Raw genomic sequence first — 72,023 nt, 5'->3', positions numbered from 1 at the left:
CATACCTTACATATTTTGCATCTTCTACATTTAGATGACCTGCCGTTTAATTTCTTAAATCACGCCCCGAGGCCCCGCCTGGCAAAGTTTTTGTTTATTAAACTTCGCCCAGTGCCCCCGCTAATTAGAGTCTTTTCGATTCGTGCCCCCACCACACCATTTTAACTTGTTAATTCTCGACCTTTCGCCTGGCAGGTCGCGGGGCGAAAACACAAATGGCACAAATCAGCCACCATATTCTTTACTAAAATGTTTAAATTTTTATAAAATATTTCAGTAAATTTTGAGGCATTTAGTAGAATGTCACGAAATTTGGAGTGCAATCTGTTAGAATGCGTTACAAGGTTGAAGAAAGACGTAATTGCCTTTGTTAGTTTTAGGACATACCAAGGGCTTGCTAATTAAGTAATCAAAAGAAAGAACTCGATAGTTTAGACAATTTATTTAGGCAAACATCTCAAACAATACTGAACATAAATACAAAGGAGGTAATGTGTACACTTGATATCCGTTTTGGATAGTTTGCAGTTCGAATGTGAAATATAGTGATGCTACAACTCCGATTGTTCTTCGTATAAATTTTAATTTAAATGCTATATACATGTATGTTAATTCAATCACTTTGTACACTTGAAGTAAATTAAACCTCTGCTTTGTGTTTTTATAAATAATTCTTATAAAATCATTTTTAAATCTTAATCATGTATATTGTTTTCTTGCTGACTACTGGATAACCTGTGTCAGAATAATCATACAGTTTCATGTAGATATTTTTTTACAAAGAGTTATTGTTTTTCAACAGCGAAACCATACATTGAAGTGTATCATATTTCAATGTAAACCTATTGCTATCCCCAACATCCGATCAGACTATCGGATGCAAATTAACCCTCTCTCTACATTGTTTTATCAGTGATAGACATCCAGCAAAGGCTGACTAAGTGTACTGATTCTAAAAATAGCTAAAGCAGACGATGGGTTTTTACACACAAAAAAATTACCTTTTAACTGACTTGTCTCAGAGAGACATTAAAAGCTAACCTAATTTCTGACCACCAGTTGCAGATTACCTGTTAGTTTATCCCTTGATGCCAAACAGTCACATATATCTATTCTTGTCATATTTTTGTTTTGAACCTTATTACAATATAGTATGATTTCTGATATAATTTTATACCTCAGGTATATTTTAATAAGAAAGTGTATTGCTATGCTGCTATCAGTTGAGATAAAACAAAATATCACATTTCTGTGTTTAATTGGCATATAACACTACAATACAGAAGGGGTGACAGGGCTTGTAAGGTCTTGTTTTTGATTTATTATTTAATAAGTACAGAGTTTCTGAGACAAGCAATGTGATAAGTTGTTTTCTTATTTCAAAGTTGATACAGTTCAGTTACTAGCATAATGATATTTAACAATGAATGGGACAACACATTTATACCTTCCATACCTTACATATTTTGCATCTTCTACATTTAGATGACCTTTGTTTGAAATCAGTTTATGAGGGATTTTTTTGTACAAAGAAAATAGTGTTTTTGTTTGGTGCTTTCATTGATTTGTGTTATTAAATATAAATGGATAAGTTGTTTTGTCGTTGTTACTTAAAGGAATAAGACATACCAGTGAACCTCAGAGTTTAACCACACTAATTGGAATTGGTAAAAGTGTGTCACCAATATTAGAGAGAAAAATGAGGTCATAGATCACATGTCAAATAAAACTGGAAATATAAATGTTGCCATCAAAGAGATAGCTGACTATATAGTACATTACAATACAAAGTGCGGATGAAACTAATGTATTTGATTCTGGTGTTAATGATTTAGGTGAATACATGTAATGTTTTTGTTCCTTGTGTGTAAATGTGAAGGAATAGTCCTGAAGAAAAAAAAGGTCAAGGCAAAAAACCTACATATAAAATTTCAATAAAAATCAGATACAAAAAGTTTTGTTCAATTATGTAAAGAGGCAACGCTTAGACTTAGAAACAATGTATTTTTCCATTGAAGAAATGATAACTTCTGAGCACTCGGAAACTGTATCTACTGGTACAATCCTACACTGGACACTATTTCTGACTTTAGTTGATGACATTTAGAATTACTACTAGTATTTATAACTTGAATATAATGTGTCTGTAAAATTGATAAACTAACAATATAGTGAGAAATACAAGTCAAGAGTTTTATCATTTCAGTTCATTTTTATTGTGAAATATACTGGATTTACGCACTTTTTATCAGTATAAACTATAATTCATTTGATGCAAATTGGATTATTCTGACAAAACTAAGAAAAAAAAATATATCAAGTAAGTAAACCATTGATGTAGGCTTACTTATTGCATGCGCATGGAATCCCATGTTATCACATTGCTATGTTTACAAACAATGTGATCACATGATTATTTACATAATAAACTCCTCCCCTTAGTTCAATTGAATTTCTGTTATCATTTGATATTAAATTATAAGAACCTTTTTCTTCATACATTTTGCAATTTCTTATCTAGACTGATAGATTGATCAATTGGCTTCATTTAGGATTTTTTCATTGGTAAAAATCACCATTTTACATTAATATTTTTGAAAATCTCTCCCTGATCTGAATTCAGTTTGAAAATTCAAGGGAAACCACCCACCAGCCATTACCTCCCTTTTATACCTAGGTTGGGTCTTTAAACTCTGTATACATGTTAAAATGTCAAATCGGTACAACAGTAAATATGCGTGTTTTTAGAGAGATTTTACATCAGTTTAGGAGAGACACATTGATAGTGTGTAGCGTTTATTTTTTGTTGAGAAGAGAATTTGTTGTTTTGAAGGGTTTTTTGTTGATTTGTTGAAGTTGGTTGAATGTTATTGTGGTGATCATAATTGATCAGGGTTTATTGGTTGTAATTAGTTGTTTTGGTTGTTGAGTTATATCTGTTTGGTAAGATAGACTTCGTTGAAATTGGTTGATTTTGTCTGGTCATTATATATTAGTTGATGCTTTGTTTTTGAAGATATATGTAAATACTGAGTGCTTTAGTTTGCTTTTCTGATTTTAGATTTTGTGAAGTTAATATTGTTGGTTGAATGTTTGTGGTTTATAGTGTACCTTAGAGTTGTAAAAATAGTCATTTTTGTATTCTTCATTTTGTGGTGATTTTATTGTTTTGTTTGATCATAAGTTGTTTAGAGGTTGGGCTCGCCAGGAGTCTAGTATTGTTCTGTATAAAAGACGTATACGTGAAAAGATATTTCGTATAAGTGGCTGATAAATGATGTGTGTTTGTTTTGGGTGTAAATAATGATCAGAGGTATTTGTCTTTGGTGTAAATAATAGTTCAAGTTTGTTTTTTTAAATTTGTATATATTGTTTTGGGAGATAAAAAGATAGAAAAGGAAAAAAAATAAAAAAAAAGTGTTAACTAAACATTACTGCTGGGTTTTTCCCTGAAAATTTAAATTTTTTTGTCGGGCCCGGGTGCTCCCAAAAGCCCCCATATTTTGGGAAAAATTGGGGTTCTTGTATTTAAACAAAATTTTCCCCTTAGATAAAACTTTCAAGGCAGAAATTTTCCCCCCTTTGGGGGGTGAAAATGCCCCTTTCCCTTTGCTTAAAAATTTTTTCTACTTTAAAAATTTAACATAGGGGGTTTTTTTTTTAAAGACAAAAGGTTTAAAAATCTTCCACAATCAGCGAAAACCCTTTATGCATACCACTTTTTGCCCTAAGGGAAACCCTTAATTTAAAACGGGGCATGTCACAAAACCCCAAACAATTTTTCAGTTTTTAAAAGCTATGTTTTTAGGGGCTAAGCTATTTTTTCACACATATCAAAATATTTTTAATGAAAATGAAACCACATATAAAATTTTACATTGTCCTCTTAATTTCACTGTATCATAACATGTGATTATAACTGTCCTTCTTTATACAGTGTATATTTATTTTCGAATGTTATGACCACACTCATAATTTAGGTATGGTATAGTTAAGGTAGCTCGCTACTTTCCGACCGAAATTTGACAACATCTCAGATCTTGATGATTTTTTGTATGCAAACATATAGATATGTGAGCTTTACTTCTGCAGTATTATTTTATAAATAAACAGCGTTACTATGACGTCAAAGCGCCCTCTATCGATGGCGGCGAAATTGCGTCTTTTTCTCAGTAAACCAATCTGTTATTATCAATTTTCATCCGATTTCCTTCGTTTTAATTTTATAGTGTTTCAGTAAATGTATGTCTTTGTAATGATATCTTTCTTTAACATTTGCTTAATAGTCTGCGATTCTACGTCATTTTTTCTCTACATTCTGACGTCCATATCTGATGCAAATACCCGCGCGATATCGCAATAAAGATTGTGTAATAAAAAAAAATTCAACACGGTGAACTTTGCTATAATTTTTCGAGCGTGTAGCGAGAAAGTGAAGGAAAATATTTATGCAATAAAAATATAGGGTCAACGCGTAAGATATTTTGCTATTACTGTTTTAAAAATAAAATAAAGGGAATGTAACGTAATGGTTTTGGTGGCGTTAATAGACGTTGGAGTTCAAAGAATAATACCAAATAACAATTTTCTTACGTCAAACATTACGATTGTAAGTATAAACTACACAGTAACTTGATGAAATGTATATTTTATAAATTGTTGATTATTTTCTCATTGAAAGCATGCGCTAGATCAGCAAATTTACAATGTTTAATCGTAAATACGTTTCTAATTTGCAGGACGCAGTCTCAAACATCTTTTAATTTTTATTTTTATATTTTTGATGTTTGTAATGAAAGAGTGAAGAGTGTTATTTTATTATATGAATTAACTAGTTTCAGCGCAAAAAAATAAGATTCACATATTGCTGTATGAATGAAGTAAGAATATTAGGTCGCTTAGCTTATACCCGTTAGAATATTTATTTTAAGTTACAATCGTAAAAATACAATTAAAATAGATATGCATACCAATGTGCAATAAGTGATAAATTAAATTCAGAAATAATATTCAAATCTGTTAAGAATATTTAAAAACAAACTGTACAAGAAACAAAAACATTTATTTTTGCTTACCATTTTTAAGTATGTGCAATACATAGATTATATAATTATAATCTAATTAAAATGTCATAATTAGAAAATGACAAACTTTAAAACTTTTTGGAACTCGGATTTACGTATACCTACTTACCGCTTTTTCATTACAGTATAACAAAGCGACCTTCAAAATATTATTTATTTCTATAGGGCTCCACTACATTTTACCTCTGTAGAGCACAACCACTCTAGGCAACAAAGGGCATTTCTCTGTAGATGTTATCCTGTTTATTTTAATTATTAAAATTGTTTACTGAGTATGAAATGTTTCAAGGTCCACCTCGGACTCCTGTCATTTATTTCCGTAGAGAACTTGATACTGTGAGAAACACTTGATAACTTTTGTTAAATTCCCTCAGCTATAATTGAAATACTGTTGAAATCGGCGCTAAACCCAATATTTAAAAATAAGAAGATATAAAACATAAAATGCATAGTTCATTATTTTCATAGGCTCTACATTAGCACTTTTTTATGTGCAGACAAAAACGAGCTTCTCAGAAAACCATATTCACACAAATTGAGGATCCTACATGATCGTCTTCAATACAAGGGAATCTGTATTAATTCTTATATGCAAAATTATCCGCTTATGAACATACAAAAATAAATCAACGGATCTTTCGCCTCGAATCGAGAAATGATCACGGCTTCAGGTTGCCGCGAGTCAGCGAGTTTTAAATAAATAAGAATATCTGTAATTATGTGAAATGCGTGAGAAAATTCAAGTCGTAGCATGAGAACGTGATTCCTCCTTTTAAATCTGAGTCTCGCGCTTAGTGCAGGGATATTATTTACTAGTATTTAGCTGCGAGAGAAAATAGAAAAACTGATGGCTGTTAATAAATGAGCCGTGTCACGGCAAAACCAACATACTGTTCGCTTTTAAAACATTTTAATAAGTAGAGGAACTGATAGCGAACAGAATGGATCCTGATCAGCCTGCGCGGATGCGCAGGCTGGTCTGGATCAATGCTGGTCGCAAACGCACTATGTTGGTTTTGTCGTGACGCGGCTCAAAAATTTATACAAGTAGAAAAGTTTTAAAATAAATGTCTGCTAGATTTTTATTTATTAAGACTACCAGTGAATCATGACTTACGTACAAATCGTTACTTCGAGTTGATCATACATTTTTTAAAACGTAAATTTGATTCATTTCCTACTAACTGATATATACAATTCGAAAATGTTACATACGTATGATAATATGGAAGTTTATGTAGTACCGAGATACACATAACATGATGAAACTGCGACTGCACCAGCCTTTTCATTCTTTTTTTCTGACATTCTTTGCAAAATTTATGTTTGTATTATTTCCACTAAGGTGACCTTTTAATTATATCTTTCAATATTCTGAATTCTTTTAGTCCTCGAGGTATTTTTAACCATTCGTTTCAGTTTTTTAAAGTTTGATACCAACTTGTGCAGACAGTCATACCCTGATTTGTTGTACATGTATATGATTGAAGTTGTTCATCGAAATGCGGGCACCTGACAGGACTTTTAAAAGAACATTTTTTTACGGAATATGTCTAAATACTATTGTTGTTTGATGGTTTTTCACACATTTTTAATTCCAGTCAGTATACTATTCATCGGAAAAAGTCTTGACAATTTCTTGAGAAAAATATTTGACGTCACCAAAAATCATTACGTTTTACTCATCCTTTATCTTATATTAAAATAGTAATAGCAAAATATCTTACGCGTTGACCCTATATTTTTATTGCATAAATATTTTCTTTCATGACTTCACTACATGTTTAAAAAAATTATAGCAAAATTCACCGTGTTGATTTTTTGTTATTTTACAATCTTTATTGCGATATCGCGCGATATTTGTATCATAAATGGACGTCAGAATGTAGAGAAAAATGACGTAGAATCGCAGAGTATTAAGCAAAATGTTAAAGAAAGACATTATTTCAAAAACATACATTTACTGAACATTATAAAATTAAAACGAAGGAAATCGGATGAAAATTAATAAGAACAGACCGGTTTATTGATAAAAAAGACGCAATTTCGCCGCCACCGATAGAGGGCGCTTTGACGTCATAGTAACGCTGTTTATATGTAAAATAATGCTGCAGAAGTAAAGCTTACATATCTATATTTATGTATACCAAAAATCATCAAGATCTGAGATGTTGTCAAATTTCGGTCGGAAAGTAGCGAGCTACCTTAACTGTTCACTTAAGGAAACTGCTTTTCACCATACCAGTCACAAATTGCACAGAGTCGATCATAAAAACGCATTGTAAGGAATCAAAAAAATGTTTGCGTACAGTTAATTTATCGGAAATATTATAGATTTATGCGAAATAGATATATATAATATATATAGCTAAAATTTTTCGTGTATTTTGTTTTGCAATTTATAGTTAACATGTTGTTGCTATAATAACTAATCAAATATCTGTTCCATAAATGTCTGTTATTGTTTTCTTTTTATAAGTATGTCAGATTGCCGGTGACATTGGAAGTAGCAAATACCTCAATAAATTCCTCCTTTCCATGAAATAGTTTCTTTTATTTTGACCATTACATATAAATATATCTTCCGCTCAGCATGCACTAATATGAACAAAAATTACATCATACAACAAATATACGAAGCAAACTGGCTCTTACCAACATTATTTGTCACTATCCGCCGCCATTTTTTCTGTATTGCAAGATTTAAACTCGCTTTAAACGTATCGCACGGCTATAAATGTTTAGCTATGTCGAATATAAACTTAATACTTTTATTGACAATGTCTGTGTCCAAATTTCTCGCTTGACCTAAATCACGTGATATTACATGCTGGTTACAGCATTAATATGTTTTTATCATAATTTTGGTCATAAATATGTAAACCAAAAAATTCCACCTTCGAAATAACATTCAACGATTTTTATAGTCAAAAAAGTATATTAATCGATTTATAGTTGGGGTACCTTTTAAGTACACCTTTCTTTGACCTTGGAATTGGAAATACAAAATCGGTTACGGGTAAAAACTCTTTACAGCAGAGTGCCTCCAGATCCATGCTAATTTTTATGAAAATTTTGAAAATGTGATTAAAATCAAAATGTTGTAAATAGGACAAAGAATGTGATTAAGACATTGTTTACGGAACTTACAATATTTTTTTTTTATCAATAAGTTTGGTTCTCTTTACATATTTTGCCTGGAGTCATGCAGCTTTAAGATCAGATATGAAAAGATAACTTTTCTGCTATATACAAAGTTCACGAATGCTTTTCGTGGCTTGTTGTATCGAAAAGGCTGTTTAACATTACAAATATTGATAAAAATATCATGTTTTTCAAGCATACTCTTCGAGATCCATATTTTAAGGAGAAGTCAATTAGTCCGAAATTGACAATATTCAGTTCACGAGGTCGGTACATATTTGCATAAATATTTCGATAAAATGTATATTTTTATGTAAGACCTTAATCTTGTTACTTTGTTATTATAATAAATATATTTAATGTTTTCTTTTTCAATTTTAAACTTTTGCCGGATTTATGTTTAACCGAAAGAAAAACCAATACCGATTATATTTCTACGATACTGCAAACAAAATTTCAACTTGATTTTAACATGTTCCAAAGAAACTATCGACAGGAGTGAGATGTAACTTTTTTCAAAATTAAGCCTCTCTTTTGATACAAAAGGTCATATGCTTTTTCGTATATGTAGACTTGTGATATTGTATTGTCATAACTGTCACTATACTGTGGTTCTGCAAAGACCCTTAAATTTTGTAAATGTTGATTTTTAAGGATACATTAAAGGTTGATTAGAATACTAGATATAAAAAGATAAATTAAATGAAAAAACTTATGCATACATATTTTTATAAACTGTTATGCATTTCACATACATTTGAAAATAATGATGTATAGTGATGTATAATTGCTAAACATAAAAAGACCAAAACCAGATACATTATTTACCATGCTTCTTTGATATTATATATTTGCATCTATATCATGAACCCTTTGAAGGTTATTTGAAAGGGGTTACTGGAAATAAGATAGAAAGAATTAAGTAACCATTTGATAGAAAGAATGTAAGTACCATTTAATACCACGAATAAAGTGAATTGTTTGTTGAGGCACACTAAAACACATAGAATTATAAATTACCGAGTGAATGACTCATTATTAGGTTATATTCGATTTTTTTTCGGGGGTGAGGATGGGAGTGTGTTTTTGGCATTTACGTTACACTAACACAATATAAGTCATATTGCAATTTTCCAGCTTTACTCGTGGAGGAAGACTTTAGTTGCACTTTTGTGGATTATATCAGACACGAGTGGAGTAGAACCACCGACATCCGTAAGCTAGCTGGATAGCTTCCTCACAGGAGAAAAATCAAATGTCCATAGCGGGATTAGAACCTACAGCGATGAGGGGAAAGCGTTTGAGATAAGGACCTTACGCTCTCGGCCAAAGATGCCCCCATTTTGAAGTCACACTTTATATAGGAAATAACAATCTATCCTCATTTAGGCAACCAGTTTTGAGGTTAGAATATCTTTTTCTTCTTGTATGATTGCAATCAAACTTGAATTAATAAATTGAACATTTATACCAAATTTCGGTGTACCTATACAAAGTAAAACATTTAAAACAAAAACTTGGTTTATTAACCAACTGTCATTGATTGTGAAATTCAAAGTTGATAGGAAGTAATTGTAGTCTATTGACTAATCACAAAAGAACATATTTCAACAATTCATATTTGTAAGATGTTATTGCTACAATTTTATTATGCACTTAGCATCTCAGTAAATGATGGTACAATGCACATGTATTCAAATTAAGATTTTTGCAAATTCTGCTTTGGATTAAATGTTATGGATGCATAAATTAATTTTATATACTATAAATTTCATAAAATATTATTTTTGCTTATTTTGTCTCAACTTTTGTGCTGATTTGCCATGTTTGTTCATGAATTTTTGGAGTTATTTTATTATTTTCTTTGAGTAATTAATAAAATTATAAAATAGAAATAGGTTTCCTTATTGTTTACCAAATACTATTCTGTAATAGCGGTAGAATTTCCAGAAATCATTTACTAAACATGTATTTCGAGAAATAAGTTATTGCTCGATTAGATATGTTGGTCTTATTACATGACTTTTTCAAATTATAAAGAATAGTATGAAAATAATATGCGTTTTCTGCCTCTGTATATAGAAATAATTGTCATTACATGAATGAACCTGAAAACTCAGGGAGGAAATGCAAAATACTGGATATAACCATATTAACCAAGAAAAATCTTTTTCAGTATAACTCGTTTAAAGAGAAAAGTTCAGGATCTTGAAACACGCTTAGAGTTAAAAGTACCGGTGGAGCAGATGAAGAATCAGTCAACAGCTGGTTACTATCATTTGCATCATTTACAACAGCTCTGTAAAGATGAAGAACGTTTATTAAAAGAATGGCAACGCGATTTGAAAGACAGTGTTCCTTTGTCTCAAGAGGAGATAAAGCAAAGTGAAGAAGCTGAAGATGCGGATATTAAGGGTGACAAAATAAAGTTTTCAGGAACACACCTCACTGGTGACAAAAAGAGAATATATGACGATTTGGGTACATCTAAGATGTTGACACAAGACAAGATAAGACCTTCAGAGATCCATTTAAGGCACGCAAAGGGTATGGCTTTGAAAGAATATGATGGTATGTATTAAAATGTAGTACAATTTTACATATTATATCGATTTTGACAAAACATATTTTAACAAAAGGAAAAAGAATGAACTTTAATAATAATAAATATAATAGTTATAAAATATTCCCAATGTTGCTTAACGCTTCTATACTTCTATACTGTCTATTCAGTGGGTTTTTTGTTTGTTTTTGTTTGTTTCATTTTACGCCTTTTCCTAACAGTAGTTCAGTCATATAGGCGGGTAGTTTTCTTACCATCGTTCCTGGAGAGTAACACCAGTGCTAGACTACCTTCCTCCGCGCTAAAGCATCTCCCGGGGATCGAACCCACGCCAAAGAGGTAACTGGATTAGAAGTCATCGACTCTAACCCCTCGACCACGGAGGCGGTGTTTGTTTGTTTTTAAATTTGTATGAGATCAGAATTATTACAGCTTATTTGGTAGCACTGGATAAATAAAATATTATATTACAATACAGTGTTTAAATACGTCAGTGCCATTATTTTATTCACTAGTATTTTGGGAAGCGCATATAGTTTTGACAGCGCCCGTTCTTCCTCTCGTCCGTCTGTCCACACTTTAAGAACGGTTTATAATTTTGTCAGTTATAGATGCATTTTAAAATAAATAATTCTGCAACGATATGAAGTTGATTGAGATTGTAACGCGCAGAACGCTGTACCTTGAATATATTGTAACACAACACATTGTCAAAAAAACTTGCCGTAAAATCGAACATTGAGTCGTTCTCGGTCAAAACTCAACTATATCATTCTTTGATTGATAAAATATCTATGCGTAATTGTATTTGACATGATGATGATATGGACAAGAATATATTAAAGTGCATGACTTGTGATGTCATGGTAACCAATTTTGTCACTCCTAGATGAATTTAAAAATAATTTGCTATTAATATGTTAGACATCTTGACACCATGTTGCGCGAGAGTCAGGTGTCGCGCTCAGAGTTCAAGGTCACATAATATGACGTTTTCATAAAAGTGTACTGATGGTCGTGCCAGATCAGTAATTTTCAGGATTATAATCATTTGGCATAAATGTACAGGATAATCGGATATCATAACATTGTGTCGCGCGAAAATTTTAGCAATTTTATGCCCAAACAGTTAGTGTAATACATCCAACGTCTTATATGACATTGAATAGTTGGGCGTAACTGGTGCATTACTTTGTGGCCATACCACGTGACTTTGTAGGTACGATACACTCATTCAGGTATGTTTTCATCAATAACTTTGCTGATACACGGTAAGATGAAAACTCCTGAATGGTTTTGAGAACATTCGAGTACAGTTTTGTTTTTATAGACAGGACTGAGAGGAACGGTACACACTCATTTATCATAACAAGCGATTTCTAGCAAGTCGTCCGTTCTTCTTCAGTTTTCCTTAAAAATATGAATGCTAAACCTTACAGATTTTCTATGTCAAAAGTACATAGTGAAATTCTTGAAAACGCTTGTTGTGATAAATGAGCGTGTACCGTTTCACTCGGCCCGACTTACTGTACTCGAATGTTCTTAAAAACTATTCAGGGGTTTTCAAAATTTTGATTCACAAAAGCTAATATAATTACGGGTACTTTACGCCTTAGTTGAACAAAGTCGATTGAGTAACTGCAAAATTATTAATAAAAAATACTTAAATCGGCGAAAAGTCTGTGTGTGCAGTACAATAAGTCACGTGCTAGTGCTAAATTGTTATTCATGAAGGATTTTTAAATAATTTTGGCGCACGCTCAAACAATATTTGAAGACCTAAAACGAGGTCGCACTTATACTTCAAGTTGAATAATTCAACATTGAAATATATTCATGTACATGTCCGATTTATACCCTGTCAATTATTGAGGGATTCCATTAGTATGTTTCATTTTAAGTCGATTAAAATTAGATCTTCAGCTCAAAGGTCAACGTCACACATGTACGCCAAAAGCCTTGATCAATAAGGCCTTTCACGAGCAATTGCAAGTTAGACATTAAAAAGGTGATAGCAATACATGAACTTGGATTTGAAAACAGTTCATTAGTTGTTGTGTATGGAAATAGTTTGTCAATTCATCAAATATTCACAGATGCCTCTTGAATTAATTGAGTAAGCTGGTTAAATAGAAACTGTTCTGTTTCTTGAAATCAAAGGTAAAGTTCCTTTACTTTAGATAAGCAACCGGGGGCATTTATCTGTGAATATGATATGTGTTGTTGCTATATCAATTTACAGAGAAAACACAGCAAGCCTTGACAGAAATGCTTCGACCAGGTCTGCCTTGCTAGTTGAAAGTACTGACCTAAAATTTGATGAACAGGCAATCAAATCTCACTATAATATATTGGTTTCCGATCAACTTTTTGAGGTTAGTTGCATGATGTTTTGTATGATATTATGATGTAATATTGTATGATATTATAATTATTATTATTGAAAATGAGTTGATTCATACCTTCTATTATTAACACAACGACCACTTGAGATCTCGACCCCTAAGATATTTCGACGCATGACACTTAGACCCCTAAGAGACTTTAAATTGACTTGAAATTTCGAAACCCTTATTTTATAAAGAAAATGAAGCCGTTACTTTCGAAAAAAAAACAATGTGGATAAAGACGTATAACATTTTATTAGAAAAAGATGTCTTTATAACTTTGATAATTATATATAATTAAATAGATATACTAAATTATAAGTGAAATCATATCGAGCCGTTATTTGTTATTCGTAATCATTCTTCAAGTCAAATAATGTATACAAGGAACAGAAACACATTTAAACAGAAAATATATATGGTATATTTGTATACATATTATTATAAAAAACAGTAATTAAAATATACATTTTAAACGTTTTATTTTTTAATTGTAATTCACTTTTACTCTAAACAAATATTGCCATAATCTCCATGTGCATTTGTTACTTTCAGTATATAGAACTTCAAATATCAGGAAATCTTAAGCTAATTGGTTCTTATACGATATTTTAAAAATACATGTATGAGTTACACATAAAAAGGTATACTATCAGAAACTGAATGTCTTACATCATGTTTTAATACACATTTTTTATGCCTCGGATATTAATGAACTAAATGTGAAAGTAATAGAATGGCCATAAGAAAAACGCTTATAAGTAAAAAAAGAAATAAAAAATGAAATCCAATACTGGCACTGAATCCATGTTCCAAATCAAAAATTCTCTAATACCATATACCAGTACAGTATTTATTTATCTCATGTTTTATTTGACCACCACAATTTAATATATGGCAATGCCTATGTAATATGTTTATATGCTAATTAAATTAATCATAGTCAAGACTAGGATGATATCTTTCTGGGTTAGACTTTTACTTGGAAAGCAAAGTAAACTTTCATATATCCTTTACCAATTTATGTTAAATCATTCAGACCAAAATTATAAGTGGATAAATAAAATTAAAGATAATTTAAACTCTGTTGGCAGGACTGACTTATGGATTAATCAAAATAAAGCCGTAAAAAAAGTATTCCATATCGCATTAAACTCACCTTAATTGATCAATATAAACAGATATGGCGTGATCAAATGCAATCATCAAATAAAGGCCGTATATACAATAGCTTTAAAAAGTCGCTTACTTATGAAAAGTACCTTAATTTAATCCCCAGCAATGACTACATTACCCTTTTCAAATTTAGAACATGCAATACAAGACTCCCATCAGAGACCGGGCGCTAGGATGGTACCGCTTTCTTAGATAGAATCTGTCCTCTGTGTACAAGTGGCTCCCCAGGCACAGAAAGACAGTACATCTTTAACTGTAACTATTTTAAAAATCAACGCAGCATGTATCTGAATAACTTTCACTTAGTTGATAACGAAAACAGTTTTGAAAGCTTAATAAATTCAACAAATGTGCCCAAACTGTTGAATCTTTGTAAATTTATCCGTATAGTCTTGGCAAATTTTAATTATATAGCATCCATCATATTTATGATAACAGTTTTACAGACTTACCCTTTTTCTCGCCAAAATAATCCATAAAGATACTTCTGCAATACTTGAATACATATATACTCAGTGTGAGAACTTTCCCATATTGAGCGCGCGCATATCTATTTATATCTTTCGCCAATTATAAATTATCCGTTATAATGCTACCTTGTTGAATTTTACCTAAAACAGCGTAATTAAATTACAAACTTATCGTTTCAAAACTCTTCCAAAAATATATTTATTTTATTTATTTTGTTTTATTATTATTATTATTATTATTATTATTATTATTATTATTATTATTATTATTACTGCTTTCCAATAACAGTAATAATAACAATAGTGAACGTAAAGTTTTAGCATAAAGGTGTATCTATAACTTGATTGAATCTCTTAGTACATTCTTTTATATATGTGTGCCTTTGTTTTTGTTTTTATTATTATTTCTTGTTTTTTATCAAGATGAACTGTTAAATTATCTAGAATTAAGAATATCCGAATTCCCCCCCCCCCCCTAGAAAACACACTGTAATAAGTCACCATATTGTTTACATTATAAGAAAAAAAATATATTGTGCAAAATTATGTATGTTTACTGCTGGAAAACTAATGTATTATATATTTGCTATATTAGAAAATCCTCATATTGTACAAATGTGCTTGAGTGAATAAAGATATCTGTCTGTCTGTCTGTCTGTCTGTCAACAATGCCTTTCCCAGTTAGAAAACCCCGTTAAAATGAAAATAACTACTGTTTAATTAACACTGTAATAATTTGGTGATTCGCAGGATGATTTAAATAGGTGTTAAGTACAGATAATTAAATCACCAATGACACGTGTCTGATGTTTATTTGGCGTGAAAACATAAATATTGTTTTCAAATAACACCGAATAATTGATTGGTAGTTTGGTTTTTAATTCATAATTTAAATATAATAACATGAAATAATCGCATCATCGAGCTACAGACAAGTCAATAAATATGTAACATTGATTAAAAAGAAATGTAAAATTATTTATATTCAATTCAATATATTTATTGCATTAAACATTTTACAATGCTTATAACACATACAAATATATACATTGGCAAATGAAAACATATCCAAAAAGAGAAAAAAAAAACATACAAATTATTTTAACAAATATAATTTTGGGTTAGTTATTTTTACAAAGTCTTGAAACAAATACAATTTTTGTGAGTTATTTTCTTCAGGTTTCTACGAAACGCGGAATTTATCTGCAAAGAAAACGAATTTTGCTAGTTGGGAAATAGATTTTTTTGTTTTAGAATTCATTGGCAGTTGAAACTTATTTATTGCTGGCCATCGGCAGAAATATGGTTTATGTTGCTGGGTCATGGGGGGTTGCGTTCATTGAACGCCGCCTTTCCTTGTTGATCTTGTTTTTCATATTTTAAGATATTTTTTTCGGAGTTCGCGGTAATTAGGACAGGCAAGTAAAAAATGAAACTCATTTTTCACTACATTCATTGTGCACTATTTACAAATACGTCGTTCACGCAGCGTGTTGTCATAGCGACCTGTTTCGATAAACAATTTGTGGGAGGAGGTTCTAAATTTTGAGAGGGCTATTTTGTATTGTGGCTCTAGTGAACAATTTGAATATGGTTCGACTTTAAAACTATGTTTGAATATGCAGTAAGACTCCAAACGCGTGGAATTATTTATATCGCTATACAAGCGTTGTAAGTATGCGTCAAAGATACGTTGCTTAATCATTTGGAATGGAATATCAACAAATTCTTGTTGGTCTCAAATGTAACTTAATCCATGTGTTTCCAGTATACTTTTAACTTGGCCGGCCCAATTTTTTCCTCTATAATCTACCCCGTTTTCAACATCTGACTTAAGAAAAATGTACGTTTTTTTTAACTAATGAGCTATCTGGAAGTTTTAAAATTTTCACCCAGTACTTTATTATGTTGATTTTTCTGTAAACTAAGAGTGGCATGCGCCCTAGCTCACCGTAAAGTGCGTAAATATATTATATATTACTTTTAACATACATGACATGTGTTTCATACCGAAAACAATAAGTCTTTACAAACTTATAAAAATTATAAAATAAACACTCAATGCACAAATCGCGCAAAAAATACATATTCTTACTGTTATGAAGCAATTGCAGCCAATGCTACATAACTATTATTTTGCTAGGCAACATAACATTAAAGTATAAATAAAAAACAATTTTGCTTCATTGCTTTACGTTAAGTTTATTATATTTTGTTATGAAAATAATTAGAAGATTTGCTATTTGATTAAATTATTTCTCGAATATCTTGGCTTCTAAAGTACAAAAAATTATATAAGGGTCAAAATGTCTTACACAATAGGGGTCGAAAAGTCAAGTAAAAGGGGTTCTAAGTGTCAAGGGGTCTAGAAGTCATTATAATATCCTAAAGATTAGAGAAGTCAATGGGGTCTAAGTGTCTTACTTGCCTTTGACCACCTTTAATATTGAGTTTAGCTTAGATGGTCATAACTTTGTCATTTATTTACACAAATTCAACTTAGACAAAAGAAACGTTTTTGTCATAATATGTATGTTCAATGATTGAAAGACCTTTACATTTAAGACATTAAACTGACCTTAACCGTCAAGGTCATATTATTAAAACTTGCTTTAATTGTCGAATTCTGCTATTTAATTACAAATTTGACTTATTCTTTGAGAAAAAAAACATCTATGACAAAACCGAAATGTTCAATTATTCTAATATGACTTTGACGTTAATTTAAAATGTCCTATTATTTGCTTGAATTGTCACAACTTTTTTATAGATTTATACTTTAACAAAAAAGCACAAATGACAAGACCGACAAGTTTAATGATTCAAATATAATTTTGACATTGAAATGACATTGATAATTGACATAAAATCATTAAACTTTGAATAAATTGTCATAACTTTGTTAAAATGATTTACAAGTTTTATTGATAGTTAAACAATTTATTGTTTTACTGAACCGACAAGCTAAAAGAAATGAACTTGACCTATAAGTAGCCTTGACCATTAATTGTTACAACAGTTATTGATTTGTTTGAACAAAGAGCTGATATGATGATTAACTAAATCTGACCTTGATCTTTGAATAACCTTGACAGTAAACATCTTATTATCTAATTTTGCTTAAATTGTTATAACAATAATTATTATCTATTATCATGGGCAGATTTGATTGATACTGCAACAAAATACACTCATAACACTATCAACATGACGATAAAATTAAGGTTGCATTGTTGCATTGATATGTCAATTGTCTCACAATTGTCAATTGTTAAATGTGAATTATATATTGACCAAACATGCAGTTTTCTCTGAATAATTTTTTCAACAATATTCTTCCTACAATATGTTTAACAAGCGTTGCGCAAGCTAAGCGCTGCATTTTTTAGGCCATTGTCTTAAAATAAAACATTGAATGAGAACATTGATGAAATCAATGTTCAAAAGTTTCCCTGTGAAGATTACAAAAAGTACAAAATACCTACCGGTTGACATTAAGTCAAATTTGTTCATAAGTCTACATCAGTGGGCATTTGTAAATTAATTATGATTCTTAGACTTATTTTCAATCATATTTCTATGGCCGAAATAGACTTTATTTTCATTTGGATGTCAAATATATACATTTGTTGTACATTTTCAAAGACTAAACCTCTGTTTTTGTTTACATTTTTAACTAAGTGGTAAAACTACGTCCAATCCGTATTAATTTCGAGGTTATTATTGAAAATAGCCGAGATGTTCCGACTGATATTGATCTAAATCTACTTTTTGCTTTTTTATTTGGTGGGTTTACCTTTAACTACTCAAAGCATAGGTGAGGGTTGGACTTTAAGATTTAACTTGTGTAATAACATTTGCTGATATAGTCTTTTTTGCCTTTTTTGTTGGGTTTTATTTCACATAAACACAGTAGACGGCCACAAGTTTTGAAGTCAGCGACCGTTACTACAGATGTCCTCTTTATTGTTATTGTTTTAAATGGAGATCAACTAATTAATTCAAAATTATGTAATACTATTCTCCACTATATAAATAAAGAACTTTTCTTTCAAAAGAAAGTATTTAGATTCCGTTTTCATAGTCAGATGATAATATTGTTTACAAAAGAACTGAATTGTCTGTTCTATAACCTGAAGTTATTTTTGAAAAATTCTTTTCAATACAATTATCTTTAATTAGTTATAATTTTCAAAATCCCCCCCCCCCCGGTATACTGACGGATAAATAAAAACATTCAAACCTCTGCAAATTATCCAATTTTTAAATAATTAGAACCAATGCATTTTTTCACGAGCGATTAAGGGCTTTATTAGTAAAATTAAAACAGAGGAGAAAAAGAGCAAATACTAAAGAAGCATATTGACTATTACTTCATTTTTGTTTTGCATATGTTTTGAGGATATTACATCCATATATCGATTGAATACAGCTTTTCATTTTATTAATAACATGTTTTCTAAAATTTCTACTTTAGTTAATATTCATAAGATATGTGTATTATCCTACTTCAGCGTGACTCAAATATTGTGGAAGACATTAAGGCGTTCTTGTCAGAGTTAACTTCAAATCTTAAAACAAAACTGATTGAGAATTCTAAACTACAAGGCAAATTAGAACAAGCATCAAGTGTATACCTAAAACAGCTACGTGAAGATGAACTGAAACGTAGTATGTTTCTTAAACTACATAAGGAAAAGGATCGAGAAGAGAGCGGGCCTATCAGGGTTTATAAGGAACGTATTTCGACGTCTTCACAACTACATCGTGAAACAAAACTGACTGAGGACCCTAAACTACAAGGCAAAATAGAACACGCATTGAGAGTATCCCTAAAGCAACCAGATGAAGGCGAACTGAAACAAAGTATGTCTCTTAAACAACATAAGGGAAACTATCTAGAAGAGAGCGGACCTACCAAAGTTCAAGATGAACAGATGTCGATACCTTTACAACTACATATCAAAGTTCAAGACGAACAGATTTCGACTGCGTCTTTACACCTACGAGGTAAAATTTTGTTGATTAATAATCTATTCAACAGCTTTCAAATTAAAAGTGATTTTATTATCATTTTTTGTTTTTTGTGTACATTATTTTGTCTTTACAATCGTTTCAATAGAATTGTTGAAGACAATTTTTTGATTTATTTGTTAAACATGTTGTTTCCGTAACTTATTGTCTGTCTTTCGTATAGAGTATTAATTAAGAAATGATATTCCCAAAATGTGATTTTATTGATCAATAACATCACTGTTTGGAGTTCGGATGCGGGAAATTATATCACTAGGGCGTAGCCCGAGTGATATAATGATGCGCATCCAAACGACGAACAGTGATTTTATCAAGCAATAAAATCACCGATTTGGATATATTATTTTGATTCTAACACGACATTAACAAATAAATGCTGCCGTACCTGATATTAAGCTAAATTGCGCCCGATTTGTTTCCGTACTTATTGTCAACGCGTCACATTTTTAGTGGTTACGTCACGTGTATAATGATTACGTCACATGTCTAAATATAGAACGTCAAACAGTGACCTTATAGCATATTCTAATACTAGCGGAAATTGTTCTATATAAACAAAGAAGGCCCGAAGCGTGCATTATTCTACAACAATGCACTCGCCGTTCTTATTATCTCCTTGTGTATTTTCACATTGAGGGCGCCATTTTGTTTGAAAAATCTGATAAATAAGAAAACATTTTTTTTGTCGAATTTTGTTGTGAAAACTATCTAGAATGAAAGAAAATGGTCTAACTAAGAAAATGAATCCGAACACCAATAACTTTTATTCAGTCGTTAACGCTGTACAGACGTTTAAAGTGTTGTTTACGTGACGTCACAATGTAGCGCCAAACAACACGTGCAAAACAATCAAATCAAGTACGCTATTTTAATGTCGCAAACGAGTTAAGTTTTACATTTATTTCTCTTTTAATAATTGGTATTTCGCTTTAAAATTATAGAGTGAAATAAAATAAACAAACAAAGTTTTATCAACGTTTTCAAAATTCGTTATTCTCAAAATGTTTCTACACACGGTAGATTTAATGACAGTTTTTTTTTCAATCCACTGGAACAGCCTTTAAAGAACGTTTCTATTGGAAACTTTGAGGCGAAAACAAATTAAACCACCAAACATAAAGTCCAACTTTATAATAGTAATTATATTTTTCTTGACGTGTTAGAATGGAAATAGATATTAATTCTTCGTGCATTATTGTATAATAATGCACGTTTTTCGTTTAAATGCTTTGTAATTAATCACGAAGGCCTATCGGCCTTCGTGATTATATTACTACGCATTTGAACTCAAACCGTGCATTATTCTACAGCAATGCACTCAGAATTGATATCTATTTCCTTATTAAAACACACTTTCGGTTCAATAGGGAAACATGCGGGTCGTGATAGAATGTTTTCTAACTTTAAAGGCAAACATATAAAACAGTATTTCTGTGCACTTTGAACTCAATTAAAAATATTCTATAAAATTTCTACCATGCATTCCATTGGAAATTGAATTGTGATTTTAACATTTGTATGTAAAAAGATTTAGTCGTCTGATTACAAATTCAGAATAAAGTCATTAATTTCTTCCCACTCACCAAATATTATTTTATTGCATTAGTTCATAATCAAATCGACAAAATGAGATGATTTTTACATGTTTCAGTATATACAGCATTGTATTGTAGATACAAGATTGCAATTAATTATTCACAGATCAAATTCGCTATAATATTTCTATAAGCTGCCAACGGTATATCTTTCTTGAAAATATACACAAAGTTCTTACAAGTGGTTATTGTGATCACACGAAATAGCATTTCCTCCTTAACAACATACATTTGACTAACGTCAATACGTTTTTGTTTTTAACATATGACCCTCTACAAAGGTTATGTAAATGACTCCAGGATTATGCTCACCACAACCACTTAAAAGCTTTTAAAACGAAAGTGTTTAATATGCTCGTCCCTAATATTTTCAATGTGTCACTGCCTTATAAAAGCTCTACTGAAGCTATACGCAATCTCAAAACAAGAAGGTAGGGCAATTTTGTTTCAGTAAGAACTGGATATTCCTTTGTGAAGTTTATTCAAAGAGTAGATAATTGAAAACAAAAGATACCACTTATATCAACAACGGATAACGTAGCTCATCAAGACATATTGAAATCACTTAAAAAACATATTCTAACTTAATGGAAAGTAAAATCGATTTTTTTATTGACTTTGCGTAGTAGACCCCTAAAATAAAACAATCATATGATATTACTTTAACTCTGTATGTAAAATATTGCTACTCTAGTTTACCTTTGTCACAAAGACTTTGGTAGAAAAAAGACTTTAGTAACGTTTTTTTTTTATTTTAGAAAATACGAGTATCCCTATCATTTAATAAAAGAAAAAAAAGGAAAATGTTAAACTTTAAGTGTATTATTGCAATGATATGAATTGGTGTAATTAATATGTAGGACAATGCGCTTTTAGTGTAATTTTTAATTTTTTCTTTTTTCAAAATTCTTAAGCTTTGAAGTTGTATATTATAGGTGGACGTATAACTTTGTGGTGTATTCAACGGATACAGGTTCATTTCGAGCGCATAACTGTCCAACTGAACCGGATGAATTTGTCTTTCTCTCAAGTGAACAAGAGTTTAAATTACATTGGAAATGTAAATAAAAATGATACCATCCGAAAATCCTTAGATATTCCAACTTTAACAAAGGTTCGGTTTATTTTGACGAAGCATTTTATATATCGATAAATATTAATAAACATTTTTATACAGCAGATTTGTGCTTTTATTAAATCTATTGTTATATTATCCTGCTGCTGCAACATTCTTATAAAGAATGATTATGTTTATAAATATCATTGTGTTATTTTACCTGACATGTAATTGTATTAATATAATGATATGTTTGTATCTAGGAAATACTTATATGTTTTAACTTTCTCCCCTGACGTACATATATTTGTTTTATCTGCTAGCATTAGTAATAAATAATTGCATTTTGAAGAATTGACCAATATTTTGAAATGTGAGAAAGTCTTAATGCTTACTTCCATAGCCTAGCACACGTATTCTCTGACTTGTTAGTTAATTTTCAATGGATAAAAGTTGTTTGTTGTATTTTGAAAGTAATCTTATAATTTACACTTTTTTGTCAAAAAAGTATCAAATATAATTTCTTAAGATACATTTCATTTAATGTGTGATCATCGCATTGTTGTCAATTTCAGGAATGGTCTCAAGTTAGACAGCTTGCACAGGATTGCCAAAAATCAAATGATATGATGAAGGATAGACACCGACTGTCTAGAAGTCGGCTAGATTATGAAAGAGTGGAAACGTTAAGAGATATATTAAAAGAGTTGGAAACAAATATTTGATGTTGATTCATTTCTTCAAGAAAGGAATAAGACTGTGCTCTAAAAGGACCAATTTAAAACACAAATATGACATTTGTACTTGAAAGTTTTTGAAGCAAACTCGAAGGCGATTTAATTCAAGTTTCAAGAGCTTGTTTTATAATCAAGCTTTTAATAGAATATGATAACACATTAAGACTGGGTTAAAAATTGGCATACTTAAATATTGTTTGTATTCAGAAACTTTCTAATGTTAACACTCTTTACATACAAAAACTATAAATTATTATGTTATGATATAAAATGTAGCTACTTGTAGCTTTGATACTATCATGATTGAAAGGTTTGTATATATTTGCATTGTTTTATGTGAATTATGAATAAATGATAATACATGTATATTTGAACGAGTAATGGGAAATGGTTACTGAACTACTTGATGTTGGTTTTGATACGTTTGTTATAATGCACTTTTGTTATGATACTATGATAGATTACACTATCATTTTTGACTGAGTTGCATATATGATGCTGTCTGGTTTTGTTTTATTTGTATCAATTTGTTAAATATTAATACGAAAATGTATGTTTTGAAGAAGTATTTGATTCACACAAAGCTAGCCTTCTTCTTAAGATAGATGAGATAGTGCCTCAAATGGGCGCAAATTATTGAAACGCTTAAAATATGATGTAAGGATCACGCCAAGTAACATATACGTTACATCTATGTAACACATATGAGAGCTGTAGCACTTAATATGACACATATTAATAACGAGATAAAAAATTGTACCAATTTAGTACAAAATGCTCATTTCACTCCTTATTTGCGTAACATTTGTAGCAGTGCTGAAACAAAAAATTAACAAGGTTGTACACGGTAACATATATAATATTAATTCCGAGTTTGTCCATTTAAGGGCTCATGTTGAAACACTTGTAGATAGACGACAGCAAATACATTTCAACAAAATACCACCATCACACTTATTTGTTGATTGCCCTTGGTTGAGGTCGAACAATCTTACAAACAATTATATCCTTTTAATTAATTATTTAATTACTGTTTTAGTTGATTGCCCTTAATCATGGACATGCTGAATTGGTTTGTAGCAGCCGTAGGTAAACAAGCTTCCGTTAAAGCTCGCTTGATTTTAATTTAGAAACGCTTAAATAGAAAAAAAAATATGTAAAAACGCTTTACTTATATCATTTGACCATCGGAGTCCCATAAATGAGTTTTAAACATCACATTACGAAAACAATAAAATATGTTTATACAACCACCGACATAATCACGTTTTAGACGATCTCGACATCCCTAGCCCTTGTGCAGAATGAATGTTCAACCAATGAAATGAATAGACTTATGGAAAAGAAACAGTAAACAAAATTTACATATTTTGCATCCAACAAAAAAAAAAACTCAACTTTTCTTCAAATGAATATATCTTTTAAAACATTAACTAACCGAATCCAAGGATTTATCCGATATACAAGTTTTTATTTGTTTGGGTCGTCAGACCAAACAAATAATGGTAGCGAAATTTCAGACTCTAATGCTGTTTATTGCAAGTGCCAAAAGTAGTCCGCTTTTTTTGAAGCGGTTACTTCCCTTTATATGTAAACTAACGCCGAAAAATTCAGGGGAGATCACTGCGTAAAGATGGTCAAATGACAGGCGCATTAATTTTCAAGCAAAATTATTCCCGAATATTCGAAGATTTCTAATATTGTTTTATTCTTTATAGATATACATGCTTAGTAAGCTCCATGATTATTTACAACAGTTAGCGTCGTTACAAACCCTTATATAGAATAATATAGTTTTCTTCAGACTGTTAACAAATAACTACACCGTGGCTGAGGGGTTTGCGCGCTCGCTTAGGAAGCGAGAGGTCTGGAGTTCAAATCCCAGTAAAGGCAACTCATTTTTTTTCTAAATGTTGAAGTCAAATAAACATTGGATTGAATATCAGTGTTTAAATTAGTCTTATAGCCAATTTACTACAATTAAACGCTGAAAAGCATTGGTGGCACTTTACAAAAACAAATTGGTTTATAATCTCACAACCTTCACCTTTCTGACATTCTGAGACCCAAACAAATTCAGCGCCTTCTGTGCTTTGATTTTAAAATGTCACAGTGCAGTGATTTAGTTATAAGTACGAAAGTCATCGTATACACGGTTTTCATCGAATTTGAGTGTAGGTCTTAAATTGTACGAAACGTGTCAACCCAGTTTGCAGTTTTTATTTTACAAGGAGTAGCAAATGGGAAACAGAATGTTGGTAACATTGATGAATTAACATAAGAAAAGATATGAAATCATTATGATTTTCATTCAGATTTGATGATTACCTAAAATTCCATTGACCTTTGCCGATGTGGTTATTGCAGGTCAATTTTTTTAAATTATCAACCATGAATAAAGGAATTATCTTTCGGAAAATAACTTGATTGGATTGCAAAATAAATGTATGGACAGATCTGACTGCCCCCTAAAGTTAGTTGACACCAAACACTTGTGCAAAACATTATCATCACATGTCATAAATTGCGTAACATATAAGCATAAGGAGGACAGAACCTTTTGTTTGAACAGTTCTTAAATCACAGGGAGATAATTGTATAGAATGGTAAGAAAAACACGTAAGACCGTCTTTAGATTAATCAAAGTACAGCATGTGGATCATTTAAAAGTTAATGATATAGAGCCATATTTTAGTAAAATACATGAAATATATTGTTTGTGTTTTTGTTTTTAGTGGTGAGAATGTGCATACGTATGAAGCCCACCTAAAATACAGAAAACACTCTGGGAATTCAGAAGTTAGATTGGTTGTGTGTGCAATGAATGCTACATACCTCACAATATCAGATCAGAAGGATCCTTTAGCGTTGGATAATGTCATTTATATTATTCATATACACAGCAGCGGCAAATTGTAGTATTATTTCTTGTAAAAAATGAATGGTTCTTGCACTAGGCAAATTATAGTAGACGAATGATTATGTTAACACCTTCAAAATGTATCAATAGTAAGTAGGCTGTAAACCCCGCCACGACATTTAATGAGAAACAATCAAAGGGAAAAGATGAATCAATATGTAAATTTAGTTTTTGTTCTAGCATGAGTAATTATTTGCTATATTCAAATCCATGTCTAAAAACATGGGTCAATGTACAGATATAAATTCCAAACATACGCAATGGAAGGATGGACAATACGGTTCATTATCACGTATTGTAAAAACTATATTAACATATATGTTAATATGTGATATATTCTAATATGTTGCTGATATGTAACTGAATAACAAAAATACAACGAAATAAAAAAACTGCTTCATCAGCACCACCTGCAGGAACAACAACAACTAGAGCTATTTAAAAGGTGATTCATACCCGCACCAGCAACCTTTAATCTTTTGAAAAAATAGGTGGTCTGAAGTAAAAATTTTACTCGACCTATATTCTATGATGTTTCATCTATGTACAAATAATCATTACAAATAATAATCCTCTAGATACAATTTTTAATCTTTAGTAACAGTGACCTTGACCTTAAAACTTGGGGGTCCAACAACAATCTAAAGCCATGTCTCTTCATAACCTTGCTCAACGCAAAGTATTATTACAACATCACATTCAACACTCTAGTTATTGTCCACAAACCATTTTTCTATTTTGAGTAACAGTGACATTGACTTGAACTAACGAGGTGAAATGAAAAGAAATCCCAAGCATGATATTTACACATTAGTCTGCTGTTTGACTACACTACTTTATAGCTAACTGTACTTAATAATTGGAACCCATTTTCTTTTAATAGTGAACGTGGCATTGAATTTGACTATAAGGTGCCCAAATGCAATCACAACTCGGATCTTTTATAAGCTTGCTATATGGTAAGTTTGATTACAGTATCAGATTGCTAACTTTTGCTTTTGTGTGGAAACTAGTTTTCTATCTTTAAGTAACTGTTGCAATGATTTTGACCCCAGGGGATCAGAAAGCAATTCCAACCAGGGTCTTTATATAAGCTTGCTATATTTCACAATGTTTGATTATAATATTTTTTGCTAACACTAGTCATTGCCCGGAAACAGTTTTTCTATTTGTATTAGCAGTCGCATTGTCCCCAGGGGGTCCAAAGGCAATTCCCACCAGGGATTTAACATGCGGTTGTTATATAACATGTTTGATTAAAATAACTAATTACAAACTCTAGTAATCGTCCGGAAACAATGATATGGACCTACTGACCGACAAGCTGACTTCTATTTACCCCCTTTACTTCGTTTGGAGGGGGGGGGGGGGCATATAATAACAACATAAACAAATTAGTTGCCACTGAAAATATATCTTTACACATAGAACTACAATGTGTTTCGTATAATTATTTCATTTACACTAATTTCCAAGACTACGTTTTATTATAAATCAGTGTGATTTTAAGGAATAATTTTTAGATCTAGACAATCAATGAAGATGTTATCAAGGTATTTATTATTGACGATACGGTAACACGTACAATTATGGCCGTTTGTAACATAGAATTTCCATGTTATTTTATGCATTTAATTTACATGCCTATTGTTTATAAACAGAATAAATGTTCAGGAACAAAATATTCCGCTGATAATTGTAGAAGCCTATGGTAAATTTTTCGACGACTTCACGCTAGCCCTATTTGCTTTTAATTAAATAAACTCATATATATATTTCTTTCATTCTATGTATTCCGTATAGTAACAATAAAATATCAAATAGATAATAATTTTAAAATCCACACACTTGGTACGATATAATGGTGTGCAACCTACACAGTACGTTGAACTAACATAATATTTAGTATTGTTTAACCGAAATCGTATCCGTATGCAAAATGGCGGTATTAGTACAACGCAATTTTGAAATGAAAACAAATCCCGGAATATACATCAGTCAGTGACATTTAATCGACGTTAATAATTTAACCAGTTTCAGGTAAAATCTAACTTATTTCGTTTTATACTTTCGGCTATTACTTTTATCATTTGTTCAAAATATTGCAACAGGTGATATAAACCCGGAAGAAAAATTTGTTTGTGTCTTATGAAAACATGCATATACATAGAAAAATATCAAAAAACAACAAAAATATGCCGTAAATACCATGGCAACTATCGGAATCGCGGCGCACGTCAAACGTCAAGGACGGAGTCAAATACTCTCAATGGCTTTCAACGCAATAATGGTGCAGCTTTACCCATAAATCGTCAATAATAGACGTTCATCATGTGGTTGTTAATGTCTTTAGAATGTTTGGATGGCATACATTAATTTTTGTTATACGCGAACTTCCGTTCTCGGTGCACCTGCTTTTAGCTGTAGGAAATTGGCGACAGAGATCGGTCTTCCTATCCGTGTTTTCCTTATTCTCGCTTTTTGTAGTGTAAAACTCTGGCCTGTTCATGCCTTTAGCAAAAAAATGCTCAGGATATGTTGCTAAACTGTTCTATTTGGTATATTTGTTGAAAATCGTAACATGTGTCATCTCGAAATAGTCACGAAACCTGAGTAACCTATTCACTGCGCTGCAAATTTTTCGAACGTCGCCATTTTAACGTTCCTATTTTCTATGAGATGTTTTCATTTATCCGTATTTTGTTCGTTTCTTAGGTTATTTAACTAAAATTTTCTGAGATGATTTAAACATAGCAGCAGAGGAAGTCAACGTGACATTGTGCAGGCACATCATCAGATATTTGAAATATATGTAATTAAGTTTAGCCTATTCATAACAAAATGCAAATTAATTGATGTGCGCCGGCAACTCAAACCAATATCGATAAAACTGAAAATTTCTAAGAAACTAGAGTAAATATTTTGTAAATGATTTGTTGTAATGTTGAATAATAAACTTAACGGTTATATGTGTGAATTATTATCTATAAGCGTTAAAATGAACCGTCTGTAAAATTTGTCACGGACTTTTGGGACAACCCTCGTACAAATATATCGACCACTTTAAAAACACATATTAAAAGGACCGCTTATGAAAAAGATGAGAGATGTTGAATCCAATTTACTATAATAAATGAAATTTAACGAAAATAAATGGATGAAATATCACTTTTCAAGTTTAATGCATCGTTGCAATCAGCATATATCCGGTTACCACACAAAGATAAAAATAATCGTTGTTACCAAAACCTGTAAACAACCAAGCAATTGGTTCACGTGTCCAATGTAGATCTCTTTACTTTTGTTTTGTTATGATTTAAATATTTTCGTGACGGGTAGGGATCGTTACGGCCATCAACTGAACATTAATTTCATGGTCTTCAACCTACGTAGAACATTTAATTTACATTATATTTAGTATTGTTTAACCCATAGCGTACAGGTATGCAAAATGGCGGTATAAGTACAACTGATAGTTGTTTTTGCTTTAGTGTTGTTTTTCCTTACAGATGGCTTGATATCAGATATTTTTGTTTACAGACAAAGAAACCCGGACGATAAAAATATAGGTTAAAATAACTTATTTGTGTCCTTAATCCTACAAAATAATTAAACATATACGAGTATAAATTTACCTTAATTGATTTATCAGGCACTGTTTAAATTGATTAAAATATATCAATTGGTCGGCAAAGACCGTTTATATATTTTCAAAACATTGAGTCTCGGGTCGGGTTACCTCTTTATACGCTGGTCGGGTTACCTCTTTATACGCTTTATACGTCATAATGTGGTAGATCTTTTCAATTTCGTATTTAAAATGCAGTTGATTCACTGTCAAATGGAATTTAAAATAAACACGGGGTGTTTCCTGCAATGTTGGATTTTCTGATTTAATAAACTGTTTAAATTGATTAAAATATATCAATTTGTCGGCATAGACCGTTTATATATTTTCAAAACATTGAGTCTCGGGTCGGGTTACCTGTTAATACGCTGGGTTGGGTTACCTCTTTATACGCTTTATACGTCATAATGTGATAGGGCTTTACAATTTCTAATTTAGATGTGCAGTTGCTTCCCTGTCAATGAAATTAAAAATAAACATTGCAATTTTTCCTGCAATGTTGGATTTACTGATAGTTTTATTATACCTGAAATATTTTCAAAAAAGATTAAAGCTTATAAATAAAATACTTTTCGTTATCTATGTTGCAACATAAATACGATCTTGAAAGAATATCTTTTGTATACACAGATTTAAAATATTATTACGGTACTAATACATTTGATACACATAAGGTTACATACTCTTACCTCTATCACTAACGACGGTTATTTAAAGTTTTGGTCTGTAAAATAGATGCGGGAGCAAAACAATTTTTCAGGCAAAGGCCGCCCAAAATCAGTTTGACTTTTTATAAAATATACAGAGAACTAAATATCACCGGAATCGATATTCTATTTTAGTAACAGTGACCTTGTTCTTAATCTTGAGGCCGAAACGCAGTTCAAAGGAGATCTTTCAAAAAGCTTATTATACACTAAAATATCTCTAGTTATTTACCTTGAGACGATTTTCTATTTTTGGTAACTGTGACCTTGACCTTGACAAAAAATATTGAACGAGATCTTCAAGCAACTTTTCTATACGCTATGTTTCATTAGAAATATATCATTCCAAACTATATTTATTGACCTGGAACCGATTTTCAATTTTTTGTTACAGTTATGGGACCAAAGGAGGTCGTTATAAAAACAGCAAATTTCATTGAAATGTCTTATCAAAAAATCAAGTTATTAACTAGTAACAATGGCCTTGACATTGATCATACGGGACCCAAAAACTTTGGAAAATGTAGGAGTTGTGCAGAGAAGATATTGATCATATTTTATGTCATATGAAGAAACAAAATAAGGGCCATAATAATTCATGTAATTAGGTAAAAAAGTCGAACCACAAAACCCCGACATTATGCATTAGGGCACATGATGACAGAGCTTTTGTGAAAGTTTGGTCAAAATTGCTTGTGAAATGTAGGACATTAAACAAAATAATTAGATCAAGTTAATTAAAAAAAACACAAAAAACACTAAATAGTGGCCTTTAGTTCGTTTCTTTTACGGGTATAAACACAGTTTATTTTATTTGTGTCAGGTTTCAACTATCTTTATACGAATTAATATAAACATGTATCAAACAACAACATAATTGTCACCACTGGTTGTCAGGGTTATCATGTTTTATGCATGCTAACAACAAAGGGTGTATTCTTATTTGTGATAAACCTTAAGTATCAGGTTGGTTTATAATAGAAAAGGGGTGAGGCACATTTTCTTTGTGCATTTACATTTGCAGAAGCACGAGGACCCGTTTAAAGCCCGATCTCGTCCAAACTAGCCATTCAGCGTTTCTTTATTTGTTTGTTTTTGTGTCAAGAACCACTGCATGTGGTCCAATGTTTTTCTATTGCCATAGTGACGTCATTTGACAGAAATGTTTTGATAATTGAACTTGTATTTAGTTGTTTCTCAGCCACGCATATTAGAAAAGTGCAATGACAGCGCGTATATCAGTTTATGCATGCTTTGTCCTCTGTTAATGTGTACCCGGTTGTGCAGTTTTTATGCAAGAACATGATTTAGTATACGTTACAAGTAAGAAAGTTTAAAAAGAAAATTTATTTTAATAAAACCAAAATAAATATTCATTCCGTAATATAATGAAAAGGAAAAAAAATGTACTACGTGTTTAAAATGGGTCCAAAAATATTATCATATGTCCACGTGACCAATTTTTTCTTAAAGCACATTTTTAGATGTATTCAAACAAAATTGTATGTTGTTCTAAATAACCATTTAAACATATTTCAGTTTATTTTATATTCAAGAAAATGGTTTACTTAATAATATATTTATAATTGAACACTTAATTTACGTTTTTTGTTAAATTTCAGATTTTTATCAAAATGTCAACAAGCGGCACAGAAAAACATTGCAGACTGTGTCTCATGCTTAGTAAAGGTGGGACAAAAGCATGTCATAATCTTCTATTAAAGCGCGTGGATGAGCTTAAACCAAAAGACTTTCAACCAAACGCATGGACACTCAAAACATTTTTGGAAAGTAAAAAACAAATTATAATTAAGTCAAAGCTTTCAAAAGAGAAGTGGAAAGTCCTTTTCCCTAAAACCGGCGATACAGTTCTTTCAAACTGGGATTTATCACTTTTCTGTCAAGTCCTTTCTTCATACTGTGGTTTGACTGGTATAGATCTTTTGGACATAAAACAATTACGAACAATACGGAATGATCTCTGTCACATGAACGACGCGGAAATCACAAATACCGAATTTAAAAACAAAATTGAAATGATACAAGTAATCATTGGTAGAATCTTAGAGAAACTCGACGACAAAGATTTGAAGCTAGAGGTAGACAATATTATCAAGAATTTAGAAAGTGAACCTCTTTCACTTGGCGAAACGCTTAAAGAGATGCGTAAGTTTTACTTGATGGAAATGGAAGTCCGTGAAAAGTTAGACCATGGTATGTACCTTTTATACATTAAATACTGCATATATTGTACCACTGTACCTAAACCTTATTTACTGGTTAAAATCTTTAAAGTGTTTTATAGTGATGAACATATTTATACATTTGGAATAATGCGATTCTTTTCACATTATTTTCTAAACTAAATTCTGAAACCGATAACACATTGAATTTCATGCATTTGTGTCAACGTATCTTATTGTTTTTACAGTTGAAGAAATACTTTTAGAAAAGTTTGAGAAACTAGACGACAAGTGTGAACTCATAAATAATAAGCTCGACCAAAGGGGAAGTTCTGGAATCGATTCAGCTAGGAACAATGTTCTTGTTCCCGGTAAAGATCATTTTTATACATTTATTTAGTCTCTTTCTTTGCGATAGATTTATGAGCATCATCTGTAGAGATTACAATGTATGAATTCTGTATAGACAAATATTTATAAATTAATCTCCTTATTAATACAAATTACTTGATTATATTTTCTGATAATGAAAATCAATATATCAAAGTGAAACACTTACTTTTTACAAACTTAATACGTGAACAATATTGATGCTCGTAGGGCAACACGAATAACGCATTTCATGTTATATGTGTGCCATCATTACCTATTAATTTATATCTAAATTTATTAAATTTTTGTACCATAAACGCTCCTATACTTTATTTCTTGCTACAGGAGTTAACATTTTTCTTGATTTGAAAAATGTCAGTAATGACGAAGAAGCACATATGTCTGATGTTTTACAACAGTTGTTTGAAGAGGTCATGAATCAGGACAATGACTTCAAATCCAGCATACCACTCAATTCATATGGTAGGCTAAGAGCGGCAGTCAATAAAACATTTCAGCTATTTCTTTCCAAAGGATGGAGAATCATAAGCGCTGTTCATGAATGTATACAGCTACATATAAGATGTAGTAATTTTAAATCGCTTGCCGCCTTGTTTAGGGAACACATTAATGGACAAATAAACACCAATCTATCAGATTTAAATGAAGCATTAACCGAATTGGTCAGTGGTGGGAAGCCATGCTTTCAGACTACTATTTATAGAGACGAGTTTTGGAATGTTTTGGATAAATCAAGTAAGAAACTATGTTCACTTATGACAATATGACATTTAGCGTTCCTTATTGCTTTTTTTTGTTTGATAGTACATTTTTATATTGAAACGTTTCAATTTTACTGCGTTGAGAATAAATGATTCGTTTAATTTCTGTAAAACTGCCAGGATTCTACCTGGTGTAGCTTTGCCATTTTGATTGTTAAAAAAACTTAAATAAATTGATGCAGAACTCCATACTCAAGCTGCGATTATTGTATCATTATTAAATAAGTCATCATTGTTTGTAATTAACCGGAATTTTTTGAGATTTCGCAATAATAAAGCGTAAGGAATTCGACCTTCAACATTCAAGGGCTTTTGTTATATTGAATAAAATATGCGTTACAGTATTATTGCAAATACAAATTACATTGTATCTCGTATTAGACAAATTTGTTGAATTTGTGCTTAAGGAGCTAACTTTCTTGTTATATTTTTAGTCTCATCTGTCGATAGATTTTTATCGGAACTCAACATTGATAACGTTCAACCACTTAATGAGGGCAGGAGGTTTACATTATCATTTTCAGCTCGGAACGCAAAATCTGAAAGGAGCGAATCTTTCTATGAAGACTGCAACAACGAGCTTCATACTTGTCTACAACTACTGAAAACAGAACTTGAATCAGAATTCAGTACCCCGCATTTATCGATTCAAGCAAGTTGTTCGACAAATGTGAATCGTGAAAAGGATGGTTAGTATTAGTGTTTGTAATTTTAGCTCCCCTTTACAAAAGTAAAATAAAAATCGAGTTATTTCTATACTCATGAGGTCGTCCTCGTTGACATTTGTCTAATTTTATTTTATTTTTCATTTCGTTACCGATTGTCTTCTTTTTTGACAAACCACTTCTTTAAGTCAAGAACTTAAAGTATACCAGAATGACCTTGACCTTGAACCAAACACGCCATTGACTTTACAGGTTAATCTTTAAAACTCTATTTAATTATACTTGGCTATATTTATGTACGACTTGGCTGATTTCTTACTTGGACTAAACCGTCCTCAGGACATGTCTTTCATAGACAGTGACCTTAACTCATAATTGATTCAAAATTTGATGATCAAATTTTGAATGTTTGCTGTTTCTAGCAAAAACTTATGAATGGACTTTTTCAACAAAACTACATTAAGGACAATATTTTAAAGACTATCAAAATCAATTTGACCTTGACTCATGAAAACACTTAAGGTTAAATCATTGTTATTTTACTGTTTTTACCATAATTTGTCATAACTTTGTAGGTAATAAATTGAATTTCTTCATATTTGGGCAAAATTCAATAATGCATAGGACAAAACACACATCATTATGCTATTGAAATTGACCTCGACCGTTGTTTGACATTGACATTATAGGACAAATTTGCAATCATTTGTTTAGAAAATAAACACGACAAATCCAATATGTTGATGTATTCAAATATGACCGTAACCTTTTAAATCACCTTGAGTTTGGATGCAAAATACTTAGACATTTGCTTCAATGTAATGATGGCAAATGTGATTAATTATTGTACCCAAAACAATTTCAAAAGCTATTGAAATTTGCTTAAATTGTCATATTATCATATTTTTTATTTATGTATTTATAGTTTTGCTTTATACTTAAATTTGGATAGATTTGACACTTATGATAAACCCGTCATGTTGACTACTTTCAATATGACCTTAAACTTCAAATTATCGTGGTCGAATGTCGTGGTCATGACCTTGTTTACGTATTTGACTCGTTCTTAGACAAAATGACTCTTAAGGCACTGCAGTGTTGAATCACTAAAAATAAAAGTATCTTTGACCGTCAAGGTCAAACTATTTCTTTGCCTTGTGATAACATGATTATGTTTTATTTATACTTCGACAAAACAAAACTTTAATTCGAAAACTGATCTACTGTTGATCGTCATGGTTAAGTTTTAATTGTGCTTAAAAGTGTTTTTATTTATTTATTTATAATGTGACAGAACAACGCCTATGACGACATCGATATGTTAATGACAGTATTGATTTTATGTGTGTTCCTTATCTGTTAATGGCCTTGACTGTCCGTGCCAAATATGAAATTAATTATATTTTATTCAAGAAAAGATGTTTTTGGAGAATTCTGGAACACAATATTCTTCTTTGGTTTGTTTGTCTTTAAAAAATAAGAAAAAGTGACAAATTTAACAGGACGTTAGCTATTTTTGATTTTATAATGTTCATTTGAAACAAAAATATATAGGATTAATAAATTATTCGTTTTTGGTTTGAACTGTTACATTTTACACGGTGCACGTGACAGTCAATAAAATGAAATGATAAAGAATATGATTTCCTTATATAATGATACGACACATTCCGAATTGAGGTTTTAATAGTTAAAGCATAATGCTTGTTATAAAATAGATACGTTTACCGATGATGAGGTAGAAAACCTAAATGGACAGGGGGATATCATGAAACCGATTAAGACTGGTGATGTTAAGATTTCAAAATTATGTAAAGAAGAAAAGAAAATCAGTTATATGGTTAAAGAAGATGAAGAGAAATGTCACAATACAGCGATCATGCGACTTTTAGAAGATATTGATTCAACAAAAGAGACACAAGAAAAAGAAAAATATAACAATGAAAAAAAGAAGAAAATTACGGAACATGGTGATTTGCATGATCAAACAATATTTTCTCCGGCGAGTACATCAACATATTCAAAAGAAGATAGAACAGATTCTGTAAGTAGGCAAGCCAATATAAACTGTGTTTTCAATGTTCTTTTTTTATTGTTCATTTTAGTTAAAACATCTATCTTGCTTAAAATCACATTTATGCAAATCCTGTTGTTTTTTTTTGGAATGTGATCTAGGCAGTTCCTTTTCTTGCTCTATAATTAGCATACAATCGTCTTACATTTAGCGTGGTTATTTTTAGATTTCAAAATACTGTACAGCAGGAAAAGAAATCACTTATAGAATTAAAGATGGAGAAGAGAAAGAGTACAAGACAGCGATAAAGCGCCCATTTGTAAAAGATATTCATTCAACGAAAGGGGCACAAGAAAAAGAAAAACATCACAATGAAAAAAAGAAGAAAATTACGGAACAAGGTGACTGGCATGATCAAACAATATTTTCTCCGGCGAGTACATCAACATATTCAAAGGAAAATAGCACAGCTTCTGTAAGTAGGCCAGCTAATAAACTAATATCAATATTCTATTCATTTTAGGTAAAACATTTCCCTTGCTTAAAATCACATTTATGCTATGAATAATAAATTTAATTTATATTCATTTAATATAAATTCATTTATTTAGTTTGTATTAGAAAATATGCTATATATGAGAGTGAGAAGTGTCTGTCCGTCAATTCTCATTTGTGTCGCACGTTATTTAAAATGCAATTTTCAATTTGTGTTGCTCGTAGCTCAAAAAGTATTTGACCTAGAGTCACAAAACTCTACAGAAATGTTGCTCAGCCTTTGTAGTTGTGCACCTGTGGTTTCGCTGGTGAATTGATTTTGTTCTGTCTGAGTAATTGCCTCGGACTAAGTAAAAAAATGCAATTTTCCACTTGTGTCGCACATAGCTCAAAAAGTATTTGACCTAGGGTCTTTAACATTTACAGGCCAGCATGAGAAGTTGTGCACTTTGGGTTATGCTTGTGAGTTTGCTCTGTTTTGTCAAAGATATTACACTTAAAAATGCAATTATCAACTTGTGTCGAACGTAGCTAAACAAGGGCAAAATTGTCGTAAAATACGCCCGTCACAAAAGCTTTTTACAGAGATGTGGGCATTTTAGATATGCATATAGGAGATATATTCTAGGCAATGTCCGGAAAATATCTGGATATTTTATCAGCTCTAGTGACCTTGACTATGCAAATATTAACATAATTGCATGTGTCACACTTGTAGTCATGATAGTTATCATTTGTGTTACTATCCATCAATGATATGATGACTAAATGGTCCCTATACACAACCTTTGACCGCTCTATGTGACCTTGACTTTGGTAGAGGGACCTGGATTTTGTGCACAATAAGCCTCACAATTGTAAACATGTGTGCCAAGTTACATTTAAATTTAAAATCCCCCGATGAATGTAGAAGTTCGGCTCCGAACAAGCATTTTTTTTAATGAACTCTAAGCGTGACCTTAACCTTACACCTAGAGAGTTGGTTTATGCACGCGACACTACTTCTCATAGTAATGAACATTTCTTTTATGTTTCATTAGAATCCAAACATGCGTGTAGGAGATATGCTATTGACAAAATTTCTATAATTTGATTAACCTTGACCTTGTACATGTTTTACACCAATAGTCATGATTATGACCATTTGCGGTTCAATCCCTCCATAAATCATTACTGTACTAAATGGTCCGGAAACACATTTTCATATCTTTATTTGAGGTTTGACACCTATATGTGACCTTGACTTTTGCCAAAGGGACCTAAAATAGAGAAAAACAGAATCCCTAAAGAAAGTCCAACACAACAATATTGAAAATGTTGCAGGCTCGGTAAAAGTCTGGACGCGACACTCTGCCTTACGTTACAATGGTGAACATTTATGCAAAGTTATATTAAAATCCCTCTATACATGTAATAAGTGATACTCCGAACAAGCGTTTTTTAGGAATCTGAGGTTATAAAGCCTGCATATAACAGATATGACGTCAAAAGACAAATTTAAAAAGCAGGCCACATATCCTAAGGGTGATTCAACAGTATTCAAGTGAGAAATACTGGAACAACCCAACAAGAAATATGCCGAAAAGAAAGAACTAAAATACCACAAGCGCAACAATAATGTCGTGCTGAACGATTTTTAAGGATAGGAAATATAACATCCCTGATTGAATGTACGGGGCGCATTTTGACAACCTCCACACGGCACAAACTAAGCTGATGTGGCGATAAAATAGGGAGAAATAAGAATTCAAAAGATATAAGAATTCCTAAAAGAAGCACAACACGGCATAATTAACTAGAAATGTGTCATCATGCCACGGATGCCCCCGCATGCAGCCAAAAATTCAGATGGTGCATTAATGATTTTTTTCATTTTAAGTTCAAAGCCCTTAAAACTTTTCAATGTTAACACAAACCATTTTCATACAATGTTGAAGGCACTGAAATTATTCAGTCTTAACCTTTTAAAAATAGCATATAGCATATTTGTAGCCAAAATAATGGCTAAAAGAGCTGAAACTGAAAGTTCAAAAATTTTCCAACATTCAGGATAGATAAGTTTGTCTAAAATCATTGAACCATGACCAAATTCGAACTTGGCCTAAACATTCCAAAAACATACCCATATGCCAAATTTGAGTTGAATGTGTTGTACCATTGGGGAGATAATAAACGGAAACTGAAAATTTCATATTACTTTCAAAGTGAAAGGGGCATAACTCTGCCAAAAATCATTGAACCATGACCACATTTGGACTTGACCTGTGCATTCTTTTGACGCATCCATATGTCAAGTTTGAGTTGAATGTGTTTTACTTTTGGGGAGATAATGAACGGAAACTGAAAATTTCATATTATTTCAAAGTAAAAGGGGCATAACTCTGCAAAAAGTCATCGAACCATGACCAAATTCGAACTTGACCTGTATTTTTTTATGAAATGTCCATATGTCAAATTTGAGTTGAATGTGTGCAACTGTTCTTAAGATAATGAGCGGAAACTGATAATGACGGAATGACAGAATGACGGAAGGATGGAAGGACGGAATGACGGAACAGGGTAACACAAAACATAAAAATGTTGCAGGCTCGGTTTGATTGAGCCTTGTTATGGAGGGTACTGTAAAGTGCAAACAACCGTCCACGCCCCCTAGCCCCGGCTTAAGCAGAATTCAACATTGAACATAAACTGGTAAAATTTAGAATTTTGAAACATCCGCACATGTGGAATGAGCAGCAGGTTATAATTTTATATCAAAATGTGACAAACCGTGTTCTCAACTCAACAAATCGTTTTAAACAAAAACAAGTTAAATGTTGATGCTGCACATCAAAGACGACGCCAAATGATGTGAACAGTCATAGCTAATGTACAAAATCAGAATTAAAAATCGTTCTATATTACAGCAGATCCAATTTGAAAGCATTAAATAATTTTTTCTCCATGTTCTTGGTATGTGTCTGAAATTCTGAAATGTTTGTCTGTTGCAACAAAGATTGAAACGTCTGGTCGAAGCAAAATAAACTGGATAACAAGTGACATTGAAATGATTGGTTAATATGTGCCGAGAATATGGCCATTTAAATATTAGTTCGAATTGCATAATGTTCGAATGATTTTGAGGACGAACTGTCTGTTATTTTACAAATAGCGAAAATATGTCTGTAATATCAAATAATAGTTATGAATAAATTGATGTACTAATAAATTCTTTGTTACGTATTGTGTACTTATTTATAAAAGATTAAACTACTTGAAAAAATACAAGATTGCATATTCGCATAGAATCTAAGTATGGTAAAAATAATCTCCGTTACGTATTTTAGTTATACCTCCTGTTCTCTGTCCGTCATTAGACTATAGACGGGTCTGTGACATGTTGTACATCAGAAAATGTATTTTTATTAGAAAATTTGAAAACAATGTGATTTTGATAAAATAAAAAACAAAAATGCACAAAATCCCCATTGCTATACGGACAAAAGCATATCTTCTAGACGGCGCGTGCACGCGCCGTCCTATGACAATATAAATTAACTATTGAATACCACGGCTTTACTGCATGACAGATCTATGTCTAAGTAAAGAAACAGTCTAACTGCTGTCGCGAATATTCGTGATTATCACCTTTTATTATTATTTGAATAGAGCTTAGGATAATTGTATTGATAAATAGTTAGTGGGTTTTCATTCAAAGCGGTGCATTGTTAAACAATTTGTATTCATAATCAATGATGCGAAACGTTTTTTATTATCTAGACATCTAGATATTGCTAGAAATAATTGATGTATTGATTCTACTGCGTAATGCGCATGCGTGAGTATGGCAGTAATTTTTGAAAAGCTCGAAAAATATCAAAATATTTGGACTTATTTCGACAAAATTAAGTGTTAGAAAATATTGAAAGCCCATAAGTGTTACATTCAACTATTGTGGATGTAAAATGAGTTATTTCTGATTCTTTTATTTGGAATGTATGGCTAATAAACGTAAAAGAGTAAGAGTTCAAATGACAACAAAGAGAGTATTGAAAAAAAGAGACAAAATATGGCTTCTATCCAAACGTCACCAGCGACAGGTGGGATAATAAATGGGATTATAAATGGACATTTGAGCAGCGTTTATACAGGTCAGAACTTTATCAATCCTGGAACCTTTACATATAATGGCAATATGATGCAAAAATCAGGTTTACCTGTGTATGGTCAGTGCACGCCCCAAGGGGCCATGACAACGCCCAGTACACCTATCTTACAACAATCAACGCCACACATTGGCCCATTTTCCCTCATTCTTCATCGTCTTGACATGGTGGACAATAAACTGTTACAGTTAGATTCAATTCAATCGTCAATTAACGTTATAATGGGGCAATTAAACAACGTGGATGAAAAGATAATTACATTTGAAAAGAGATTAACGGATCTGGAGACAAGTCGATTTTTTGACTCTACGAGCGACAACGCGATCACGAAAAAGCAGAAGGAGGTTGACAGTTTAAAACAGCGCCTTGGGATGCAGGAATCGGAGCGGTCAACTTGTGACGATATGGTTAATAAACTCAAGTGCGATCCTTTGAAAAACAACCTTTTGTTCTTTAAGGTTCCCGATTCTGAGGAAGAGACCCCAAATGAAAGCAAATCGTCTATGTTTGATATTCTACAAGATAAAATGAAAATCGACAATGCTAGAGAAAACATTGTGTTAGCAAGCGTTGAGCGAATCGGGCGTTTAAGTCAGAAAATACAAGGTCCGTCGAAGTGAAATTTGAAAAGTTCGATGACCGTGAAAAAGTGCGTAAATCATGTTCAAATCTAAAAATCACGGCAATTAGTGTCGCACATTTCCCGAAAGACATTGCGGACAAACGTTAGGCCTTACATGGGGCTTTTAAAAAGGCCAAGGATGAAAAGAAGAAGGCATATTTTAGGTATGATAAGCTGCTTATTAACGATGTAGAGTTTGCACCAGGGCCTCAAACCTAAGGTTTAACCGAAAATAGCATACAATTTATATCCTGGAATGTGGAAGGATTAACCAAAGCGAAACGGTCTTGCGAGGATTTCACAAATTTTATATAAGAATACGATGTCATATGTCTGTATGAAACTTTCACCAGTAGAAACACGAACATTTCGTTAAGTTGATATAGCAACCCTATCCACTCATTTAGAAGCTTTCAACATAGGCGAGCGAAACCAGCAAGTGGTGGTGTTATTAACTTATTATCCATATAAAGGACAGTATTAGAAAGGGTGTTAAGCTGATACGAAATGATATTGATGCATTGTTTGGATTAAACTAGAGATAAATACTTTTTTCAAACTGAAAATGATTGGTATATAGCGGCGACTTATATACCGCCTGAAGGCTCGCCGGCATATAACGTATATAATATTGACCTGTTTAACAAAGTTGGGGACGAAATAGGTCACTTCTCACAATTAGGTCGGACGTGATGGATAGGTGACCTTAACTGTCAAGTAGGTCAAAAACTTGATTTTATTGAAACGAGCGTATTACAGGCATTGCACTTTTAAACAGTACCCCAAATCGTCGAATTTCAATGGATAACCAAAGTAATAGATACGGTGATTATTTAATAGACATTTAAAGATATTAAATATTTGTTTTATGAATGGAAGAGCGGCGTATGACCGTGATTTGGGTAATTTGTTTTGTGGTTTCATATTGAATGCGAAAATAAACGGAAGCGATATAGAGAGGCCCTTGAAAGGTACAACTGTGATAGAAAAACAGATAATTTCGAAAATTTTCAACGCCTTTAAAAAGACTACAAATATTTCGTACGAAAAACAAGAGCGTTATATAATATAGACAAAGGGAGACAAATTAATGAAATGCAGCGTAAAAAGCCAAGAGCATTTTGGAAAAATTTTAAGCAGGGCAATAAACCAGTCGATGAGAGTGTTACTTTAGATGACTTTTATAATTATTTTAATTCTCTGGACGCAAAAGTGGATGATAACGACGATGTACAAGAGTGTTTAATCGAATTTGACAATAATTGTGATAACACGGAAGAAGTAACATTCGAGGAATTAGACATGCCAATTACGGAGAATGAATAACGTAAAGTTGTTAACTCTTAAAACAGAAACAAAGCCGCTGGGTTAGACAATATGATAAATGAAATTTGTATTGACATCCTTTCCGAACCATTGTTACTAATATTCAACAAAATTATTGACGCAGGTGAATTTCCGAGTCAGTGGTCAGAAGGATTAATAATATCTATTTTGATAAAACAACCATCTAACATTTCAAACAATTATAGGGGACTCACGCTAATAAGTAATAAATGAGGGAATGAAAGTATGGACCAAAAATTATGATGCACATTTTAGGTTCAAGTCGGGTCACAGTACTACCGACGATGTTTTCTTTTATCTACTATCATACAGAAGTATACTTTACAAATTAAAAAGGTGTATGCTGCTTTTGTTGACTATCAGAAGTGCTTTGACACTATATATAGAAACGGTCTCTGGTACAAGCTAATAAAGGAAGGTTTTGATGGAAAATCGCTTAAATTGTTACTGTCCATGTATAGTGACGTACGATCTTGCGTTAAACACCTAAATTCCCTATCAGACCTCTTTAAAATTGATAATGGACTATTCCAAGGGGAGCTTACTTCGCCATTACTATTCTGCCATTTCGTGAATGACCTTGAAGTATGCCTAGAGGAAAATATAGACTTTAGACCAGTTATCTATATACTGAATCCTTTTTGCAGACGACAGTGTATAGCTTAGCGAAACCCCGGAAGCTCTTCAAACCAATCTTAACCAATTAGAGGCTTATTGTAAAAGATGGCACCTAACAGTTAACGTTGAAAAGACTAAAAGTATGGTATTCCGAAATGGTGGTCAATTACCAAGAAATCAGGCTTGGACATATAACGGCCATACCATAGACAGTGTTGAAAACTTTTACTACCTAGGCTTTGTAACGAGCAGTGGCGGTTCATTTCGAAAAAGGCATATATTCATTAGCAGATAAAGCTCTTAAATCAATGTTTTCTCTCAAAAACATCACTCGAGTGATGCAAATACCACTACATATAAACTTTAACCTGTTTGATGCTTATGTAACATATTTAATGTCATATTGTTCTGAACTGTGAGGAAGACATTTTGCAAAAGCAGAAAGACTAGAGCGACTTCATAGAAAATATCTTAACCCTTTCACTGCCATAGGGACTATAAGTAAAATACTTGATTATATTTAAATACTTCAATAACTCTTTACCAATATTTGTTTGTTTATTAAATCAGGTGGAAACGGAAGGTGCCTTACACAAGAATGCGTTACATGCAATATTGTTTTCGTTGGATGCTATATCAGTTTACCTTGAACTTGCCAGTCTTACGTTGATTGAAAGGGATCGAACATTATTGGTAACATTACTTGAACATTTTCTCACCACTTATTTGATTAAATATTTACCCTTTTTTAACGTAAATTTATGAACAATATCTGATTACAATTTAAATCAATCGAATTTTAGAGAAATCTACAAGGAGTGGTTCGAAAATAATAACTTGCTCATTTCGTATTAAATACCCGGTAGGATGTTTTAGGTTTAAGTTATCACTAATTTTACCATTCCCTCGAAATAATCCATTTTCCTAAAAATGTTCGTTGATAGATCCTTTTCCGGGAAAGTTTGCATTCTGTTAACAAACTGAAAAAAGCTAGATCTAAGCGTCAGACTTGTAAAGTACCTACATCCCACGAATACTTTTTAATTTCTGAAAGACTTTTAGTTTATAAAGGGCTAAGTTACGAGCTGGGACATTATCGTGAAAATGTCGTTCATATCTTAATGAAAATGGTAAATCGGCATCTGTTTTAATAGTGATTTTCAGTGCTATATCCTTATATTTGTTACATGAACACTTTTTCTTTCTTTTTTCACTGGTATCTTCATTTGCTAAGGGGAGAAAATTACATCATGAATCAATTTGCACTCAACAAGCGTTTAGCAATTGCTAGCTTGTAGCCTGTATCTTAAATAATTAAATTTCGTTTTCAGAGGTATTGTAAATATCAGATTCTTCAGAAAATATTTCCTTCAAAAAATAACCAAGCTTAGAACAAGCCTTTAAATAAGCCAATATTTCTTTTCTCTTATCAATGTTTTAACCAATCAATTTTACTGCGGTACTTAAGAATGCGAATTCGATTTCAAAATCGTTATTGTTCACTACATATAGCTACATGTAAACATCATTATGTAAGTATTGAGCAGCTCTATACAGTTTTGCATTGATATGTTGCCATTTTCTTGAGGATTTTAAGCAACAGAGCTGTAAGCAATTCTTTTTGATCACTTATTGTAGTAAGTTATGCATTTTACTATTTTAGCTGATTAGTAAATGGCGGATAATGATTAACTCCAAAGTAAAACAATAATATATGACATTGATGGCATTTAGTCTGTATACATCAATGTGTTGAAAACTATATTGCTGTTGCTTTATTTTCAAAGCAACACGGTGAGAAGTGGAGTACATGTGCATACAGAAGAATGCATATTATCTTTATGCTTAAATAAAAGTTCTTTGTTGTTTCACATTTAATATGCCTACCATTGAAAGACTATCTGACATTTATCATGGCAATAAATTGATTAATCGCACTTAAGTTTTCATCAACAAATTATATATACATATGTATATTTCTTTCACCTGTCTTTTTCGAACACTAAAGTAATTCTTTTGTATGATAAAAAACATAACCTACTAAATAAGGTTATGTGCTACATATTCAAGGACGTGTAAACGACTCAGTTCATCCAATCGTATTGTTCTATTTTTATAGAAAACATAACATGCTAATGATATCAAAAAAATCATGATAATGATTAAATGAAATAATGTAAAACACAACAATATGAATAACATGATATGAACAAATAATATATTATTTAGGATAAACTATATCTGGTAATGCTAGAAGTAACATTCTTTGTTGGTGACATTTTCACGGGGATTAAAGACACTGCAGCTGTTATGGATGACATTTTTGGGCCGACGATATACTGTACAGTAAGAGTACTTTTCTTCTAACTACTGTCTTCTAATTTACATAATAATCATTTCTTTACTTAAATAAACAACACAAATACTGATAAATACAAGAAAATACATAATACTATATATCTGTTCAACTGGAAAGATATTGTTTTCAGCTTTGACAATGTCGGTGGGAAGAAATTTGATTATGCGAGTAGTAACATCTCAAACCAAATAACTGTCGCTCTTAAGACTTTAATAGCACATTTAATGGCATATTTGTCAAATAACACATGAACGATTATTTAATTTAACAAAGCTACTGACCGCTATTTCAAATTCCCGACCACAAATAATATTTTAAAACATCTGAGAACAATTTGGATGTCAAATGATGAGCCGTTATCAGCGAATACACACCGATTACAATATTATGACAAACGGCTGATTTGATTGCGATATAACGCTTAATACTTTTTATTTGCAATGAAAAGGGACATTATCTCTTTCTACCTTTATAATTAAATCAAAGCATTTAAAAGTTCAGCGACCTTTTCAGCATTATAGCAAATGTCAATTCAATCAATTTTAGTTTATTGACTTTTCTACACATAAAATAGATTATCGCACTTTTTGAAGAATTTTTGCTGCAGAATATCAAATCGTCATAATCAGTTTTGACGTCAATTTATCGCATGACAGTCTGAGTTATTCTTTTTTGTCTATTCAATTTCAAGGTCAAAGGAACATAATTTATACCAGACATGGGGCGATTACTTGACAATTGTAATCGATTAAATTGTGATTATTTGTCAAAATGCTTGATTAAATTAAATTACTGATTACTCCATTTTGACATTGTAATTGATTAAATTACTGATTACTGACAGGAGTAATCAGATAACATTTATGATTACTGATTACATGTACATAGTTTAAGAAATGCAATGGTTCAACACTATCTTTTTATTAAACATTTCAATACAACAAATGTACAAGCTTAGTTTTACAGTAATTCATTCAGTCTACACATGTAGGCCTACATGTGTAGACTCCTATTTACTAAGCTATATTCTCATAATTTTTTCTGGCAATATGAAGTATTTAAAAACAGCATGCATATTTCCTGCCATGCTAGCGTATTGCTTTCTTTTCGATATGATGAAAATCTGTTTGTACTTTTTGCTTCTACATGGACTTAACAATACCAAAATGTAACAGAAAATATAACCTGATATCTCACTTTTGTCAGTAATTACAGCTTATACTTGCTCTTTACTGAACCTGTAAAATATTCTCAATAAGTGATAATATACCTATCCAGGCCATTGTTATAATTTCACAGCTAAATTTAAGTGGTATAATTGTGACGATCATTTATGTATTGGGTTAATCTGTCAGTGATCTTTTCATCACCTTATTAAAACACAGGTGTCATCAAATCTGACCTGGGTGACTCATTTTTTTTTTAGCTTAACATGTATTGTAATCATAAATGTAATCATTGTGATTACTGATTAATTGGTCATGTAATTGATTAAATTATGATTAAATTACAGGAAAAAAATTATGATTACTGATTACTGTGATTATTCAAAAAATTGTAATCGATTGAATTAAATTAAATTACCGATTACGATTACCCCATGTCTGATTTATACACTGAAGTTAAAAATGTGTCACAGCTATAAATCAATATAATAATATTTTTTCGAAGGAGAAAAGGGTCTAAAGAATAGGATCATTCTATTTACTTCTGCTAAATCTCTATTGAAGACGAACATTCTTAAACGTAACACAAGAAAACCCTTTTGATTCTTCAATAACCATGCAACATGTAACGTGGAATAATGGCCAGAAAGTATAAGTGTATATTATACTTTTAAGATGTGCAAATAAATGAATCTGGTCTAAACTAACTATGATTGTAAGAAAACAACCCTATGTTTTTTAAGCACAAAAAGATAAAAATGTAGCAGGAAACACACAATCTAATGCAGATAGGTTTCAAGGAGTGTTATTTTGGATCTAAATAAGATTTCTTAAATGTATCTAGTTTAGAATTATTGAATCTGATTGGTAATAAGAGTAGCATTGTTCATTTACAAATATAAATAATATCACAAAATAAGTAGCTATCACTAGTTTTGTGCTCCAAAATTAAGATACACAAGGACCTAGTTAAAAACAAGACCTATCGCTGGAAGCCCCCTTCCCACTTTTCTTAATGCTAGACAGTTAACACAGAAAGAATCATAATTCTGCAAACATGCTTATCAAGTAAAAATACCTGCTCTTAATAGTCAACAAGTATGAAGTAAATACCTTACACTGTTGGTTTTTTTTCAGCCAAAGGTTAAAAGTATAAAAGCAAAACTGGCTTATAAGGATTATCTTCCCCTTGAAAATGCATTTTAATTTGGTAGTGAACACATCCTCAAAGTTAAATGGTAATATCTTATGCTGTTTGAGAAATTCAATTTAACAAATCAGTATACCAAGTCAAAAAGGCTACATATCTGACAAAAATATTATAAAGTTACTTTCCTTTCAAATGTTTTCCAATTAAACGTTGAACAGTTTTTAAGTTTGAAGTAATTAACTTTTACAATATTTGGGAAATTGATTTTAGAAAATAAAAAAAAATACTTAAGAAAGGGGCATAACAAAGCAAATTATAATTTTTGATTATGTGCACTTTTAAAATGATGCCATATTTTGAAAGACATTGTGAAAAAGTGTATCACGTTTGAGGTTATCCAGGGCTAAAACTTGAAAGTTGAAAAAATACTTAACTTTAAATTGCGTAAAATAATTTTAGAAATATGTTACTTTTTGAAATGACGTCTATGTTTGCCGATAAATATGTTTACCGAAGTTGAGATGAATATACTTTGTAGGAATACGGACATTTACGAAAAGGTGAACCAAAGCCGTGAAACAATTTTCCAATGGTTCTTTGTTTCAAAAAACTGGTGTTAAGAACGATTGAGTTGTATATTTTTGCATTTCTGAATTTGTTTGTCGATAAAAAATAAATCAGAGAATTTTCATGCATGTTTAACATAGCGATTCAAAATGGTCATACTTAACTTACACATGAACTAACAATATACTATCACTTACAAACTTGTTATACCCCGAGAGCTGGTTTTGGAATAGTTAAGTCCGTCTGACTTTTTGAAAATTAAGTTGTGTATATAAACTTTTTTCGTCCATTATTTTAGCTGAAAAGGCAACAACATAGATAATTTGTTAAAATGTTAACAAAAAATGCACTTTAAAGATAAAAATAGAAAGGCGCATAAACAAAAATTGTTGAACATCCATCCCGATGATCCGTCCGTCCGTCTGTCTATCAGTTATTCGGTCTGTCATGATTTATGACTTACTTTCGTACATAACATTACTTTAAAATGTTCATGTTTAAAATCCCAGAAAAGGATAAAAAAACACAAATTAAAGTAAACCCAAAAATTCCCAAGCGTCCATGTCATAAAAGTGGTGTGTTGAATAGGAATGAGAGGATTAGTAAGTTTCAACACATTTTTTTTTATAATAAGAAGGTTTCTTTTTTGAGTTGTCTTATTACTTAAAAAGGTATTATTATAAGGAAATTAAATAGAAATATAATTACACATGACTGGTTGGATTGCTATGGTACTCAGGTCATCAATTGCTACAATCGGGTTGCGCGTTTTTAGTTATGGTCCTTTCAAACTTAAAAATGTTATTTGTAGAAAAGATTTACAATCTCAATACTGATGTACTAGATGTCAACATTTCTTGGCATGAATTTGCCTTTCAATAATGAAAACTTTTACATCATATTTCACTGAAACCCATTTGTGTTTCCTCTGGTCTTAAAAATTGCCCCGTTAAAGGAATCATTTGTCCAGAACCAATTATTGGTCTATTTTGTTAGATATTCAATTCCATGACAGACATTGAATAAAAATATAAAATCAATAATAATCCGCAGGTTGGTTATAGGTTTTGTCATTCAGCATTTTGTCGATGTTCGCTTAAATGTTTTTGTTATCGTATGCTAAGTGTAAGAAAAGTTTCAACTACTTCTAAGACCGATCAAATATTTAATTTTTTATCTGATTTATGCATATTAATTGCATATGTAACTTTTGCATTTGCTTAAAGATTTATTGATAATTTAGTAAAAACTTTTGTGCATGACTTATATTAGTACAAAGGAATAAAGCTAACTTATTTCGCTTTCTTAAACTATCACTTGTGTTACACATTATATTTTCAAATTGTTTATGCAACTATAATCGTGTAACTGTCATTATTATGCAACTGTTACATTGTCGCAAAATACACCCGTCACAAAAGTTTTTGACAGAGATGTGGGCATTATAGATATGCATATAGGAGTTATGCTCTGGGCAATGTCGGATAATGTCTGGATATTGTATCATTTCTAGTGACCTTGACTTGCAAATATATACCTAAATTAATTGTGTCACGCATGTAGTCATGATAGTTATCATTTGTGATACAATCCATCAAAAACTGATAACTAAATAGTCTCCAGTAGTTTGACCTCTCTATGTGATCTTGACTTTGGTAGCAGGGATCTGGATTATGTGTGCAATAAGCCTCACAATGGTGAACATTTGTGCTAATAACTTAAACTTGCCCGATGAATATAGAAGTTTGGCTCCTAACAAGCATTTTTCAATGAACTCTAATTGTGACCTAAACCTTTTACCTAGAGACCTGGTTTATGCATATGACATTTTTTTCCCAAAGTGATGAATATTTCTATAAAGTTTCACTAAAATCCCACCATGCGTAAAGGAAATATGTTCGGGATTTTTTTAATATATTTTATCATCTTGATCTTGCATATATACTAACCTTAATTACATGTTTCACACCAGTAGTTATAATAATGACGATCTGTGTTCAATCCCTCAATAAATGATTACTTAATTATCCGAATACACATTTTCATAGTTTTATTTGAACTTTGACTTCTATACGTGACATTGACCTTGGCCGCATTGACCTACATTTTGCAAGCAACACTTCGACTTACAATGGTGAATATTTGTGCCAAGTTATAGTGAAATCTCTTTATGCATGTAGACGTTTTGCTCCGGCCTAGTGTTTTTCAAAAACCTCAAAGTGTGACCTCGACCAATGACCTAGATACCTGATTAATGCGCATGACACTGCTGCTTATAGTGGTGAACATTTGCATGACGTTTTTATTAGTATCGCTCTATATGTGTAAGAGTAATGCTCTGGGTAATATCTCTATATTTTATCATCTTTGTTGACCTTGACTATCATCTTTAGTGGCCTCGACCTTGTAAATCACATGTTTCACACCAGTAGTCATGATAATGAACATTTGTGTTTCAATCCTTCAATAAATGACTGAATGGTGAGAATACAGATTTTCATTTGACTTTGACCCCTATAAGTGACATTGACCTTAGCCACAAGGATTTAAACTTTGCACGCGAAACTCCGCCTTACAAAAGTGAACATTTGTGCCATGTTGTATTAAAATTTCACTATGCATGTAGGAGTTTTGCTCCGGACATGCGCTTTTCAATGACCTCTTAATGTGACCTTGACCTTTGACCTAGAGACCTGATTCATGCGCGCGACAGGCTTCTTTTTGTGGTGACCATTTCTATGAAGTTTCATTAAAATTTCTACATACATGTAGGAGATATGCTCCGGACAAAAATTGAACAACGCCCGCCCGTTGGGGGGGGGGGGGGACTATAATACGACCCGTTTTATTAAAATATTTTAGGAATTCTGTAGTGATCCTAAAAGTTTGTTGGAAAGATCTTTAATTTATGTTTACATGTATACCTCACATTATTTTGTACCCAGTTAAACCAATACAAAACACATAAGATGGGCTTTTAAATATTATGTCTTTATGTGTCCTATATCCTAAGACCAGCCACCATATTTCAAGTATTTTCTTTGAGGCCCAATTTCCAAATATAGTCTCTTAGTCTAAGGAGTTATAAATGGGGGTATTTCAACCTCATGGAAGTGATTTAAGTGATTTGTAACATAGACGCATCAGTGCACGTGATTCAAGAAAGTTACATTCTTCATAAGGAGCCAAGGAAAACAAAATTATAAATAAAAATAAATGTGTGTGTTTGTTTGGGTTTTACGTCACACCGAGTAAGTATAAGTCATTTGGCGACATTCCAACTTGTCATGCCTGACATAAGAACTTACGTAAGAATGGTAAAATATTTATTTTTTCCCTTCTTCAATGATGGCTGATTTGTGCCATTCGTGTTTTCACCCTGCGACCCTGCCAAGTGAAAAGTCAAGAATAAACAAGTTAAAATTGCAGGGGCGCGGAGCCAATATGCACCGCCGTGTTTGTCTAACGGACCCTTTGTTGAATTGGACATGTCACACACACTCCACAATATTCAGTATAAAGCTATGTCTAAGGCTAAGCTATTTTTTCACACACATGCACACCAAAACTATTTTCTGAAATAAAAACAACAAAAAACACGTCGATTTAGATTGTCTTCTAAATTTCACTGTATCATAACATGGAATTAGAACAGTCCTTCCTTATACAGTGTATATCCATTTTCGAATGCTTTGACCATACACATAATTTAAGTATGATATACCCGGTAGTTAACTGTTCACTAAAGGAAACTTCAATTCAACATACCAGTAACAAATTGCACAGATATCAATTGATCAGTCGAATGGATCATGAAAACGCATCGTAAGGAACCAAAATGGTTGCATACAGTTAGTTTATCAGAATTATTATAGATATATGCGAAATAGATAGTTAAAATGTTTCGTGTATTTTGTTTTGCAATTTATAGTAAACCTGTTGTTGCTATAATAACTAATAAAAATTCTGTTCCATGATGTCTGTTATTGTTTTCTTTTCTATAAGTATGTCAGATTGCCGGTGACATTGGAAGTAGCAATATCTCAATAACTTTCTCCTTACAATGAAATAGTTTCTTTTATTTTGACCATCACATACAAATAAATCTTCCGCTCAGCATGCACTATATTATTCGAACAAAAATTAAATATACAAAAAATATTCGAAGCAGACTGGTTTTTACCCGGCACATTATTTTAGACTTTCCGCCGCCATTATTCCTTTTTGCAAGATTTAACCTCGAAAAGTATCGCACGGCTATACCTTTGACCCCCTGTAAATGTTAAGCTATGTCGAATATAACAAGCCTGTGCCCAAAAATTTTCGCTTGCCCCTCAATAAAGTGATTTTTACAAAACTTAACAGCATTAAATTTTTTTATCAAAATTTTGGGACAAAAAATTTTTAAAAAAAAAATTTTGATTTTTCAAATAACTTTTCAGCGATTTCTAAGTCAAAAAGTCAAAAAATCGATTTTACTTTTGGGACCTTTCACACCTTTCTTTGACCTTGGAATTGGAAATACAAAATCAGTAACGGGTAGAAACTCCATACAGCAGAGCTTTCATGAAAGTTTTCAAAATGTAATTAAAATCAAAATGTGGTAAATAGAACAAAGAATGTGATTTAGACGTTGTTTACGGAACTTACAATCAACATAGAACATATGTAAGAATAGCCATAACTGCTATAGCTACGCAGTAGAAATGTCGTTATGTATAATGCAAAATCAATCGCACTTACCATGTTAATATTTGCTTTAATTCAGTTTCCTTGTTTTGTTTGTTCGGTTTTAACGTCACATCGACACAGCATTAGGGTCATATCGCGACGTTTCCAGCTTTTACTGGCTGGAGGAAGACCTCAGTGGGCCTTTTGTGCATATTTTTCAGCACTAACGGGCAAACCTGAGTAGAACCGATCGACGCTTCCGTAAGCTAGCTTGAAAAGCTTCTTCACATTGAAGGAATCCAAAGGTCCCTGGTCGGAGTTTCGAACCCACAGCGGTGAGGGACAAGTGGTTTGAAGTCAACGACCTTAACCACTCGGCCACGGACGCTCAGCTTTAATTCAGAATGTGTTTACTTTCTTAAGAGATTAGTACTATTTTGACTTTCTTTAAATATTTTGCATCATCTGGAGACATGCAGCTTTAACATCAGATATGAAAAGATGACTTTTCTGCTATCATATACAAAGTTAACAAATCCTTTTTGTGGCTTGTTATACCGAAATAGATGTTTTACATTAGAACTATTTATACAAATATTTTCAAGCATACTCTTAAAGAACCATATTTCTAAGTGAAGTCTTTTAGTTCGAATTTGTACTAATACTCTTTTCAAGTTTTAGTTAACAATATTCAGTTCACGAGATCAGTATATATTTGCATACATAATTTCCATGTAAGTCCTCAATCCTGTTACTTCGTTAGAAATATATTTAGAGGTTTTTTCCAACATAAAACCTTTGCTTGTTTTTATGTTTAACCGAAAAGAAAGAACAATTATACCCATCCTATTCCTAGGTTACTGCAAACAAAATGTCAACTGATTTTTAATTGTTTCAAAGAAATATTGCCAGGAGTGAGATGTTAATTTGTTCAAAATTGAACCCTCTTTCGATAGAAAAGGTCATCTGTCATAAATGTTGATATGTACAGGTAGATGTTGTATTGTCTTAACTGTTACCATATTGTAGTAAAGAGATGAATTTAACGCAAACTGTATATCTATATGTGAACATATATTATCATCTAGTCTATCAAATTGTGAATTTTATACATTTCAAATACATTTGAAAATAACGATGTATAGTGATTGCATAAAAATAACATCATTGTACACACTATATACATGTTTCTGTATATTGCACAGGATTTTATGGGCCCTTATGGAATAACATTTGAAATGTTTGAAATAGAAATAAAGCAAACGTAAGTACCATAGTATCATGAATAAAGTGAAATATTTGTTATTTTGTGGAAACTCACACACACACACACTTACACATAATTTTAAGTTATCGACAAAAAGAAAAGTTAATTAAATATTCATAAATGATAATGTTTTGTAAAGACAAAATATGATATCTGATATACTTCATATACAGAGTTTATGACTCAATATTTGGCTTATATTTTATTTATTGTCGAGGGCGGGATTGGAGTGGGCTTTAGGCGTTTACGTTACACTAACGCAGTAGAAGTCAGTTTGCAATTTTCCAGCTTAACTGTTTGAGGAACACTTTATTTGCCCTTTAATGCATTATATCACACTCGAGTTGACATTCTGCGAACAAGTTGGATAGCTTCCTCAGAAAAAATCCAAAGTCCATATCCGGATTAGAACCCATAGTTTTTTGGGGCCAAATGGTTTCAAGTAAACGCCCTAAACGAGTTAACAGCCGGACACTGTTTTTTAATTATTTATTTCTTTTTTTAAAGGAACACAATATTTTATGAAATAACAATATATCATCTTAACAACAATCACTTCTATGGTTACAAATGCGTTATCTGTCACTTCTAGTATGATTTCAATCTGACTTGAATTTATAATGTGGTAATTTATGCCAAATATCGGTTTACCTGTAAAGAGTTAAACATTAAAGAAAACATGGTTTATTAACACACTGTCATTGATTGTGAGATCATTTTACATTTAAAGTTGATAAGGTATAAAAGCATCTAATAAATTGTTGTCTATTTACTTTTCACAAATAGCATACTTCAACAATTCATATTTGTAAGATGTTATTGGTGCACTTTTATTATGCATTTAGCATCTTAGAAAATGAAGTTAGATTTTTGCTTATTCTGCATTGAATGTAATTTTATGGATGCATAATTTTATTTTATAAATTATAAATACATAAAATATCATTCTTGCTTATTTTGTCTTAACTTTTAACCTAGTTTGCCATGTTTGTCCTTTTGTTGAATTGTTCAAGTTACCATTATATTATTTTTTATTGAGTAATAAATCAGTTTATTAAATTATTAAAACAGGTTTCCTCATTGATCGTTTAATGATAATAACGTCATGAGAGTAAATGTGAATATACACAAATACTATTCTGTTATAGCGGTAGAAATTTTCCAGAAATCATTTGCTATACATGTATTTCGAGAAAAAGTTATTGCCCGATTAAATTTTTACATGACTTTTTGAAATAATACCGAATCATGTGAAAATAAAGTGCGCTTACTGCCTCTGTTTATAGAATTAATTGCCATAACATGCCTAATGAATTAACTCATGATGGAAACACAAATTCTGTTTGCATATAACCATAATAACCTAGATAAATATTGTTGTTGAACAATTGATATAATTTATTTTCAGTGTCGCTCGTTTAGATAACATAGTCCAGGATGTTCAGGATCTTGAAACACTTTTAGAGTTAAAAGTACCAGTGGAGCAGATGAAGGATCAGTCAAAGGCTGGTTATGATCATTTGCATCATTTACAACAGCTCTGTAAAGATGAAGAACGTTCATTGAAAGAATTGCAACGCGATTTCACAGAGAGTGCTCCTTTGTCTAAAGAGGAGACAAAGCAAAGAGAAGAAGCTGAAGATGCCGATATTAAGGGTGACAAAATACAGTTGTCAGGTTTTTAAGGAGCAGTAAACTTTCGGTTCACTCGGTCATATAATAGTGAATGGTGATATTATAGCTAAATTGATCACTGTTACTATTTATCGTTACATGAAATATTAAAACGTTATTCAGAAAACAATAAGCATTTTAAAACATTAAAACGGAATCAAACATCCACGTAGCGCTAAGTAACGTAAATGATATTTCCGATTTTCTATGTACCGATTTGTTCATTTCTATGTTAATTTTTCGTTTAAGTGAAGTCGTACTTTGGAACAGAGCATAAGCAAAACCATTTTTGTAGATTTCTCCTAATGATTTTACGCTTAAAATTAGAATCATTCACTACAATCAGATACGCAAAAATTGATGCCGCCAACACTCATTCTTAACACTGTGGAGAGGTCTTTTCATATTTTCATAAAGATCATTGATGGCCGTGTCCGGTTAACTGTTTGAAATACCGTGATGGATTTAAAAATAAAAAAATCAGAAATGAGAATTTGCAGCGTATATGCAGAGTAAGGTCTCTTGCTTAAAAGTCATAGTTACACTTGTTACTCCAAATTTACGATATGGAATTTACATTAAAGTGCATGGCTTGTGGTGTCATGGCAACAATTTTGTCACTCCTAGATGAATTTAAAAATAATTTATTATTATGTTTGACATCTTGACACCATGTTGCGCGAGAGTCAGGTCTTGCGCTCAGAGTTCAATGTCACATAATATGACGTTTTCAAAATAGTGTACTAATGGTCGTGCCAGTTCAGTAATTTTCAGGATTATAATTATTTGGCATAAATGTACCGGATAATCGGATATCATGACAATGTGTCGCGCGAAAATAATTTTGTGCCCAAACGGTTAAAGTAATATATCCAAATTCTTAATATTACATTGAATAGATGTTCGTGACTGCTGCATGACTTTGTGGCCATACCACGTGATTTTTCGGGTACGTTACATACAGATTTTTCACCGATTCATGTATGTTTTCATCATTAACTCTGCTGATTCACGGTAAGTTGAAAACCTCTGAATGGTTTTGAGAACATTCGATTAAGTTTTGTTTTTATATGCAGGACTGAGAGGAACAGTACACACTCATTTATCATAACAAGCGATTTCTAGCAAGTCGTCCGTTTCCTTAAAATATGAATGCTAAACCTTACAGATTTTCTATGTCAAATTTTTATAGTGAAATTCTTAAAATCGCTTGTTGTGATAAATGAGTGTGCACCGTTCCACTCGGCCCGACTAACTCGAATTTTAATTTAATAAAGCTTATATAATTACGGATACTTTACGCCTTAGTTGAACAAAGTCGATTGAGTAACAGCAAAGTTATTAATAAAATATACTTGAATCGGCGAAAAGTCTGTGTGTGCAGTACACGTGGTCACGTGGTAGTGCTACATTGTTTGTTATTCATGAAGGATTTTTAAATAATTTTGGCGCACGCTAAAACAATATTTGAAGACCTAAAATCGAGGTCGCATTTAAACTTGAATAATTTCACATTGATATATTCATGTACATGTCCGATTTACAACCCTGTCAATTATTGAGGGATTTCATAAGTGTGTTTCATTTTAAGTCGATTAAAATTAGATCTTCAGCTCAAAGGTCAACGTCACACATGTACGCCAAAAGCCTTGATCAATTAGACCTTTCACGAGCAATTGCAAGTTTGACATTAAAAAGGTGATGGTAATACTTATACATTACTTGGATTTGAAAACAGTTCATTAGTTGTTGTGTATGGAAATGGTTTGTCAATTCATCAACTTTTCACGGATGCCTCTTGAATTAATTGAGTAAATTGGTGAAATAGAAACTGTTCTGTTTCTTGAAGTCAAATGTAAAGTTCCTTTTCATTAGATAAGCTTCCGGGGGCATTTATCTGATTATGATATGTGTTTTTTAATTTCAATTTACAGAGAAACCACAGCAAGCCTTGATAGAAATGCTTCGCCCAGGTCCTGCATTGCTAGACCTAAAATTTGGACAGACAATCAAATCTCACTATTATATATTGGTTTCCGATCATCTTTTTGAGGTTAGTTGCCTGATATTTTGTATGATATTATGATGTATATTTTATGATATTATAATTATTATTGAAAATGAGTTGAGTTCTAAGCTGATATTATTAACACAATGACCACTTGAGATCTCGACCCCTAAGATATTTCAATGCATGACACTTAGACCCCTAAGAGACTTTAAATTGACTTTAAATTTCGACCCCTTATTTTATAAAGAAAATGAAGCCGTTACTTTCGAAAAAAGAACGTAGATAAAGACGTATACAACTTTATTAGAAAAATATGTCTTTATAAATTTGATTATTAAATATGATTAAATAGATATACTGAATTATAAGTGAAATCATATCGAGCCGTTATTTGTTATTCGTAATCATTCTTCAAGTCAACATACGTGTACAAGGAACAGAAACACATTTAAACAGAAAATATATTAGGTATATTTGTATTCATATTATCATAAAAAACAGTAATTAAAATATACATTTAAAACGTTTTATCTTTTAATTGTAATTCACTTTTAGTCTAAACAAATGTTGTCATAATCTCCATGTGCACTTGTTACTTTCAGTATATCGAACTTCAAATATCAGGAAATCTTAAACTTATTGGTTCTTATACTATACATAAAAATGAATACTTTCAGAAACTGAATGTCTAACATCATGTTTTAAAACATATCTATTACGCCTCGGATATTCATTAACTAAATGTGAAAGTAATAAAATGGCCATCAGAAAAACTCTTATAAGAAAAAAAAGAAAGTAATAAAATATGAAATCCATTACTGACACTGTATCCATGTACAAAATCAAAAATTATCTAATACCATATACAAGTACAGTATTTATTTATCTTATGTTATATTTGACCACCATCATTTAATGTATGGCAATGAATATGTAATATGTGTATATGCTAATTAAATAATTGAATTAAATGTAACGTACAACAATGCCTTCCCAAGTTAGAAAACCCCGTTAAAATAAAAAAAACTACTGTTTAATTACATTGTAGCACTGTAACAATTTGGTGATTGGTAGGATGATTTAAACAGGTGTTAAATACAGATAATTAAATCACCAATGACACGTGTTTGGTGTTTATTTGACACGCATTTGCACACGTGAAAACATAAATATTGTTTACAAATAACACCGAATAATTGATTGATTGGTAGTTTGGTTTTTAATTCATAATGTAAATATAATAAACATGAAATTATCGCATCATCGAACTACAGACAAGACAATAAATATGTAACATTGATTAAATAGAAATGTAAAATTATTTATATATATTATATATTATTTATAACATACATGACATGTGTTTCATACCGAAAACAACAAATCTCTACAAACTTAAAAAAAATATAAATCACGCAAAAAAACCCATATTATTACTGTTATGTAGCAATTGCAGCCAATGCTACACAACTATTGTTTTGCTAGGCAACACAACATTATAATATAAATCGAAAACAATGTTGCTTTATTGCTTTACCGCAAGTTTATAATATTTTGTTATGAAAATAATTAGAAGATTTGCTATTTGATTAATTTAAAATTATTTCTCGAATATCTTGGATTCTAAAGTACAAAAGTACATAAGGGTCGAAATGTCTTACACAAGAAGGGTCGAAAAGTCATGTAAAAAGGGGTCTAAGTGTCAAGGGATCTAGAAGTCATCATAATATCCTAAGTGTCTTACTTGCCCTTCACCTTTAATCTTTAATCTTAAATATTGAATTTAGCTTAGATTGTCATAACTTTGTCATTTGTTTACACAAATTTAACTTAGACAAAAGAATTATTTTTGCCATTATATGTCTGTTCAATGATTGAAAGACCTTTACATTTTAGACATTAAACTGACCTTAACCGTCAAGGTCATATTATTGAAATTTGCTTTAATTGTCGAATTCTGCTATTTAATTACAAATTTGAGATATTCTTTGAGAAAAAACATCTTTGACAAAACCGCCATGTTCAATTATTCTAATATGACATTGACGTTAAATTAAAAATTACGTTAAAGGTCTTATTATTTTCTTGAATAGTCACAACTTTTTTTTATAGAGTTATACTTTTACAAAAAAGGACAAACGTCAAGACCGACAACTTTAATGATTCAAATATAATTTTGACATTGAAGTGACATTAATAATTGCCATAAATTATTAAATTTTGAATAAATTGTCATAACTTTGTTAAAATGATTTACAAATTTGATTGATAGTTGATCAATTTATTGTTTTACTGAACCGACAAGCCAAAAGAAATGAACTTGACCTTTAAGTTGCATTGACCATTAATTGTTACAACAGTCACTATGTAATTGATTTGTTTGAACAAAGAGCTGAAATGATGATTAACTTAATCTGACCTTGATCTTTAAATTACCTTGACAGTAAACATCTTAATATCAAATTTTGCTTAAATTATTATAACAATAATTATTTTCTATTATCATGGGCAGATTTGATTGATACTGCAACAAAATACACTCATAACAATATCAACATGAAGCAAAAATTAAGTGTTGCATTGATATGCCAATTGTCTCGCAATTGATAATGTTAAACAAGCGTTGCGCAAGTTAAGCGCTGTATTTTTCAGGCCATTGTTTTAAAATAAAAACATTGAATAAGAACATTGATGAAATCAATGTTCAAAAGTTTCCCTTTGAAGATTACATTTGAAGCCTAAATCTATATTTTTTCCGTTTTTATTTCATTTGTCATAAAAATCTAATTTTCTTTAAATAATCTTATATTGAAAGTAACTTGCCTTTATTGCTTTTTGGGTATTTAAAGGCCTCTCTGTGAAATAAGTCCTACAGTATTTATCCATTTATAAGGAACAACAAAATTCGTACATCAATAACGATGTCATCAGAATACCTACTATCTACACAATTTTGAAAGGTTAGGAAAATAATTAAATGAACTGTTTGAATGTGTCTTAAAACTTCTTCTCGACTGTTCTGATGTGTTTTATCTCCATAGCGGGGAATAGACCCAATAGTTAAAAAGATCAAACATGTACGCCATATATTTTATAGTTCTCGGGCAACATAAGTATTACAGTAACTGTCATTGTCATATAAGTAAAGTAAGAAATTATACAATTATGAAATTATTCATTAAACTTATTAGTAAATGTTATATTATAGTTGTTAATAAGGTACATGTATTATTGAATCAAAAGTTTGGTTAAAGAATATATAATCTGTGCGGGTAATCAAATAATATCGTGTTTGGTTCAGTAGACGTTTCAGTCAACCTAGCATGAAGCTATTCAAAGACATACACTCTATTGCATTGCAAATACTTATACTACCTGTCTCAACATCTTTAATTATGTATTACAGGCCCTTAATATTTAGAAACATTTCAACATAAAACAAATATACAGTAATATTCCTGTTACTTTACTGACAGAGGTTGGCCTCCTTATATTTGGAAATTGTAAAAACTCATTCATGTCTATTAAACAGTGAAAGGAGTTTCATTTAAATTTATTTTTTTTTCGGATATAATTTTCTTACACTATTTAAAAAGTACATATTGTTAATATTGGTATTTGTTTCATAGTTCTATAATCAATTTCGTAATTAATCTTATTAAATTTTGTTTTTATTTGTTTTGCTATTATTTTAATCCTTTATACGTATTCTCTGATATAGCCCTACCCCAAATTTTATTAGTTTCAGCATTGCGATATGCTGACATGATGTAATATTTTGATCCAATCGCAACTTTTTGGCCCTTTCCATTAGTCTTCGGATATTGACCTCGATCACAATAGACAGGACGGATACTGTATTTCGGTCTAACCTACTCTAAGAAACTAAACACGATACAAACAATAATTTGATACTGGGAATTGTTGACTAAATTTATTCCAATATATCAAGTAAATGTCTAACTACATTAGGTACATTGGTAGTAATGATGTATAAGTAGACAGTACATTATTTATGTTTTTATTATTATGGTTGGGCAGCAGAAACCGAAAATAGAAAATGCCTACCGGTTGACATTAAGTCAGATTTGTTCATAAGTCTACATCAGTGGGCATTTGTGAATCGATTATGTTTCTTAGACATATTTTCAATCATAGTTCTTTGGCCGAAACAGACTTCATTTTCCTTTGGATGTCAAGTATATACATTTGCTATACATTATCACAGACTTACCCTCTGTTTTTGTTTACATTTATAACTTAGTGGTAAAACTACGTCCAATCCGTATTATTTTCGTGGTTATTATTGAAAATAGCCGAGATTTTCCGATTGATATTGATCCAAATCTACTTTTTGCATTTTTATTTGGTGAGTTCACCTTTAACTACTCAAAGCATAAATGAGGGTTAGAATTTTAGATTTAGCTTGAATGTGTAAAAACATTTGCTGATATTGTCTTTTTGACTTTTTTGTGGGGTTTTATATCACACAAACACAGTAAATAGCCACAAGTTTTGAAGTCAGCGACTGTAACCACAGATGCCATCTTATTGTCTTATTTATAAAGATTTACTTATTCAAAATAATGTTATACTATTCTTCACTATGTAAATAAAGATTTTTTTCTGTCAAAAGAAAGTATTAAGATTCCACCTTTCATATTCAGATTATTTATTTGTTTACCAAATAACCGAATAGTCTGTTCTATAACCTAAATTATTTTGGAATATTCTAAAAATAAATTATTTAAAAAATTATTTTTCAAAATTTTTACTGACGTGAAAAATAAACAAAATTCAAATCTCTAAAAATTTCCCCCATTATTAAACCCAAAAGAATTTTTCCCGAGCGTTTTTCAGGGGCTATTAGAATTTAAAACAGGAAAAAAAAATAGCAAATATTTAAGAAGCATTTTGACTTTTTACTTCATATGTTTCAGGATTTTTTTGGCTTAATTTATAGCCGTTATTGGGTCATATTCCCAATTGAAAATACTATATTATTTTTCTAATCCACAGTAACAAAAATCCCAATTGAAAGTTACAAAATAAAAATTTTGAATAAAAATTCTAAAATCTTTGCAAATAAGGGCTTCTTCACTATATTAGTTCTTAAATCTTTGAAGATGCCATCATAGACAGTAATTGTTTGCATCCATTTAATCACTGCTAAATTTCAGTCATGTATTTTTTCCAATTTTTAACAAAACACCGCTGAAATTCCCAATTCCATGGGTATGGGTCGTGTTCCCAAAATTCCTGAAAAATCCCTGCTGTTTTGAAGAGATTTCATCCATACATCGATTGAATGCAGCTTTTCCTTGTATAAATAATATGTTTTCTGACATTTCTACTTTAGTTAATATTCATAAGATATATTGTATTATCTTACTTCAGCGTGATTCAAATATTGTGGAAGACATTAAGGCGTTCTTGTCAGAGTTAACTTCACATCTTGAAACAAAACTGATTAAGGATCCTAAACTACAAAGCAAAATAGAACAAGCATCAAGTGTATCCCTAGAGCAGCCAAGTGAAGATGAACTGAAACGTAGTATGCCTCTTAAACTACATAAGGAAAAAGATCAAGAAGAGAGCGGACCTATTAAAGTTCAAGACGAATCTATTTCGACGTCTTCACAACTACCTATCAAAGTTCAAGAAAGTGCGTCTTTACAACTACGAGGTAAAATTTTGTTGATTAATAATCTATTCAACAGCTATCAAATTAAAAGTGATTTTATCATCAATTTTTGTGTGTACATTATTTAGGTCTTTACAATCGTTTCAATAGAATTGTTTAAAACAATATATTGATTTATTTGTTAAACATGTTTTGTTCCGTAACTGAGTATCTGTCTTTCATATAGAGTATTAATGTTATCTTTAAGGCAAACATATAAAATAGTATTTCTGTCAACTTTGAACTCAATTACAACTATTCTTTAACTTTTCTATCATGCATTCCATTGGAAATTGAATTGTGATTTTAACATTTGTATGTAAAAAGATTTAGTCGTCTGATTTTATTAATTCAGAAAAAAGTCAATTTGTTCCCACTCACCAAATATTATTTTATTGCATTAGTTCATAATCAAATCGACAAAATGAGGTCATTTTTACATGTTTTAGTATACAGACACGTTTCGTAGATACAAGATTGCAACTAACCATTTACAGTTTAAATTCGCTATAAGATTTCTATAAGCTGTCAACGGTATATCTTTCTTGAAATTATGTATACACGAAGTGCTTACAAGTGATTGTTGTGATCACACGAAATAGCATTTCCTCCTTAACAACATACATTTGACTAACGTCAATAAGATTTTTTAACAGATGACCCTCTACAAAGTAGGTAGGTCCACTTTGTTTCATTAAGAACTGGATATTCTTTTGTGAAGTTTATTCAAAGAGTAGATAATTGAAAACCTTGTACTTATACAAAACATACCACTTATATCAACAACGGATTACGTAGCTTACAAAGACATATTGAAATCACTTTTAAAAACCATATTCTAACTTAATGGAAAGTAAAATCGATTTTTTATTTATAGACATTGCTTAGTAGACCCCTAAAATAAAACAATCATATGATATTACTTAAACTCTGTATGTAAAAGATTGCTACTCTATTTTACCTTTGTCACAAGGACTTTGGTAGAAAAAAGACCTTTGTTACATTTTTTTTGTTTTAGAAATTACGAGTATCCCTATCATTTAATAAAAGAAAAAAGAGAATCTTAAACTTTAAGTGTATTATTGCAATGATAACACTATGACCTTCGGATTGATGTAATAAATATGTAGGACAATGCGCTTTTAGCGACATCTTTAATATTTTCTTTTTCAAAATTCGTAAGCTTTGAAGTTGTATTTTATAGGTGGATGTATAACCAAATGGTGTTTTCAACGGATACAGGTTCATTTCGAGTGCATAACTGTCCAACTGAAACGGATTAAATTGTCTTGCTCTAGATTGTACGAGAGTTTAAAGTTCATTGAACATGAAAAAAAAAATACCATCCGAAAATCCTTGGATCGTCCAACTTTAACAAAGGTTCGGTTTATTTTTACAATGCATTTTCCATGATAAACATTTATATACAGCAGATTTGTATTTTTATTAAAACTATTGTTATATTATCCTGTTGCTGAAAAGTTTAATAAAGTATGATTATTCTTATGAATATCATTGTGTAATTTTACCTGACATGTAATTGTATTAACATAATGATATGTTTATATCTAGGAAATACTAATATGTTTTAACCCTGACGTACATATTTGTTATATCTGCTAGCATCAATAATCGATTATTGCATTTTGAAGAATGTACAAATATTTTGAAATGTGAGAAAGTCTTAATGCTCGCTTCCATAATGCTCACTCACAAACACGTATTCTCTAACTTGTAATTTAATTTTCAATGGATAAAAATTGTTTTTTGTACTTTTTAATGTTATCTTATAATTTACAATTTTTGTCAAAAAAAGTAGCTAATATAGTTTATTGAGATACATTTCATGTAATGCGTGATCATCGCATTGTTGTCAATTTCAGGAATGGTCTCAAGTTAGACAGCTTGCACGGGATTGCGAAAATTCAAATGATATGATGAAACATAGTTTCAGACTGCCTAGACGTCGGCTAGATTATGAAGGGGTGGAATGGTTAAGATATATATTAAAAGAGTTGGAAACAAACATTTGATTGATTCATTTTTACAAGACAGGAAAAGAAAGGAATAAGACTGTTCTCTAATAATGACCAATTTAAAACATTAATAAGACTTTTCTACTTGTAAGTTTTTTGAAGCAAACTCGAAGGCGATTTTATTCAAGTTTCAAGAGCTTGTTTTATAATCAAGCTTTAAATTAAATATGATAACACATTCAGACTGGGTTACAAATTGGCATACTTACATATTATTTGTATTCAGATACTTTCTAATGTTAACACTCTTTACATACAAAAACTATAAATTATTTTGTTCAGATATAAAATGTTAAGCTACTTGTAACTTTGATAAAATTATGATTGAAAGCTTTGTATATAATTGCATTGCTTTATATGAATTATGAATAAATAATAATATATTTTTACGAGTAATGGGTAATGGTTGCTGAACTACTTGTTGTGGTTTTTGATACGTTTGTCATAATGCACTTTTGTTATGATAATATAATGTATAACACTATCATTTTTGACTGAGTTGCATATATGATGTTGTCTGGATTTGTTTAATTTGTATCAATTTGTTAAATATTAATCAGAAAATGTATTATTTGAAGAAGTATTTGATTCACACATATTAAGCATTCTTCTTAAGATAGATGAGGTAATGCCTCAAATGGGCGCAAATTATTGAAACGCTTGGAATATGATGTAAGAATCGCGCTAAGTAACATATACGTAACATCAATGTAACAAATATGAGAGCTCTAACACTTAATATGACACATATCTATAATGAGATATAAAAAAATTGTACCAATTAAGTACAAAATGCTAATTTCACTCCTTATTTGCGTAACATTTGTAGCAGTGCTGAAACAAAAAATTAACAAGGTTGTACACGGTAACATATATAATATTAATTCCGATTTTGTCCATTTAAGGGCTCGTGTTGAAACACTTGTAAATAGACGACAGCAAATACATTTCAACAAAATACCACCATCACACTTATTTGTGGATTGCTCTTGGTTGAGGTTGAACAATCTTAGAAAAAATATATCCTTTAAAATAATTATTCAAATAATGATTGTTTAAGTTGGTTGCCCTTAATCATGGACATGCTTTGGTTTGTAGCAGTCGTACTTAAACAAGCTTCTGTTTAATCTCGCTTGATTTTAATTTAGAAACCCTTAAATAGAAAAAAATATGTATAAATGCTTTGCTTATATCATTTGACCATCGGATTCCCATATATGATTTTTAAACATCTCATAACGAAAACAACAAAATATGTTTATGTGCATTTCAGAGCAATAATGGCCTTATTGATTCTTTTCTCATTTATGTAATTCATTAATTCACATGTACATAACAGTCAAATTTTACGATAAAATACCAACACATATGCTACAATAGAAACCGTATTATTTTACTATTCATTCCACATACCTAATACACCATGCATTCAAAATCATTCACTACTTTTTGAATAAAGAAAAAAAAATAGCAAGTACATAGGGAAACAAGGAAACAAAACATACACATACATTTTAATTTTTTCTTAATTAGTTTTATGTTTTAATTGACATTGTCTTATTGGTTTCATCATTGTGATTATATGCAACAGTGTTACAGTTACTCCTTTTCTGTCTGTGTTATTTAACTTTGCCATTTAACAATGTAATTTCTTCAATTTCTATTCTTTATAGCAGAAAGCAAAGTAATATTTCATGAAAATAATGCTATAATTCTGCTACTGTAACATTATTATTGATACTTATCGAATCTCTCTTTAAATTAATTCTAATCTATAAGAAACTTATTTTGGTACCTAAAACTATTTATTTGCTTAATATATAAAACATACTGATTTCTTCTTAGTTCTCACTTCATTTTGTTAACTATGATTAAAATTCAAAGAAATGTTCAAAATGAAAAGGAATTTTGATTAAACTTCATTGATATAATTGAAACTGTGCTTTGTATTGATTTTTCATACTTGCCGTTACTATGTTTTCTAGTTTGCGTTTGCATACTCTGTAAGGCAGCGAATGAATAACCCGAATAAAAAAAAGACACAAGTTGATTCAGTTACTTATGTTATGACAAAAGCAATCATTGATCGTGGCGGCATAGCCGAATGGTTAACGCGTCGGACTAGTAATCTAATGATCGCTAGCCGCATGGGTTCAAACACCGTCAGGGACAAGTCGTTGTTTCCTTGATCAAGAAATTTTACACTCATTGCTCATTACTGGTTGGTTCCAGGAACGGATGCGAACGTGTGTCCCTAAGCTTATAGCTTCCTACACAATCGAACTAAAATAAATTATTAGATAGGAATAAACCAATTCTTTTGACGTTATGATATGCAGTCTTAATATATAAAGGTATGAAGTCCTCTGACAGTTTCGTTAAGAAGTGTAGGATAGAGTAGTAAGAACCCTAAAAATAGCCAAGTCAAAGCGAGTACATGAGTAAAAAATGCAGATTCGGAACACACGTGTCACTGTTAAGCACTGTTTTAATGAAACTAATAAATGGTTGTTTTTAATAAATAAGAAGTAACACCAAAACCAGTTTAGTTTTACATTATATTAAGCCTACTGTATGACTTTGTTTTGTAAGGGTTGCTACCTGTTATGAAGATGCGGCCTCAAACCTGAAGTGACGTTAAGAAAAATATTGATTGTTCATAATAACGATATATTGCAGTAATTTTCGCAACATAATTTACATTTATGTACATGTTATGGATGAACTTACTACAAAATTCGCTGATGGTGATCCGTTTGTAGTCAACGTTATATGTTTGAACATCAGCCACCGACATAATCCCTTTTTAGACGATCTCGGCGTCCCTAGCCCTTGTGCAGAATAAATGTTCAACCAATGAAGTGAATAGACTTATGAAAAAGAAACAGTAAACACTATTTACATGTTTTACATCCAATTTAAAACTATCACTTTTCTTCAAGTAAATATATCTTTTAAAACAATAACTAACCGATTCCAAGGATTTATCCGATATACCAGTTTTTTTAAAGTGTCACAGTGCAGTCGGTCGAAGTACGAAAGTCATCGTATACCCTTTTTAGTAGGTCTTACATTGTATCAATTGAAACTTAATTCAATAACTGACGAGCCGAAGCGATTCAAAATTACATTCAAAATCACGTGTCAACCCAATTTGCAGTTTTTATTTTACAAGAAGTAGCAAATGGGAAACAAATGTTGGTAACATTGATGAATAAACATTAGAAAAGATATGAAATCATTATGATTTTCATTCAGATTTGATGATTACCTAAAATTCCATTGACCTTGGCCGGTGTGGTTATTGCAGTTCTATTTTTCGTAAATTACCAACCATGAATAAATGAATTATCTTTTGGAAAATAACTTGATTGGATTGCAAAATAAATGTATGGACAGATCTGACTGCCCCCTAAAGTATGTTGACACCAAACACTTGTGAAAAACATAATCATCACATGTCATAAATTGCGTAACATATTACGCATAAGGAGGACAGAACCTTTTGTTTAAACAGTTCTTAAATCACAGCGAAATAAGAATGGTAAAAAACACGTAAGACTGTCTTTAGGTTAATCAAAGTACAGTATGTGGATCATTTAACAGTAAATGATGTATAAACAAATATAGAGCCGTATTGAAGTAAAAATGGCAATTTGTGTTTTAAAAATCGGCGGCGTTATTGGACAATCGTGTTTATTTACAGTACTTTAACATAAAAAACAACGTGCAATTTTATTAAAAAAATATCGTTTATTTTGTTTTCACTAATGAAGTTATTATCACAGTTTCGTTTGAAACAATTCAATTATTATCACACATAAAAAGTATTATTATATTGATATATTATAAAAGGATCGCGATGTTACAAATCCTTGGCATGCATAGATACATTTAAGCAAATAATGATTGAAATAAATATGTTGATACAATAGTAACAAAAAAACACAACAAAAAAACAAAAAAGCACTTGATACAATTAATCGATAAATACACAATAGCAGTTCCTTTGTTTGGTTTAGATAAATCATAGACGGGATATCATTTTATTTATTAAGAACTTAGGTAAATGGATAAGATTTTCTTCCATTCATCATAAAAATGGGAAAAAGAGCAGCTGTTTATGCTTTTGCATGTTAACATTTGACCAAAACAGTATGCTTGACTTATCTTATTTCATCACAGTGTTTGGTTGTGAAAAGTTTTAAGATCTTGCCTACGGACAAGTTTGAATTCGTGGTACAAAACTTAAGCAATGCAAGTCATCCACTAGTTAGTTAATGAGTGTAAACAACCGATAAAAGATGCAATCGAAATGCACTATACAAACATCGGTATGTTTGTTTACTACACAGATAGTAAATTTCGTAGAAAAATTCAATCAATACGAGTAATATTTTTTTTTAATTTGCTTTACCTCATCATTGCCTTTTAGGAATTTCCACTTTTTTTCAAATTTAAATCGTAGATAACTATGGTGCATTGTAAGATTTTAGTACAAGATTATAAGACGGAATTGCCATGTGGGGTTAAAGTTGAAACATATTTTTTGTGTTTTTGTGTTTTTAGTGGTGAAAATGTGAATCCGTATGAAGCCCTCATAAAATACAGAGAACACTCTGGAAATTCAGAAGTTAGACTGGTTGTATGTGCAATGAGTGCTACAGATCTCACTTTAGCAGATCAGGAGGATCCTTTAGTGTTGGATATTGTCGAGGTTGACGCCAATGCCCCTTAGATTATATCGGATTTCGCAAAAGGACATATATAAGACAAAAAAAAAAAAAACACATCATAAATCATGGTCTTCTTGTTTCATATACATGGATATATTTTTACGTTACTTACTATGTACCCACATTATGAATAGTTTGGCACAAAACCTATGTCCTTATAAAATAAGGTAAACGACTTCTTGTTATTGTGTATCTTGTTTTGTGATATATTTGACTGCTGCCATGAATTCCACGAACGCAATGTTAAGTTCCACCTCTTTAATTGCACGTTGAAAACGTTGGATTTCATAAGGTTGTGTTTTGTATTATTCATATACACAGCATCGCAAATTGTAGAATGACTTCTTGTAACACCAATGAAGGCAGTAATAAGTATAATATTGGTCCGCTATAGCGACATTTGATAAATACTTTGGATATATACAAATGGTTATGTAGTCCGCGTTGAAATCAGAACAAACAACTTTTTAAAAATCTTTTTTCTAATAAAATACATCCCTTAAAGTCGAGGTATTGCTATTGCTTATTATATAACATTGATTAATTTAGATTTCTTAATATACCGCTTGATTAGTGGGGTTTGTATATAATAATCAGTGTGTGTTATAACATCTGTAAACAAGGGATTTTACTATTCTTTATATGTACGAATGACCGGGAACTGTACGTTCTTACAAGCATTTATAGCAGTACAAACCATAATATTAAGATTTGTATAACAACATTTTTTTAAATATTATGCCGTACATGTGGATTAGGGACCAATGAAACGGGATGATAATAAGTCATCGACATCAGTGTATCAATTGTTTTTATTTGCATATTTGATCTATTATTTCCGCTATCATTTATTTGTTTTCTAACTATTTCGTTATCTTTGTATCCAGTATTGATACTGAAAAAATAGGATATTTTTTTCTGTAAACTAAGGTTCCTTTAAACTAAGCCCCGTATCGGC

At 31.2% G+C, this 72,023-nt stretch overlaps 2 protein-coding genes across 2 annotated transcripts; both read left to right on the top strand.

Moving 5' to 3' along the window:
* The first annotated feature begins 10,148 nt into the window (after positions 1–10,148).
* LOC132720020 (uncharacterized) lies at positions 10,149–24,491 on the top strand. Its single transcript, XM_060703995.1, has 5 exons — positions 10,149–10,799; positions 13,034–13,166; positions 19,339–19,834; positions 22,389–22,567; positions 23,086–24,491. Exons 3-5 carry the CDS (start codon positions 19,498–19,500, stop codon positions 23,233–23,235), a joined length of 666 nt encoding a protein of 221 aa, XP_060559978.1. The 5' UTR covers positions 10,149–10,799; positions 13,034–13,166; positions 19,339–19,497; the 3' UTR covers positions 23,236–24,491.
* A 3,609-nt stretch (positions 24,492–28,100) lies between these two features.
* Positions 28,101–68,375, top strand: LOC132720014 (uncharacterized). The gene is made up of 15 exons (XM_060703990.1): positions 28,101–28,207; positions 32,125–32,716; positions 32,934–33,056; positions 33,403–33,813; positions 34,274–34,528; positions 36,223–36,548; positions 36,745–36,993; positions 44,316–44,438; positions 45,975–46,091; positions 54,864–54,922; positions 56,334–56,581; positions 58,534–58,652; positions 64,008–64,296; positions 65,498–65,673; positions 66,177–68,375. Exons 2-15 carry the CDS (start codon positions 32,137–32,139, stop codon positions 66,324–66,326), a joined length of 3,225 nt encoding a protein of 1,074 aa, XP_060559973.1. The 5' UTR covers positions 28,101–28,207; positions 32,125–32,136; the 3' UTR covers positions 66,327–68,375.
* The last annotated feature ends 3,648 nt before the right edge of the window (positions 68,376–72,023 follow it).

The sequence above is a fragment of the Ruditapes philippinarum genome, unplaced genomic scaffold, assembly GCF_026571515.1.
Source record: "Ruditapes philippinarum isolate M1 unplaced genomic scaffold, ASM2657151v2 ctg8401_1_1_1_1, whole genome shotgun sequence".
In the NCBI taxonomy this organism is placed as follows: Eukaryota; Metazoa; Mollusca; class Bivalvia; order Venerida; family Veneridae; genus Ruditapes; species Ruditapes philippinarum.
Note: the sequence above shows the minus strand (reverse complement) of the source record. Positions and strands in the feature narration are given on the sequence as shown.

Excerpts from the sequence above, each read along its gene's own strand:
- LOC132720014 (XM_060703990.1), top strand. The coding sequence starts at position 32,137 with ATGTCAACAAGCGGCACAGAAAAACATTGCAGACTGTGTCTCATGCTT. Across the intron at positions 32,717-32,933 it reads CCGTGAAAAGTTAGACCATG|TTGAAGAAATACTTTTAGAA; the intron begins GTATGTACCTTT and ends TTGTTTTTACAG. Across the intron at positions 58,653-64,007 it reads TTTCCGATCATCTTTTTGAG|CGTGATTCAAATATTGTGGA; the intron begins GTTAGTTGCCTG and ends ATCTTACTTCAG.
- LOC132720020 (XM_060703995.1), top strand. The coding sequence starts at position 19,498 with ATGTTTCTTAAACTACATAAGGAAAAGGATCGAGAAGAGAGCGGGCCT. Across the intron at positions 19,835-22,388 it reads TGCGTCTTTACACCTACGAG|GTGGACGTATAACTTTGTGG; the intron begins GTAAAATTTTGT and ends TGTATATTATAG. Across the intron at positions 22,568-23,085 it reads ATATTCCAACTTTAACAAAG|GAATGGTCTCAAGTTAGACA; the intron begins GTTCGGTTTATT and ends TGTCAATTTCAG.